Source organism: Hypanus sabinus, chromosome 9, assembly GCF_030144855.1.
Source record: "Hypanus sabinus isolate sHypSab1 chromosome 9, sHypSab1.hap1, whole genome shotgun sequence".
Lineage (NCBI taxonomy): Eukaryota > Metazoa > Chordata > Chondrichthyes > Myliobatiformes > Dasyatidae > Hypanus > Hypanus sabinus.
In genome coordinates this window covers 163,513,157-163,585,245 of record NC_082714.1, presented here as the reverse complement: position 1 = coordinate 163,585,245, position 72,089 = coordinate 163,513,157, and the positions used below count along the sequence as shown (strand labels likewise).

General features: G+C 42.4%; 2 protein-coding genes across 2 annotated transcripts in view; both read left to right on the top strand.

Moving 5' to 3' along the window:
• The window catches only part of timmdc1 (translocase of inner mitochondrial membrane domain containing 1), a 20,397-nt gene extending 3,891 nt beyond the window's left edge, over positions 1-16,506 (top strand). The window contains exons 3-8 of the mRNA XM_059981047.1: positions 765-930; positions 2,679-2,767; positions 4,850-4,917; positions 8,839-8,917; positions 13,027-13,137; positions 14,518-16,506. Of these exons, the coding sequence (XP_059837030.1) occupies positions 765-930; positions 2,679-2,767; positions 4,850-4,917; positions 8,839-8,917; positions 13,027-13,137; positions 14,518-14,656 (652 nt within the window). The 3' untranslated portion in view covers positions 14,657-16,506. The remainder of the gene's footprint in view (positions 1-764; positions 931-2,678; positions 2,768-4,849; positions 4,918-8,838; positions 8,918-13,026; positions 13,138-14,517) is intronic.
• Positions 16,507-20,852: 4,346 nt separating this feature from the next.
• On the top strand, positions 20,853-52,245 carry poglut1 (protein O-glucosyltransferase 1). Its single transcript, XM_059981046.1, has 11 exons — positions 20,853-20,968; positions 25,947-26,031; positions 29,407-29,550; positions 31,680-31,815; positions 33,312-33,433; positions 36,921-36,980; positions 38,198-38,297; positions 40,791-40,849; positions 41,547-41,714; positions 45,898-45,954; positions 50,026-52,245. The coding sequence occupies exons 1-11, from the start codon at positions 20,890-20,892 to the stop codon at positions 50,180-50,182; spliced, it is 1,167 nt and encodes a 388-aa protein (XP_059837029.1). The 5' UTR covers positions 20,853-20,889; the 3' UTR covers positions 50,183-52,245.
• The last annotated feature ends 19,844 nt before the right edge of the window (positions 52,246-72,089 follow it).

Here is a 72,089-nt window from a genome sequence, read left to right as displayed (position 1 = left end):
AATTTAATGCAGACAAGTGTGAGGTGTTGCACTTCGGTGGGACCAACCAGGGTAGATCATGTAAGGACACTGAGGAGTGTGGTAGAACAAAGGGATTTGAGAATACAGATCCATAATTCATTGAAAGTTGTGTCACAGGTAGATCAGTTCATAAATAAAGCCTTTATAAATCAGGGTACTGAGCACAGGAGATGGGATGTTATGTTGAAGTTATATAAGACATTGGTGAGGCCAAGTTTGGAGTATTATGTGCAGTTTTGGTCACCTAGAATAAAGATATAAGTAAGATTGAAAGAGTATAGAGAAAATATACAAGGATTTTGCTGGGACTGGGGGACCTGAGTTATAAGGAAAGATTGAATAGGTTTGAATTTTATTCTCTAGAACATAGAAGATTGAGGGGCAATTTGACAGACGTACAAAATTACGAGAGGCATGGATAGGGTAAATGTAAGCAGGCTTTTCTTACTGAGTTTAGGTGAGACTACAACTAGAGGTCATAGGTTAAGGGTGAAAGGTGAGTTTAAGGGGAAAGTGAGGGTTAATGTCTACTCAGAGTGGAAAGAGTACAGAACTAGCTGTCAGCACAAGTGGTAGATGTAATTGCAATTTCTGTGTTCAAGAGACATTTAGAGAGGTACATGGATGGGAGGTATGGTGCGGATGAAGGTTGATGGGTCTAGGCAATTTGAATGGTTCGGCACGGGCTGGATGGGCTGAAGTGTCTATGATTGTATGATTGAATACACGTTCTCTGCACGTAGCGAGATGAAGAATTACCCGGAGGAAGTCATCCATATCTGGAAGAGTGCTATTGTCGCTGGATTTGTTGGGATGGTGTACGGTGGTATTCCTGCAGCTCGGCATGCTAAAATCCGTTACATCGAACAGAGCCAGGCTGAGGTGTACAAAAATCGCTTGGAAGCTTTGGTGAGTGACAGAATTACATGACACAGAAACTGGAAACAGGCCCAGAGTGGTTCTGACTGTAAAGCACCTAGTTTTATTTCTTTTTCCTCCCACATTCCAAAGGCATGCAGGTTAGGGTTAGTAAGTTGTGGGCATGCTATTTTGGCACCGGAAGCATCCAACACTTTCAGGCTGCCCCAGCATACCCCCGCAGATTTGATGCAAATGGTGGCATTTCACTGTATCTTTTGATGTACATGTGATACATAAAGCTAATCTTTATTTGTGCTAATCTGACGGGAAGCTCTTATCACCAGCCCAGATCTAGTTACACAATAGGGACAATTAATAGTTGCTATTAACTTTGGGGTGTAAGTTCAAAGTAAATTTATTATCAAAGTACGTATTTGTTACAACATGCCATCTTGATATGGAATTTTCAGGGAAAAAGAAATACAATAAAGCTTTACATAAACAGACAAAAACTGACACAAATAACCAATGTGCAAAAGACACAAAAAATAAATGTTAAAGCTGAGAACATGGGAAAACCCTGCTGGCAACCTGTGGGGATCTCAGCCTCGATTACCAGTGTTATACAGATGAGTTGCAGGAAGCCTTGGGGGATGTTAGTGCAGATGGAGAGAAATAAAGAGTCAACATTTCAGGCCAAGACCCTTCATCAGGACTTACTGATGTGTCAGTTGCTTCCACTGTGTTTCCTTCAATTTTTCAAGTGTTGGGTGCCACACGGATTGCTTTCATTGTGTTAGGTACATAGAATAGTGAGCCATATCAAACTTGTCCCATCTGCTTGTACGTGGTCCATACCCTCCATTCCCTGCCTTTTCATGTGCCTGCCTAAATGCGTCATAAATGGTGATGGTTGTCCATCCTCTCTGATGATGATAGAAAACCTGTACGGGAGAGTATCTAAAATGGATAAGCTGTTGCACTGGGACAGTTCCGGTCTCTCAACCTCAGAAGTCCGGGTCCAGTGGTATGCACAAGTGTCACAAACTGGGGTCTCCCCTGGATGCAGTGGATGACCATGAGGTCCTCTGTGCCTTGTCATGCCCTTCACTCTCCACGGAGCGTTGGGGAACCACCACCCTGGCTGTTGGACCTCACTGTAGATCTCATCCGCCCAACCTGTTGCAGCTGCTTCACATGCTAGAACATTTATGTCCCTGTCTCTCTGGGGTATGAGGCTGCCGGCTACCCTCACCTGGTTTAGCTCACCTTTCGAAGAGGTGTACCCAGGTGTGGCTGCTGTCACATGCAAACAGTTACTGGAAGCCATAGGTAAATGCTTGGTGGGGACCAAAAGTAAGTGAGCTGCCCCAGAATGGATACGATTAGCCCCTTCACTAGAGGTGCTACCCCTCCCTGGATATCCCATACACCATTTTAAATACTAGCATTGTATCTGCCTCTTAGGAATTTCCCTGGTTTTGGGCACCTATCAGTCTCTCTTTAATTAAAAAAAACACAGCCTGCCATACAAATGTTTAAACTGTTGCACTCTTACCTTAACCTAAGCTATCCAACAATTAATATTCCCTCTCTGAAAAGGAAAATAAACCCTCTTAAGGCTCTCAATTTATGTCTTTTATTAGGTCAGTCTCCAAAACTGCAGTGACAATGCTGCAATATGTTGCAAATTGAAACCAATTAACTGCATTTGTTTTCTGTGTAGTACTACTATGTAGCTTGTGTGAGTGAGCAACAATTTCCCTGCATCAATGTTGCTTCTTCTCATCTGTTAGAGGTCAGCACAAGATGCTGCTGTCCGAGGTTTCATCCGTTATGGATGGCGGTGGAGCTGGAGGGTGACTGCATTTGTCACGATTTTCAAGTAAGTGTAATGTTTGGTCCATTACAGCATGTAAACTAATTGTGTTTAAAGTGTGAGCCAAATGCCCAGGAGCAACTCCTGGAACCACTTTAATATGTTTGGAAGGAAGCAGAATTTGGTTGTCACAAACTGGAAAGTTGGTGTGTTCTCAAGTGATAACTCGTATGTTTTTCAAGGTGTGTTAAACTTGATAATGTGAGTGTTCCCAAAAGCATAACACGGGAAAGTTAACTGCCTCTATCAGATTATGTTCCAGCATAAACCATTTTCCCTTACAGCTAGATTTTAATGTTTCTTTGAGCTACAATTTAGAAATGTCTGAATACCAGAAAGCATGTATTTAAGGTGAGGATAATTTCAAAAGAGATGTGGGGGGGGGGGGGGAGAGATGTTTTTTTTAAAACAGAGTGGTGGGTGCCTGGGATGTGCTGCCTGGCCAGATGGTAAAGACAGAAACTTTTGGAACTGTTAAGAGGCAGATAGACACATCAATGTGAGGGAAATGGAAGGATATGGACATTGTGTAGGCAGAAGGCATTAGTTTAGTTGCCCGTTTGGTTACTAATTGGTTCAGCAAAACATTGTGGGCTGAAGGGCCTGTTCCTGTACTGTTCAATGAACTATTGTGGGCCTGTTCAATGAACTATTTTTGCATAATATGTACTGAAATTTCAGTAAACTGCTATTTCTCTGCCTTTAATTTTAAATTGTTGGTTGTAATGGCACATTTAAAAAGCTACATAGCACAGATGCTGAAAATGAGAAACGCATGGTTTAATCAGACCTGAAACATTGAGTGTCCATCTCCCTCCAGAGATGCTGCCTGACCTGCATGTTGTGCGTTGCTCCAGATTCCGATATCTGTAGTCTCTAGTCTCTCCATGGATAGATTGAGCAGGCTGGTTGGCTTCCAAATAAACATAGGTACTAAGAAAACTGCATTAATAGTGTGAGTAAAACTGAATGGAGGTAATTACACACATCATCACTAGTAACAGAGAGGAATTCTGATTGGAATGACAGTTTGATTTGGATGAGATTTCTCTCCTGTGCCAATGGTGAAATAACATGAGGAAAATATTCTCTTTAATTTGATTTGTTATTTTAGATGCAAGATTACCCAAACATTAACATCTTTTGGATCCAAAGAGCTGACTTTGGATTCTGTTTTCAGATTTGAAGGAGCTTTCGTGAACATTTTGTCTATAGTATCACAGAGTGAGTTAACATTAGACTTTAAACAAGATAGATAATGTAAAATAAAGGATGCTGTATAAAAGAAATGATGCAAACTGTAAGCTACTCAGTGGTCACTGCTTGTAAATGCAAATATCTAATCAGCCAGTCATGCAGCAGCAGCTCGATTCATGAAAGCATGCCGACATGGTCAAGAGGTTCAGACCAAACATCAGAATGGGGAAGAAATGTGATCCAAGTGACAGACCATTGAATGATGGCAGACAGTGGTTTGAGTATCTGAGAAACTGCCGATGATCTGGGATTTTCATGCACAACAGTGTCTAGAGTTTACAGAGAATGGAGCAAAAAACAAAAAAACACACTTCTAGTAAGTGGCAGTTCTGTGGGTGAAAACACCTTGTTAATGAGAGAGGTCAGAAGAGAAATGGCAGGCTGGATCAAGCTGACAGGAAAGTGACAATAACTCAAATAACCACACGTTACAATAATGGCAAGCAGAAGAACATTCCTGAAGTGTTTGGGCTACACCAACAGAAGAGCACAAACATACACTCAGTGGCCACTTTATTAGGTACAGAGAGTCCACACTACCCAATTACACCCATGTGACTAACCCATAGGTCCTTGGAATGTGCGAGGAAACCAGAGCACCTGGAGGAAACCCACGTGGTCACAGGGAAAATGTACAAACTCCTTACAGACAGCAGTGGGAATTCAACCTTGATTGCCAGTGCGGTAATAGTGTTGCGCTGACGGCTACACTACCATGCCGCCCCAATTATATGTATGGGTGCAGGTTTACTTTCCCTTTTCAGGCCATGTAGATGTGATTACATTGTTTTTCCTTGTTTATTCTTACTTCATTATTTTTCCCCCAAACAGTACAGTTAGCACGGGTCTATCGGTGTATCACGATCAGAATCTCCTGAGGTACTATTGCACAGCTGGAGGTGAGAGCCTGCTTAAACTTGCACTTTTCGAATCATGAACCTCCCCCTGCATTTTTTATTTATTAATTGTAACATTTTATTTATTTTCAAGCGCATTGATGAAATGAAATGTCTTTGTGGTCCTTGCATAGTACAATTTGTCATGCACCAATACAGCAAAAATGAGTTTGCAACTCTCATACTCAATGCTATAACACAACAAATAAAATAAATAAACAACAGATAAAATCCAGTAACCAGCCAGTACAAGCAATGTCCAGCAGTACAAAAGCGCAACTCAGATGCATGACAGCCATAAAACTAGTGTTAAAGGTAGCAATATAACAAATTTATGGATGATGCTTGATCGATTGGTTCAGAACAATTATAGCTCTGGGGAAAAAGCTACTTTTCAGTCTGGAAGTGCAGGCATAGAAAATCTTATAATGTCTGCCAGGTGGAAGAAGTTCAAACAGATGATTGCATAGGTGTGTATTGTCCTTACAGATACTTGTAGCTTTCCTTAGGCAGTGTGAGTTGTAGGTGTCCTCCAGGGCTGGGAGCTGTGTCCCGATGATTTTCTGTGTGCTAGAGACGACCTGCTGAAGTGCTTTTCTATCAGCTGCTGTACAACTGAGATACCACACAGAGATGCAGTATGTTTAGTTGCTCTCTATGGTGCAGCGGTAAAAGGTCACCAGCATCTGTTCAGGTAGACCAGCTTTCTTCAGTGTCCTGAGGAAAAACAAGCGTTGTTGTGCTTTCTTAACTATTGTTGTGGTGTTAGTGGACCATGTAAGGTCTTCTGAGATGTGTATTCCCAGAAACCTGAAACTGGACACTCTCTCCACTATGTCTCCGTTAATGTAGACTGGAGCGTACTCGTCATCCCGTGACTTTTCAAAGTTGATAATTTGGTTCAAATGCTCTATACCTAGTTTTATACTCTACCTAGTCTTCACCCACCACCCCACCCTCAGATGCTGAGCTAATTTACATTTAAATGAGTTATCTATTGCAACCGATCTGAGGGGGGAGAAAACATTTCTTCTAGGAATCAGAAGTTAACAGCGTTATGTGTGTGTGGCTCCCAAACTGTCAAGCTTAGCAACAGTTCTTAAAATCTTAAGATGGCAAACTGGAAAGGTCCAGTAATAGGTGAGGGGAGGGACTGGTAAATCCACGTTAAAATGTACAGAGGAGGCGATCACGAAGAATTTCACAGATTCCATGCTGGGAAAACAAAGTAACAGTCACTGAAGATCTTATCTGTTGAGTCATCCCAAAATCCACGTAGAAATATCACAAGATGACAGTCATGGAATATACCCTAGCACAAGCGGATACCCAAAACCAGATAAGGGTTAACAAAAGTGGTTGCCACAGGATACTCCCAACAAAATCCACGTATGGATCATACGAAGCGACAGTCACACATCCAATGTGCACTGTGTGCCATTAATCAACCCAGTCCTTTGAGCATGGGAAAGTATCAGACTTTACCTATTGTCACAGCAAGCTCCTGCCAGCAGCTTGCAGTCCAAAACATTCTCCCTCTTCCCCTCTGAAAGTGCCAGCAGTCTGTCGCAGCTTGTTATACTGATCTCAAAGTCCCACCTCATCCAGGCATTTTAAAGTGACACCCACAGTAAACAAAACTATGGTCACATAACAGTTCCATCTTACTTTTCTCCCCCTTTGCCTGTGATCTTCCCTAGAATTTGAATCTTTTTCAGATTCTTTATCATGCCTCTTTTGGTTGAATGGTTTTCATCAGTCCCAACTCGCCTAATGACCATTTTTCATGAGGTCACTGTGAGAGTGCTGATTGACTGTTTGATCAGGGAAGAGCCATGGCATAATCCGGACCACAGGTGTTGCTTAATCGTTTCAAAAGTGACCAAGAAATGGAAATCTAGACTGATTTATTTTTTAATCCTCTGAATGGTGGAGCTAACTTTGACATGGTCTTACCATCACCACCAGCATTGCTGAATGAACTAGAGGCTTCAATAGGCGGTTCAGCTGAACACTGTCACTAGAATGTTGTAAGTGGGCAGTATGGCTTCTTCAAAGCAATTTGCAATTCAACGTGCTTGTGGGTCCTCTTTTCTGCTAGATCTGTTCCTTTATAACAGGGGTTCCCAACCTGGGGTCAATGGACTCCTTGGTTAATGGTCGATCTCTGTGGCATAAAAATGGTCTGGAGTCCTTGCTTCAGAACAGAGATGAGGAATTTTTTTTTAGTGAGAGTCTGGTGAATCTGTTGAGTTAATTGCCATCATTAGGTAATTTTAAAGCAGAAGTTGATAGGTGCTTGATTAGTCAGGAAATCAAAGGTTACGGGAGAAGGAAAGAGAATGGGGTTCAGAGGGGTAATAAATCAGCCATGAAGGAAGTAGACACGATGGGCCAAATGGCCTAATTCTGCTCCTATGTCCTATGGTGTCTCCATAATCCTCAATTTTCCCCTGTGGTTCAGAAATCTGTCCCCGACTTGAATGTACAGTATTGAATGATTCATCATCTACAGTCCCTTGTGCTAGACATATTTGTTAATCCAAGCCTGAAAGCATGTGCCACCAGACTCAAAGACAGCTATCCTGTTGTAATAAGATTATTGAATAGTTCCCTAATACGGTAAGTTGTACTCATGTCATCACAATCTACCTCATTATGATCTTTCGCCTTACCTACCTGCACTGTGTATTCTCTATAAACTATTATACTTTATTCTGCATCTTCATCAACTTCATGAAGTTGTGGGAATAACATCACTCAACTTCACTTGTCTCATCACTGAACTGTGTCCCTAACCTATGGACTCACTTTCAAGGACACTTCATCTCATGTCATTAATATTATTGCTTATTTACTTTTATTATTTTTTCTTTTTGTATTTGCATAATTTATTGTCTTTTGCACATTGTTTGACAGCCTTGTGTGCAGTCTTTCATTGATTCTATCATGTTTCTTTATATTTACTGTGTATGCCCTCAACAAAATGAATCTCAGGGTTGTATTTGTTGACATAAATGAACTTCAATAATAAATTTACTTTGAACTTTTGATCTGTCGTCACTTTATTTTTATTTATTTAGTGATACAGTGCAGAGTAGGCCCTTTCAACCCCTCAAGCAGAGGCACCCCAGCAACCCTGATTTTAGCCCTAACCTAATCACAGGACAGTTTACAATGACCAATTAACCTACCCAGTATGTCTTTTGTCTGTGGTACAAAACTGAAAACCCACCCATTCCACAAGGAGGACATAGAGACTTCTTACAGAAGATGCCAAAATTAAACTCCAAACTCTTTAGGCCCGAATTGTAATAGTGTCACACTAATTGCTGCGCTACCATGATGCCCCAATTTTCCTTGTTCTACCTCAGTGTACTGTATAATGATTTGATCTGTATGAACGGTGTGCAAGATAAACTTTTCACTGTTTCTTGTACATATGACAATAATAACCAATATCAATTGACTCCAAGAAGAAATTCCTGTCCATCTATATTAAATGGGTGACTTCTTATTCTGAAACTTTTTACCCACCTCCTAATTCTAGATTTCCTATCATCCTTTCAACTCCCTCAGAATCTCATGTTTCAATAAGGTCATCTATCATTTTTCCCAGCGGTAAGGAGTGTAGCCTCAGCCTTCCTTTGTAAAATGGTCTTTCATCCCAGGAATCAACATGGTGAACCTTCTCCAAATGTTCTGCAATGCAAGGATATCCCTTTGTGTAATGTCATGGCTGGTGTTGAAACCTGACCTCTTATACAACAAGAGAAGCTTGCAGCAAGCTCCACAAACTGTACAAAACCAGTATTTGTGTACATTGAATACAGGGCTCAAAGAGTGAAGCTTTTGTTTCCTTTGTCATTTACAAGTAGCACCAGTTACTGAGAGCTAATGTGAAGCATGTACCTCTGGTTTTAGCAATCACAGGAGGACTATTCCGGATGAATCTCGGACTGGGTGGATTTTTAGCTGGTTCAGCCATTGGCGCAGTCATGGGGTGAGTCAGAAAATGTATTTAATTTAGTGATACAGCACGGTAATGGGCCCTTATGACCTAACGAGCTCATGCTGCCCAGTTACACCCATGTGACCAATTAACCTACTTACCCTGTGTCTTTGGACTGTGGGAGGAAACCCATACAGTCATGGGGAGAACATACAAGCTCCTTACAGACAGTGGCGGAATTAATGCTGTCTCTGGTGCTGTAATAGTGTTACAGTAACCGCTACGCTACCATGCTGCCCCCTGATTTATTGGGGGGTAAAAGTCGCTCTAGGAGCCAGTCATCATTAGGGGATCAGAGGTGGAGAGGGTCAGTAACTTTAAATTCCTTGGCATTAACGTCTCAGAGGATCTCTCTTGCGGCCATCACAAAAAAGGCCCAGCAGCTGTACTTAAAGTTTGTGTAGCTGTCCCCAAAAACTTTAACAAACTTCTGTATCTGTATCAAACTTAGAGAATATCCTAACTGGTTGCACCACCCCGCCGAAAGATCTTAGCCCGAAATGTTGACTGTACTTTTTTCCACAGATGCTGCCTGCCCTGCTGAGTCCCTCCAGCATTTTGTGTATGTTGCTTGGATTTCCAAAATATGCAATTTCTTTAGTTTGTGGTTGCATCATCATCTGGTATAGAAGCACCAACCCCCAGCTTACATGAGGAGCTGAATACAACCTAGTCCATCACAGGAAAAGCCCTCCCTACTATTGAGAACATTTACATGGAGTGCTGCCACAAAAAAATCAGCATCCATCATCAAAAACCTCCAGCATTCTGGCCATGTTATCTTCTTGCTACTAGCATTGGACAGGAATTGCAGAAGCCCTGGGTCCCTCTATTCTCTCAAGAAAGAACACAATTAGAACAAAAAGAAGTATATTTGAGTGCAAGATGGTCACAGTGTTGCTAAACTGTAGTGATTAGGTTGGTTCAAGAACTGAATGGTTGAAGTGAAACTGTTTTTAGAAACATAGAAAGCCTACAGCACAAAGTTGTGCCAAACATGTTCTTAACTGAGAAATTACCTAGGGTTGCCCATAGCCCTCTATTTTTCTGAGCTCCATGTGCCTATCCAGGAGTCTCTTAAAAGACCCTATCGTATCCACCTCCACCACTGTCGTTGGCAGCCTAGTCCATACACTCACCACTCTGTGTTTTTAAAGAAAAAATAAACAAACAAATAAAAAATTACCCTTGATATCTCCTCTGTACCTACTTCCAAGCACCTTAAACCTGTGCCCTCTCGTGTTAGCCATTTCAGCCCTGGGGGAGAAAGCCTCTGACTATCCACGTGATCAATGCCTCTCATCGTCTTATACACCTCCATCAGGTCACCTCTCATCCTCTGTTGCTCCAAGGGAAAAAGGCATAGTTCACTCAACCTATTCTCATAAGGCATGCTCCCCAATCCAGGCAACATCCTTGTAAATCTCCTCTGCACCCTTTCTATGGTTTCCACATCCTTCCTGTAGTGAGGTGACCAGAACTGAGCACAGTACCTCAAGTGGGGTCTGACCAGTGTCCTATATAGCTGCAACATTACTTCTCAAACAGTCCCACTGTTGATGAAGGCCAATGCACCATATGCCTTCTTAACCACACAGTCAACCTACACAGTAGCTTTGAGTGTCCTATGGACAGACCCCAAGATCCCTCTGATCCTCCACACTGCCAGGAGTCTTTAATATTACATTCTGCCATATTTGACCTACCAAAATGAACCACCTCAGACTTATCTGGGTTGAACTCCATCTGCCACTTCTCAGCCCAGTTTTGCATTCTATCAAGGTCCCGCTGTAATCTCTGACAGCCCTCCACACTATCCACAACAACTCCAACCTTTGTGTCATCAACAAATTTACTAACCCATCCCTTCACTTCCTCATCCACATCATTTTTAAAAAGAGTAGGGGTCCCAGAACAGATCCCCGAGGCACACCACTAGTGACCGATCTCCATACAGAATATAACCCATCTATAACCACTCTTTGCTTTCTGTCTGGTCCCGGTGACTTAACCAACTTGATGATTTCCAAAAACTCCAGCACATCCTCTTTCTTAATATCTACATGCTCAAGCTTTTCAGTCTGCTGTAAGTCATCCCTACAATCACCAACATCCTCTTTTGTAATGAATACTGAAGCAAAGTACTCAGTAAGTATATCTGCTATCTCCTCCAGTTCCATACACACTTTTCCACTGTCACACTTGATAGGTCTTATTCTTTCACGTCTTATCCTCTTGCTCTTCTCATACTTGTAGAATGCCTTGGGGTTTTCCTTAATCCTGTCTGCCATGGCCTTCTCATGGCCCCTTTTGGCTCTCCTAATTTCTTAAGCTCCTTCCTGCTAGCCCTATAATCGTCTAAATCTCTATCATTATCTAGTTTTTTTTAACCTTCCGTAAGCTCTTCTTCTTGACTAGTTTTACAAAAGCCTTTGTACACCATAGTTCCTGTACCCTACCATCCTTTCCCTGTCTCATTGGAATGTACCTATGCAGAACTCCACACAAATATCCCCTGAACATTTGGTGGTATGGGACTTCAGACTTCTGTACCTCCTGCTTGATTGGAGCACGAGATGATGGTATGGCCCAGATGATGGCAATCTTTGGACGTTGCCTTCAAGAGGCAGCGCCTCCAGTCAATACTACCTATGGTAGGGAGGAAGTATTTTAAAGGTAGTTTGTACTTCATGTAAAGCAGGGGTTCCCAACCTCGGGCCCACAGATCCCTTGCTTAATGGTATTGGTCCATGGTATTAAAAAAGGTTGGGAACCACTGTTGTAAAGGAAGTTCTATTACTGAGAGTCAACATGTTGAAGTAGTGAAATCCATTGGATAGGCTGCTGGCTGGAGAAGGTGGTGCCAGGAGAGGGTTCATGTTTTTTGGTTGTTACGTACCCCGTAACTGGGTCACTTACCAGCAAAGATAGAGAGGTCTGTTAAAGTCTGATGGTACTATTTTAACAGTATTTATTGGTAAAAATACACAAAAGTAATATCAATGCAAACATACAGATACTATACATCGTCAATACTAGATCTAAAATTGCAGGTATAATAATAATCAATAAGAAATAGCTCTATCGTTGTCTAGGGGATAATGTATTGTCCGATGGAAATATAAAAGTCACTCAAGTTCATTCAGGCTGCAGCTTTTGGTTGGAGAGAGAGAGATGGATTTTTAGAACTTGCTAGTTTTTCCTTTTTTTGATGTTGATCCTTCGAAATGTCGTTGGTGGTGGTTTCTCCTTTTAGCTAAAGCCGTTCTTCCGTGGTAAGGCCCACCAATTCCGAGGCAAATGGAAAAGGACGCACGCGGGCCCCCCACCAGCTGTCGCTATTAAACGCCGTCACGGGATTTCTAGCGTTTCTCCTGGTGCGTCTAAAGGGGTTGTTCCCCAGACCCTCTTTTATCCTTACTCACGGGGTCTCAGATGTCAATCAGGTTGGGATGATGCAATCCCTCAACCAGCCCCCTCTGATCATTCCCTGAGGGCTTCAGTGAATAGTACAGTACTCAATACACAATTCCGTCTCCAAGAGACAATGGCCGTTATCCGTGGCTTTGTATCGCGGAGGCCAGGACACATTCCAAACGTCTCTCTCTCATTTCCTGGGTCTCCTGACCTGAATTAATAGCGATCTTGCGATTCTCAAAAAGGAGGGGGCTACTTTGTACCCTTCAGCCCCTCAGAGTTGGGGCACAGGCATAACACAGTGTAAAGACAAAACTGAAATATATAAAGTTGCCCTCAGATTTCTAGTGCTTCATGAGCAAGTGAGTAATATTGTCCAGGCTGGAAGTGGTAGCAATACACTTCCATGAAAAACATCCGTCTTTTTGGCTACAAATCTTGTTCCCTCCTTTTCATTGTGTGCTGACTGTCACTGTAGTGGTTTTCCCTGAGTGAAGGTGGTTGAAGACTGGTGAAGGTAGTGAGTTTTAATTGTTTTTAAAATATTTGCAATTGGTGTTTGTTTTTTTTTCTGTAAGTACTTGAAGACAGAGTCACCCAATGCCTGAGAAAAGTCAGTGAGCTTTCCAGTCCAGTTTCAGGTAGATTGTGTACTGACAGCTATATATGCCATTTTCTTCCAGGATACCAGCTGGGGCCTTGATCCTGGGAATTCAGAAAGTTAATGGAGAGACCCTGCAGGAAAGGAAACGTAGACAACGTCAAGAAAATTATAAACTTAAGTTGGAAGAATGGTAAGAAGTTATAATTTTGTGACCTCTGAAATTAGAATAAGACATGGGAAAATCTTTGAAACAAGCTTTGAAATGTATTTTAAAATGTAGCTTATTAACATAATGCTTTACAGTGCAGGCTGTAAAATCAGTATTTAATTCCCGCCACAGTCTTCTCCTGGTGACCCCATGAATTTCCTCTGGGTGCTCCAGTTTCCTCCCATATTTCAAAGATGTTTGGGTCAGAATTATTAAGTTGTGGGCATACTCTGTTGGTGCTGGAAGCCTGGTGACACTTACGAGCTGCCCAGCACGATATTCACTGATTTGATTCACTGCAAAATGTTTTGATAGACAGGTGACAAATAAATCTGATAAAGCTATAGATAACATGCTTGATACATCCAAGCAATAGATCTGAAACTAGTATATTTAGTATTGCTAGTTTTATTGGTTCACCATTTCTCACCAATACGTAGATTTATAGAGAGATACGGCACAGAAACAGGTCCACACTGCCTGTCAAGCACCTATTCGTATACAAATCTTATGCTAGTTAGTCTTCTCCACACTTACTTATGCCCTCCAGATTCTAAATTCTCCTACACAATACAGTGGGCAATCCACAGTTTTTTTTGAGAAGTTGGAGTTTCCTGATTGGTTGCATCAGGGCCTGGTGTGGAAAAGAAAGGTCTACAAGGTGGTGGATACATCCCAGTCCTTTACAGGCAAAGCGCTCGCCACTATTCAGCCCATCAAAGACCCCTACCATCCAGGCCATGCCCTTTTCTCATACTGCCATCGTGAAGGAGGTACAGGAGTCTCAGCACCCACACCACCCCAGGTTCAGGAACAGTTATTATCCCTCAACCATCAGGTTTCTGAACCAGCATGGATCACTTCACTCACCTCAACTCTGAACTGATTCAACAACCTGCAGACTCTCATTCACAAACTCTACAACTCATGCTTCCAATATTATTTCTTGCTTATTTTTATTTGTACTATTTGTCTTTGTCTTTTGCACATTGGTTATCAGTCTTTATTTACAGTTTTTCCTAAATTCTATTGTATATCTTTATTTTCCTGTAAATGCCTGCAAGAATCTTAAGGTCGTATTTGATGACATACACATACTTTGACTTTAAAGTTTTTTTTTTACTTTGATTGGAACACTGGAGGGAAGACACACTTCTTATGGAAAACATACAAACTCCAGACTGACTACACCCAAGGACAGGATTGAACTAGGTCAATGGAATAGTGAGTCAGCAGCTCTACTTTCTGTGCCAGTTTAAATTATAATTTGTTCTGATTTGTACAAATCACACTGCGATTATCATCAGCTCATCGTTTAAGGAATTGTGTTTGTTACATAAACAATTTGCATCTTCTCCGCAGGAGAGCCAGACTTAATGTGACAGAAGATTTAGTACATGAAATTGCTGGAAAAGATTCAGTGGAAGATGATTTGGAGAAACTGGAGGAGTTACTGAAGCAGCCCAGAAATCCCAGTTCATCTGTTCAAGAGAAAAGCTGACTCATTTAAAGAGTTAAGAAGAGTGTTTGTAACAGATACCAAAATTCAAATATCTTTTTTTAAAAAGATATTGAACATACCCAAGGCACTCACAATAGTGATATTCTTGGCTTGCTGGAGGACAATGGAGATTGATAAGTGAAATTACTGTGCAAGCTATAAATCTCACAAGACTGAATATACTGGACCGGTGAAGATGTGTTACCTTCTGTTAGTATTCTCACAATACTTGTTTCACACAAGAAATCTGCACCTGGTTTAGCTAAAGATTAGTTAAAGGTGACTATCTTCCTTTACATAAGAAAACAGTGGCCATTTCTCAAGCTCATCCCTCAAACATGAGATCAAGATGGATCAGCACACTGTAACTCCTGAATACTACCTCACAATTCAGGCTGTACAATGCCTATAAAAAGTATTCACCCCCTTGGAAGGGTTCATGCTTTATTGTTTTACAACATTGAATCACAGTGGATTTAATTTGTCACAAACGAGAAAATCGGATGGCCTGCTGAGTTCCTCCAGCATTTTGTGTCGATTTAATTTGGCTTTTTTTTACACTGCTCAGTAAAAGACTCTTGTGTCAAAGTGAAAACAGATTTCTGCAAAGTGATCTAAATTACTTACAAATATAAAACGATTGATTGCATACGTATTCACCCCCTTCAAGTCAGTATTTAGATGCACCTTTGGCAGCAATTACAGCCTTGAGTCTGTGTAGATAGGTCTCTATCAGCTTTGCACATCTGGACACTGCAGTTTTTCCCCATTCTTTATAAAACTGCTCAAGTGCTGTCAGATTGCATGGAAATCATAAGTGAACAGACCTTTTCAAGTCCAGCCACAAATTCTCAATTGGTTTGAGGTCTGGACTCCGACTTTGGTGTTTTTAAGCCATTCCTGTGTAGCTTTGGTTTTATGCTAGGGATCTTGCTGGATCCCTAGCATAAAGCAAGATCCCTGGATGCAGCAAGATCCCTGTCTTGCTGGAAAACAAATCTTCTCCCAAGTCGCAGTTCTCTTGCAGACTGCATCAGATTTTCCCTCAGGTTTCCCTGTACTTTGCTGCATTCATTTTACCCTCTACCTTCACAAGCCTTCCAGGGCCTGCTGCAAGTGAAGCATTCCCAGAGAAAGATGCAGTCACCACCATGCTTCATGTTAGGGACTTTTTTTTTTGATGATATGTGGTATTAGGCTTATGCTGAATATAGCATTTAGTTGGATGGCCAAAAAGCTTAATTTTGGTGTCATCAGACCATAGAACCTTCTAGCTAACTTCAGAGTATCCCATATGCTTTCTGGCAACTCTAGCCAAGATTTCATGTGAGTTATTTTTCATCAGTGGCTTTCCCTTTTCCAGTCTCCCATCTCAGCCACTGGGACTTGTAACTCCAGAGTTGTCAGTATGTCTCTTGGTGGTCTCCCTCACTAGTTTCTTTCTTGCATGATCACTCAGTTCTTGGGGACGGCCTTCCCCAGGCAGATTTACAGCTTTTCATTTATTCATGATTACTTAACTGTACTCCAAGTGATATTCAGACACTTGGAAATTTTCTGGTATCCATCTCCTGACTTGTACTTTTCAATAACCTTTTTGCAGAGTTGCTTCGAGTGTTCTTTTGTCTTCATGGTGTAGTTTTTGCCAGGGTACTGACTCACCAGCAATTGTACCTTCCCGATACAGCTGTATTTCTACTACAATCAATGGTAACACTTAGACTGCACTCAGTGATTTCCATTCAGCCCTAATTATGTGACTTCTAAAATCAATGAATACTTTTTATAAGTACTGTATTTCATTAAATTTTCTGTTTTATTTTAAGTATGCTGGTTAAAAATCTAACATGCATTCTTGCCTTTGATAATCATTATGATTTAAAGTAGTGACAAATGAATTTTCAAAATCATATTAACCCAGTGATCTTGAAAAACATACTGTGGAAATGAAGACTATTCGTATGTAGGCCAAGCAGTAGGAATCTGTCCTTTTATAACTAGTGTTGTCACCACACTTTAATCTTATAAAGTGTTAACATTGCAAATAATGTCACTAAGCTGAAATGTTTTCTTCAACCAGTCAGGTTTATTATCACTGATGTAAAGGTCGTATACTTAGTGGCCTCTGCATTAGGTACACCTGCTCATTAATGCAAATAACTAATTAGCCAATCATGTGACAGCACCACAATGTATAAAAGCATGCAGATGTGGTCAAGAGGTTCATTTCAAACGGAACATCAGAATGGGGAAGAAATGAGATCTAAAGTGACTTTGATCATGGAATAATTGTTGGTGCTAGGTGGAGTGGTTTGAGTATGTCAGAAACTGGTAATCTGGAATTTTCATGCATAAGTCTCGAATTTACAGAGAATGGTACAAAAAAAACAAAACAAAAAATCCAGTGAGTGGCAGTTTTTTGGGTGAAAGTACCTTGTTAATGAGGTCATACAAAAATGGCCAGACTGGTTCAAGCTGATAGGAAGTTGGCAGTAACTCAAATAACCACACATTGCAACATTGGTACAGAAGGGCATCTCTCAACACAAAACGCATCGAACATAAGTGGGTAGGCTATAGCAGCAGAGGATTGCACTAGGTTCCACTCCTGTACCTAATAAAGTGGTCACTTAGAGTATCTTGTGAAACCTATTTTGTAGCAGCAGTACAATGCAATACACAAAATAAACAATAAGAAATGTAGTGACATGTGGTCCACACCACTCCCCCCTCTTTCTCAATCTGGACCATCAGTCACACCTCCCATCCCTTTCTCTCTGGAGATGAACTGTTGGCCAACATCTTCTGTAGACCTAGCAATTTCCATGATTACCTTGACTACTTCTTCCCACCATGTCTCCTGGTAAAATGCTATTCCCTGTTCTCCATTCCTTCATCTCCCACTGTATCTGTTGCCAGGATGTGGCTTTCCTTTCAAGCACATCAGAGATGTCCTCCTTCAAAGAATGGTGTTTCCCTTCTTCTGCCATTGATGCTTCCCTCACCAATATCTCCATTTCATGAACATATGTGCTCAGTCCATTTTCCCACCACCTTAATAGTGATATACTTCCTTCAGTCCTTACCTACCACCAAATATACCTTTACCTACCTCTCCCCCCCCCCCCCCGCAGGTATTTGCAGGGATTGCTCCCTCCATGATTTCTTTGTCCATTTGTCCTTCCCAGCACTTATCCCTGCGAGCATCTGTCCATTCACCACCATTCAGGGCCCCAAACAGTCCTTCCAGGTGAGGTAACACTTCACCTGCATATCTGCTGGGCCCACCTATTGTGTCCAGTGCTGCCAGTAAGGCCTCTTGTGCTTTGATGAGACCCATCATAAATCTTCGAGCACTTGCATTCCATCTGCCAAAATTGGAACTTCCCAATGGCCAAACATTTTAATTCTGATTCCCATTCCCATAATGACATGTGCTTTTGTGCCATGATGAGGGTGGAGGAGCCACATCTTGTATTCCGTCTGCATAACCTCCAATCTAATGGCATGAACATTGATTTCTCCTCACTCCCCTCATCTTCTAATCCCCACTCTGGCCTCTTATCTCTTCTCACCTGTCTTATCACCTCCTACTGGGTCCTCTCCTCCCCTTTCTCTTATGGTCCACTCTTTTAACAGATTCCTTTTCAGTCCTTCATTGCCCTCCTCCCACCTTTTTATTCTGGTATCTTTCCCCTTTTCCAATCCTGAAGAAGGGTCTCAGTCCGACAAGTTTATTCATTTCTATAGATGCTGCGTAACTTGCTGAGTTCCTCCAGCAATTAGTGTGTGTTGCTTTGGATTTCCAGCATCTGCAGAATTTCTTGTGACGTATGTATGTGTATATATATTTTATATATTTATAATTTACTTGTTTAATTTATATGAAATAAATTAAATATATAATAAATAAGAATTACAAAATTAGTGAGGCATATTCAAGGGTTTATGAACGATTCAGAAATCTGATGATGAAGCTCTTCCTAAAATACTGAATGTGTTGTCAGGCCCAGATACCTCCTCCCTGATGGAAGAAATGAGAAGAGGGCATGTCCTGGATTGTAAGGGTCCTTAACGTTGGATGCTGCCTTTTTGAGGCATCGCCTTTTGAAGATGCCCTTGATGGTGAGGAGGCTAGTGGCGCAAAGTAGGTCTGTGAATGCTAAATTCAAAATTCTAATATTTTATTTACAAGTTATTTGTCACCATACACTATCTTGAAATTCATTTTTAGTGGGTATTTTCAGTAAAAATAAAGAAATACAATGGAATTTATCAAAAATTATAGATGAATGAAGACTAACAAACAATGAATGTGCAAAAGACAAACTACAAGTAGAAAAAATAATGTTCTCACTGGATTTCTGAAATTGTTCCATACTACAGTTAATGGGTAAGTATAGTAACACAGATCAGAGAATGCCTTGAGCTAATAAATCACCTTTACCCTTGGAATTTGGAACACATCTGAATTTCTGAAACTGTACTGACTGAAAATTGGGAGTGCTGAGGGAATTATGTATGAATCATTGGAAAAGGATGCTGAGTGTCCATTTAATGGCCTAACCTCCACGTCATGGATATGCCTGATCCTGAAGTTTTCAAAATACCTACAGTATTTTATCCCTCATTTTTAAATAAAAGATTTTGCAAAATAACTGGTTATAACTTAAGTTGGTTTTCACTATGAAGCAATTGTCAAATCAAATCCAATACAGATGATCATTTTGATGGTAAATTATAATCTCAGCCTAATGTAATAAGACCACAAAACATACAGTAGGAGAACCGTTTGATAATTTTCCCTCAATCCCATTCTCCTTCCTTCTCTACGTAACCTTTCATGCCCTTGCTAATCAAGAACTATCAACCTCCGCTTTAAATATACCCTAAGACTTGATCTCCACAGCAGTTTGTGGCAAGGAATTCCACAGATTCACCACAGTTGGGCTAAAGTATCTCATTTCTAAAGGCACTGTGCCCTCTGGTCCCAGACTTTCCTAATCCTGTCCACATCTACTTTCGATATTCGATAAGCTTCAAAGAGGTTCTTGTAAATTTCAGCATGTACAGGCCCAGAGCTATCAAATACTCCTTATACCTTAACCGTTTCATTCCCAGGATAATTCTCGAGTATTTCCTCTGGACCCTCTCCAATGCCAATACATCCTTTCGTAAATTGGCCCAATATTGCCAATAAAACTCCAAATGTGATCTGACCAAATCCTTAAAAAGCCTCAGCATTATTTTGATATTCTAAATGAATGTTAACTTTATATTTGCCGTCCTCACTACCGACTGCCAAATCCTTTTGCAATTACGATTTCTGAATTCACTCACCGTTTAGACAATAGTCTATGCCGTTATTCCTTCTACCAAAGTACACGAATATTTTAATGTTTAATTATGTAGAAAATGCAGCTGGCAGTATGAATTTATAAAACTCCTACATATTATACAATTAAAACAACCAGGCAATTTGATCCATCTGATAGTGTGAGTCATAAATAATTATTAGCCCCATGGCGTAGGAAATAATTCTACTCTCTACAGCGGCACATTTACAAACAATGCGGTAATGAGATATTGAAATTCCAGTTTACATTTTTCTTCTCCAGTCTGTAGAGTGCCAACTTTTAAGGTTAGATCTCCAGGGTAGTGTGCACGAGTGTGCTGTACCTTTGAGAACTGTGCATGATTTTGAGAATTATTGTTCTGTTAATAGCTCTGCAGCTGTAATTAGATTTTGCAAACAACAGCGTTAAATTGCTATGGACACCGCCCCTGTGGTTGAAGATTGATCTGCAGTACAATGGTGGATGTAACAACTCATGAGCAGGTCGTTCATGTTTTAATATTTCTGGGAGTTTTAAACGTGCTGGAAATGGGGGAGGAGGTAGAATCGTTTGACTGACAAGCCTAGAAGACCAATGATGAACGGGAAAGGGTCAATCCTATCAGAATTCACGTCTCGAGTAGTGCGTGGCTGCACGAATTTGACAAACTCTACAGAGAGTGCAAACGAAGTTTTAAATTTATGAACGCTACATTTGAATCCCTGACTCTAGGTAAAATTCACCATTTATCAGTAGGCTGAGATAGCCGGGCAGTCATCATCAGTTGCATCAACAGGTTGTGTACACGATCAGGCCTGGGCGCCGTCGCCATGGTAACCACAGGCCAGACCGTGTAATAGATCGCAGAGTCGTGGATGTGCGCAGGCGCATTGTGCGATGGCGACAAGATGGCTCCTGCTGGCGGCTTTTGTGTGGTGCTCAAATGTAATCGCGGCCGCAGGCGGCGGCGGGACAGGTAGAGTGACTCCGGCCAGGTTTGGTAGGCAGGGCCCGGCAGTGGCTTCAGCAACTGAAAGCAGAGAATTCCACGGATGGGGAAGAGAGAGGTTACAGACAGGGTGGGGGATGGGGTGGTGAGGGTTGGGTAGAATTAGAGTTAAGGTGGTGTATTGGTGTCGAGGGATTGAATGGGGATGTTGGGAAAGTTACACCGATTGCGCCAAGATCTGGGTTAAATCGACCTTACTGGCACCTTGAGGCAGCGGTTCATTGACTCTATTCATAGACTGATATAAGATGGAAACAGATAAATTGCAAGTAAATCTGGTGAGCTGCCGCAATGTTTTTATTCAAACTTCTAAGTAAATTTATTATCAAAGTACATATATCATCATATACAACCTTGAAATTCGTTATTTTTTGTGGACGATGTTGTGGGAATAACAGAGACACGGCTTCAAGCGGACAGGGCCTGGGAAATGAATATTCAAGGATATACATCTTATCAAAAGGACAGACTGACTGGCAGAGGGGGTGGGGTGGCTCTGTAGGTGAGGAATGATATTCAGTCCCTTGCGAGGGGTGACATAGAATCAGGAGATATAGAGTCAGTATGGATAGAACTGAGAAATTCTAAGGGTAGAAAGACCCTAATGGGAGTTATCTACAGGCCCCCAAACAGCAGTCTGGATGTAGGATGTAAGTTGAATGAAGAGTTAAAATTGGCATGTCGCAAAAGTAATGATACAGTTGTCATGGGGGATTTCAACATGCAGGTAGACTGGGAGAATCAGAATGGTACTGGACCCCAAGAAAGGGAGTTTGTGGAGTACCTCCGAGATGGATTCTTAGAACAGCTTGTACTGGAGCCTACCAGGGAGAAGGCAATTCTAGATTTAGTGTTGTGCAATGAACCGGATTTGATCAGGGACCTCGAGGTAAAGGAACCATTGGGAGGTAGTGACCATAATATGATATGTTTTAACCTACAATTTGAGAAGGAGAAGAGAAAATCGGATGTGTCAGTATTACAGTTGAACAAATAATATGGAGCTATGAGGGAGGAGCTGGCCAAAGTTCAATGGAACAATACCTTAGCAGGGAAGACAGTAGAACAACAATGGCAGGTATTTCTGGGAATAATGCAGAAGGTGCAGGATCGGTTCATTCCAAAGAGGAAGAAAGATCCTAAGGGGAGTAAGGGGTGGCCGTGGCTGACAAGGGAAGTAAAGGGCAGTATAAAAATAAAAGAGAAGAAGTATAACATAGCAAAGATGAGCGGGAAACCAGAGGACTGGGAAGCTTTTAAAGAGCAACAGAAGATAACAAAAAAGGCAATACGCCAAGAAAAAATGAGGTACGAAGATAAACTAGCCAAGAATATAATATAGTAAAAGCTTCTTTAGGTATGTGAATAGCAAAAAAATAGTTAAGACCAAAATTGGGCCATTGAAGACAAACGGGTGAATTTATTATTGGGAACAAGGCAGATGAGCTGAACAGGTACTTTGGATCTGTCTTCACTAGGGAAGGCACAAACAATCTCCCAGATGTAATAGTGGCCAAAGGAACTAGGGTAAAGGATGAACTGAAGGAAATTTATATTAGGCAAGAAACAGAGTTGGATAGACTGTTGAGTCTGAAGGCTGATAAATCCCCAGGACCTGATGGTCTGCATCGCAGGGTACTTAAAGAGGTGGCTCTAGAAATCATGGACGCATTGGTAATCATTTTCCAATGTTCTATAGATTCGGGAACAGTTCCTACTGATTGGAGGGTGGCTAATGTTGTCCCACTTTTCAAGAAAGGAGGGAGAGAGAAAACAGGGAATTATAGACCGGTTAGCCTGACGTCAGTGGTGGGAAAGATGCTGGAGTCAATTATAAAAGAGGAAATTACGAAACATTTGGATAGCAGTAAAAGGATCAGTCTGAGTCAGCATGGATTTATGAAGGGAAAATCATGCTTGACCTAGGTATTGTTAAGTTTTTTGAGGATGTAACTATGAAAATGGACAAGGGAGAGCCAGTGGATGTAGTGTACCTGGACTTCCAGAAAGCTTTTGATAAAGTCCCACATAGGAGATTAGTGGGCAAAATTAGAGCACATGATTTAAATGTGGCATTGGAGCTGTGTTTAGCCTCACAGTCATAAGTATAAAGTTAGTAGAGCAGGATGCTAAGCACACAGTCTTGTGGTGCATCTGTGCTGATGGAGATTGTGAAGGAGATATTGTTGCCAATCCAAATTGACGGAGGTCTGTAAATGAGGAAATTGAAGATCCATTTGCACAAGGAGGTATTGAGAGAAAATTCTTGAAGCTTATTTTGTTTTGAGGGGATGATAGTATTGAAAGCCAAGCTGTAGTTCATAAAGAGCATCCTGCTGTATACATCTTTGCTGTTCCAGGGTTGAATGAAAAGCCAATGAAAAAGACAACAAGGTTCATGACATATGCCGGTGACATTAAACTTGATTTTGATTCTGAAATGGCATCTGCTGTGGACATTTTGTGCTGGTAGGCAAATTGGAGTGGATCCAAGTCACTTCTCAGAGAGGACTTGATATGTTTCATTGCCAACTTTTCAAAGTACTTAATTTCAGTTCATTACCACAATCTTCTTGGGCACTAAAAGGTTATGTATAATTTTCTTTGGTGGACTAAGTTTGATTCGATGGAGGAGACGTTTGAAAATTGATTTGTAAAAGTGAATGCACAATTGCAAAGTTCAAAATAAATATATTATCTAAGTCTCATATACTACCTGAGATTCATTTTCTCACTGGCATTCACAGTGGAAGAAAGTGATACAAGAGAATTAATGAAAAATTACACATAAGCCAAGACCGACAAACAACTAATGTACGAAAGAAAACAAACTGCAAATACAAAAATAAATAAGTAAATGGAAAGATAATAAGAACGTAAGTTGTAGAGTCCTTCAAAGTGAGTTTGTAGGTTGTGGAATCAGTTCAGAGTTGAGATGAGTGAAGTTATCCACACTGGTTCAGGAGCCTGGTGGCTGAGGGGTAATAACTGTTCCTGAACCTGGTCCTGAGGCTCCTGTACTTTCTAATGGCAACAGCGAGAAGAAGGCATGGCCTGGATGGTGGGGAACCTTGGTGATGAATGCTGCTTTCCTGTGGCATGTAGATATGCTGTGAGGTTGCTTTAATCATAGGTGATTCTAAAAGTATGAGACTGGAGCTGGTGGAGAACATGTATGTTGTGCAACCTTTGTCATCTTGGCACTGAGCAATGTTGCATATGCTGGCATAAGGTTGGATGATGAGAAGTAATTTAATTACTATTTGCCATTTCGAGCCCTGTATGATTGGACTTGCCTCATGATGTTACTGCTCCATTGCAAAGTAAGCCAGTTGAAGAATTAGAAACACAAGTGCAAAGCAATGAATCAGTCATTGCATTGAGACCATACCACTGTCACTTCCATGCTAGGAACATCAGGAGAAGGATCTGGCTGTTCATCTCGATATTCACTTGACGATGCCTGATTTGTCTTTCATTGTTCCATGTTCAAGAACAATCACAAATGATAGGTTAGTGGTTTCGTTACTCAACGAGCATTCAACACCTTGATTAGTGTTCCAGAAATGTGAGTTCAAATGCTATTAGAACAGTAGTTTTAAAGCAGTACAGTAGCATACCATAGTAGTGTAACGCTATTACAGCACAAGTGACCCAGGTTCAATTCCCACCGCTGTCTGTAAGGAGTTTGTACATTCTCCCCGTGACTGCGTGGGTTTTATCTGGATACTCTGGTTTCCTCCACATTTCAAAGAAGTATGGGTTAGTAGGATAATCGGTCGCATGGATGTAATTGCGCAGCATATGTTTGTTGGGCCAGAAGAGCCTGTGAGCACACTGTAACCTCTATTTCAAATAACCTCTAACTAGATCTACTTGGTTTTGAACACCGTTCACAGCCTTACAGGAAAAAGAGTATCTATCTCCATTTATATGGAATTTGTTTCCTGATTATGCTGCTGAATAGTTTGAATTTAATTCCGCAATTAATAATAATTATCTCAAGATATCCAACACGAAATGAAGTTTTCTTGATGACTTTTCATATTGAAAATCTGTCAGTCTGTCAGTTGGAATGTCATTCTCTGGTCTTGGAAATACAGATGTCTTAAAAAAAAATCACATAATTCAAGTTTGTTTATTATCATTCGACCATACAGACCTGTGCAAAAATCTTAGATATACATATATATATATATATATATAGTGCTAGAGTAGCTAAGGCTTTTGCACAATTCTGTAGTAATTTTGTGTATTGCACTGTACTGCCACAAAATAAAAACAAATTTCATGACATTTGTGAGTGATGATAAACCTGATTCTGATATGTGTCTGTATTGTGGATGAGAGTGGGAATGGGGCAGGGAGAGAGGAATCATGGCTAGGAAAAGGGGAAGGGAGTGGGAAGCACCAGAGAGACATTTTGTAATGATCAAAAAACAATTCTTTGGATTCATATGACCTTACCTGGTATCTGCACCCATGTCACACCCTACCTCGGCACTCCTTCTCTGCCCTGTCCCACACCCTTCCCACTGTGCGTCACCTGCGCCATTCCCAATGTCCTTTGCTCCTGCCAGGTTTACAAACTCACTCTTTGCTCCACGTTGACAAATACAGTACTGTGCAAAAGTCTTGGGCACCCTAGCCGTATATATGTGCCTAAGACTTTTGCACAGTATAGTACATCGTTCCTCTGGAGCCAAGGTGCTAAACACAGTACACACAGCACATTAGTTATGATAAAGCACAGTGCATTCACAAAATAATAATCCCTTTACTGTTGGTTGTTTGCATTTTAGATTAAATGGGTGTAGATCTTACTCACTAACAGAGGAACGAGAGGAATTAGTGGCTTCAGCCAGAATCAAGCTGTTGTATTCACTGATCTTTGAGTGATTACAACTCTGCTGCTAACATTGTTATCTTTATTTTCTAAATGTAGATTGGCAGAAATACAAGGACATGATATCAGCTGCTTTGGAATTTTACCAGTCTTGTAGCCCGCATAACTGTAGCTGTCACCGAAGGTATGTGCTTACTGTTGTTTAGTTTTTTTAAAGCATGCTTTGGATTTTGAATTATGTTTTGATGTTATAATTCCCCACCACCACCAGCTGTGAACTTCTGTGCATCTGGCTCTGTCGCATTCTTTTTCCATTTAAGGTTGTGATCCATTTCACCCTTGCCCCACATTAAATTGGTGGGTTGCTGGGCAGCGTGGGATGTTCCACATTGTATTTCTAAATAATTAAATAAAAATAATAAGAGATTAACTTGTCACATGTACAGTGGTGCTAGAACACTGTAGAATTTTCTCTGTTTCTGCATAAATATGACTTAAAATATGATCTGATCTTCATGTAAGTCCTAAAACCCAATTTAATAAATAACACAAAAAACATTTTACTTGTTCATTTATTTATTGAGAAAAAGATCCAATATTACGGTCGGCCCTCCTTATCCGCGAATTCAACCAACCGCGAATCGAGAAAACCCAGAAGTGCTCTTCCAGCACTTGTTGTTCGAGCATGTACAGACTTTTTTTCTTAATATTATTCCCTAAACAATGCAGTAGAACAACCATTTTACATAGCATTTACATTGTATTAGATATTATAAGTGATCTAGAGATGATTTAAAGTATACGGGAGGATGTGCGTGGGTTATCGTGGATTGGGATTGGAAAAAATTGGAAGTTCTCTTACTAAGTAAGTCGGAACAGGTACATCCAGCATTACTTGGCGTCAGTTAGTCAAACATTTGTCTTGGTATATAGTATATATTTTACCTTTCTATGCATATAAAATGCTTAAGAACGTATGTTTCAGCGCCAGGCTTGGGAACAGAAGTTCCCGAGTTCGATCCAGTAACAGACCACTCCCGAGTGCTCTCTCCACCGTGCTGGGTTGATGTGGAGGATCAAAAACCCAAAACCCAATAATTAAACCACTGTATTGCTTAGTAATAATTGTAGCTTTCATCGGGGCAGGACCTTTCTCACTTTATCCTTTAAAATTGTTCCGATCATTGACCGACATAGCATGACGCTTTTCCAGTGCCCGATGGTGTTTCACCTCTTTTCCGATCACTTTATTGTTTCCACTTTATTTTCAACCGTGATTATTTTCGTGAACAGAAAAGCTGTGGATTCAGAGCCCACCGCCAGGTCCTAATGTCCACAGCACTGAGACATGTTAAATATGGCCTGGGGTTCCCCTGGGTCCTAAGTACCACCACTGTAGTAAGACAGGTTGAATAAGGGACTTGAGCATCCGCGATTTTTGGTATCTGCGAGGGGTTCCGGAACCAATCCCTCACAGATAAGGAGGGCCAACTATACATGCTTCAGTTTGAAAAAGTATGTGAACCTTTTGGTAACTGGTGTGACCCTCTTGTACAGCAGTAATTTCAATCAAACATTTCCAGTAACTGTTGATCAGTGCTGCATATCAGCCTCGAGGAATTTTAGGCAATTCCTCCTTACAAAACTGCTTCAGCTCGGGGATGTTGGTGGGCTTCCTTACATGAACCGCTTGCTTCAGGTCCTTCCACAATATTTCTATAGGATTAAGGTCCGGACTTTGACTTGGCCATTCCAAAACAGGAATTCTTTTTTTTTTAAACCATTCTGTTATATCAAGCAGTACTAAATCAAGGCAACTGGACTTGCTGTGTTGTCTAGAAGACTTTACACCATTTGTCCGAGAGACTTTCTCAGTTCTGAACCATGTAGTTGTCCAATTTATAAACCCTGTGAGTTGTTTAAAGGTATAGCAAGCACCTGAGGGTCAGTAAGAGTTGTAGAGGTAATGAAAGGATCATCAGTCTTATGACAGACTGCTACCCTGATATTCTCCTGTAAAATATCTTGATACAATTTTGAATTCATTGTTTCTTCAACGATTGCCAGTTGTCCAGACCCTGAGGCAGCAAAGCAGCCCCAAACCATGATGCTCCTTCCACTGTGCTTCACAGTTGGGATGATGTTTTGGTGTTGGTGTGCAGTACCCTTTTTTTCCTCCAAACATAGCGATGTGCATTTCTCCCAGAAAGTTCAACTTTTGTCATATCTATCTGTAGAACATTGTCCCAGAAGCATTGTAGAACATACAGGTGGCCTTTTGCAATCTTGAGATATGCAGCAGTGTTTTCTTTGCAATGATTTCCTCCATGGTGTCCTTTTGTGAAAACTATTCTTGTTCAGTGTTTTTCTTAAAGTGAACACATGAACAGAGACTTTAGCAAGTTCTAGAGTTTCTGCAGGCCTTTTGCTGTTTCTTTTGGGTTCTTTTTCACCTTCAGCATTGCGTTCTGTGCTCTTGATCTGATCTTTGCAGGATGCCCGCTCCTAGGGAGAGTTGCAACAGCTTCCTCCATTTGTAGACAATTTCTCTTACTGTGGACTGATGAACACTCAGGACTTTAGAAATATTTTTGTAGCCTTCCCCAGCTTCATGCATCTCTACAATTCTTCTTCCAAGGTATTCTGAAAATTGTTTTGACTGAGGCATGGTGCACATAAACAGATTTTTCTTGAGAAGAGCAGCTTCTGTCGATAACCTGGCTTTGTGTGCCTTTTTTATAGGGTAGGGCACTTCTACAACCACACCTCCAATCTCATCTTATTGATTGGAACACCTGACTCCAAATAGCTTTTGTAGAGGGTGTTATCCTAGAGGTTCACATACTTTTTCCAACAAATACATATAATATTGAATAATTTTCCTCAATAAATAAATGAACACAATATTTTTGTGTTATTTAATTGGCTTCTCTTTCTCTGGTTTGAGGATTTGCATGAAGATCTAATCACATTTCAGGTCATATTTATGTAGAAACAGAAAATTCTACAGGGTTCACAAACCTTTTAGCACCACTGTATATGAATATACAGTGAACTGTGCCATTTATGTCAGCAACTAATAAAGTTTGAGGATGTGCTGGAAGGCAGCCCACAAGTGTCACCATATTCCAGTGCCAACTTGGCATGCTCACAACCTACTAACTGTAACCTGTATGTCTTTGGAATGTGGGAGGAAACAGGATTACCCAAAGATAACCCTCACTGTTCTGGGGAAAACATACAAATTGCCTACAGATAGTGGCTGGAGATGAGCCCAGGCCACTGATGCTGTAAACAGTGATGCTAACCACTTGACTCCCACACTCATGATACTGACGAAGGGTCTCAGCCTGAAATATGTGTATGTTGCTTGTACGTTTCCTTGCCTTGTTCCATCTCAACCCAAAATGTCAGCATGGTTCTTCTCTCATTCCCAATTTCTATCATCTGCAGAATTTAGCTTTTCAGTAGGCTAGTATACTAGTGTTTGCTATAGACTTGCTAACAATCTATGATTATGAACCTCTGACCAATTGAGAATATTTTATTCTTTACACAGTGTTCTAGAGGATGACCTTTCACCTTTTCAGCAAGGAATCTCGGAAGAAACGATGGCAGCGACTGTCCGTCAGGACGTGGGGAGCCACTACCAGATTATTAAGGGCAAGCTCTATCGACAAGACAACTGCATGTTTCCTGCCAGGTGGGAGCGCAACGTACCCTGCAGGGCCTTGATATATTTATTCCAGGACTGAAATGGCCACAAGCGTAGAATCTTTCCTGGAGAGATGTTTGACTCTGCGCCTGTTAACAGTGAAAATTCGACTTCGCCGTCCGTGAGGCTGCTTGTTGAGTCAAATGTTCTAACGTGCAGTGAAGAACGAGTAAAATCCTCTAAGATAACCAGAAGTGAGTTGCACAGTAGAACAAGGCAAGAGATTTGATGGAGGCTTGAAAGATTATGAGAGGCATAGATAGAGTTGACAATATATTTTTTCCCAGGGTGAAATGTCTAATATGAGAGGTGAGAGGGGGTAATTTCGAAGGAGATGTGAGGGCCAGGTTTTTTACATATGAGTGGTGATTGCATGGGGTGTTGTAGAGGCAGATATGTTAGGGACTTATAAGAGGTGTTTAGATAGAAAATGGAAGAATATGGACATTGTGTAGGTGGAAGAGTTTAGTTTAGTTGGCTATTTAATTGGTTCAGCACACAATTGTGGGCTGAGGAGCCTGTTCCTGTGCTGTATTGCTCTACTTTCTAAGATCACAGTCAAGTAATGACCCCAGCAGATTCCCAGATGAGTATTGCCTCACCTGGAAGGACTGTTTGGGGCCCCAAATGGTAGTGAGGAAGGAGGTGTAGGAGCAGACCTGGCGCTTGTTCTGCTTGCAAGGATAAGTACCGGGAGGGACGAGTCATGTAGGGAGTGATCCCTGCGGGAGGGAGGGAAAGATGTGCTTGATGGTGGGATCCTGTTGTAGATGGCATAAGTTACAGAGAATTACGCCTCTTGTCACCTTGTAGACTTCTGTCAAGTTTATAATAGCATCGAGATGAAGGAGGGATTCAGAGGGATGTACAACAATCTGAATGCGGCAAAGGGGTTTTACTCTGAAATTAAAGCAGAAAAGCCACAGTTTGTGGAAAGTTAGTGTTTCAAGTCAGAGATTCTTTGTCAGAGGACTTGTTTGCATAATTCTGAATAAGAAATATCCTCCAGTCTTTAGCTCTATCATCTATTCTTAATAGTCTGTCACTTTATGGTAATCTGTGTGTTCTTGAGGTCTGGTTTGATTTCTGCAAACGAGTCCTCTAACAAGGAATTTCTGACTTGAAAAACTGGGATCTCCCAGTAGCCACCCATTTCAATTCTACTTCACATTCCCATTCTGGCATGTCAATCCATAGCCTCCTCTACTATCGCAATGAGACCACACTCAGGTTATAGGAACAACACCTTGTATTCCATCTGGATGGCCTCCAACCTGACGGTATTAACATCAATTTCTTGAACTTCTGATCATTGCCTCCTCCCTCCCCCACCACCATTCCCCATTCCTGTTTCCCTTTCTCACCTTCTCTGCCCATTCACCTCCCTCTGGTTCTCTTCCTTTCTTCCATGGTCATCTTCTGCCTTCTATCAGGTTCACCCATATCTTTTTCACCAATCGACTTCCTGGTTCTTCCTTCACGCAGCACTGCCTCTCCCGATTTCACCTATCACCTACCAACTTATATTTCTTCCTCCCCCCCCCCCCCCCCACCTTTTCCTGATCTGTCTTTTTTCCAGTCCTGATGAAAGGTGTCAGCCTGAACCGCCAACTATTTATTCTTTTCCATTGATGCTGCCTGGCCTACTGAGCTCCTCCAGCTTTTTGTGTGTGTTGCCTTAAATTTCCAGTGTCTGCAGATTTTCTCATGTTCATGGCAAGAGGCATTGATGGATTGGACAGACAGAGACTTCTCCCATAGTTGAATGGCTAATACCAGGAGGCATAATTTTAAGGAGTCTGGAGGAAAGTATAGGGGATGTCAGAGTTTTTTTTACACACAGAGTGGTGGGTATATGGAAGTAGAGACAGATACATTAGAGACAGTTAAGAGTCTCTTAGATAGGCGCATGGATGATAGAAAAATGGAGGGTTATGTAGGAGGGAAGGGGTAGATTGATCTTAGAGTAGGTTAAAAGCTCGGCACAACATTGTGGGCAGACGAGCCTATGTGCTGTTCTGTATTAAGGCAATGATGATATCAAAATAGCACAGACAGTTTGCAGCTCAAATTCTAAACCAGCAGATGGATCTCAACCCTTTCTCTTTTGAGTTCAGGTGCAGTGGGGTAGAGCATTTTATACTGGAAATAATCGATGAGCTCCCTGACATGGAATTTGTCCTCAATGTTCGAGACTACCCTCAGATTCCAAAGTGGATACAATCAATTAAGCCCGTTTTATCGTTCAGCAAGGTAAGTGGGTGATGGATATTCTCAGGTTGTCAAAGAAGAGCACAGTTTTGCTCATCTTTTACATAGAAAAGTACAGCACAGAAACAGGCCCTTCGGTCCATTTTATCTATGCCGAGCCGTTTAAACTGCCTACACCCATCAATATGCATTGGAACCATAGCCCTCTATACTCCTACCATTAGTGTCCTGTTTATTGTTGCTGTTATTCCTTCCCACGCCTGTGGTGCATTGGGGCACAACCTTACCATTTCATTAGCATTTTTCTCTGTGTTTTTACGATGCCAGGTTGCTAGCTCGATGTTGAACCCAGCAAATACAAGTACTTACAAATACTTTATTGTCACCAAACAATTGATACCAGAGCGTAAATCATCACAGTGATATTTGTTTCTGCACTTCGTGCTCCATGAAGTACAAATCAATAGAAAGTATGCAAGGAGCCAGCTGAATTCTAACCTGGGACCACTCACTTTGAAGTCCGGTGCAGATGCCACTATAACACCAGCCAAAGTCCTATCTATGCCCCTAATATTTTGTACACCTCTATCAAATTTCCTCTCAAAGTCCTATGTTCCAAGAAATAAAGTCCTTTACATGGGAACTTTCACATTTCTCTTGATGGAAGGTTGAATCAGGAGTGTAAACTTTTGTGAGGCTTCAACATAATGGATAGGAAAGACAATTTTCCTTAAGCAAAAACACCAAAACCTATAGGGCAATGAATTCCACAAACATTCCTCCTCACCTCTGTTTTAAAGGAACTTCCGTGTATTCTGAGACTGTCCTTTACTCCTAGACTCCTTCGCTATTGGCAACACCCTGTCCGTGTCGACTGTGTCTAGGCCTTTTCCGAAAGCTATTGTATCAATTCATGATCTTAGCAAACTTGTGGAAGAAATGAGACTTCTGCAGTCACCTTCTTATAGTTCAGACTCCCTGCTGTAGGAGTGAAAGATGAGCAATAATCATAACCACCCATAACTTGCACTAGTATCATAACTTGTATTTTATGTGGAAGTTATAATAGTAATTTGTTTATATCAACTTCAGATGTTTTTATCACATGTACATGTTACCATACAGGGAAATGCCTCATTTACATTATCAACCTAAGGATGTGCTGGGGGCAGTCCACAAGTGTCGCCATACATTCAGCACCAACATATCGTGCCCACAATGCTTGGCAGAACAACACAACAAAACTATGACAGGAAAACAAACTGTTAAATTGCTCCCACCACACACATGAAGAGTTCTCCAACTCCAGAATAGGTCTCCAGGTTTCAGCCATAGGACATTAATTTCCAGACTTCCTATCGAACTTTGGGTTTCAATCTTCAAAATCAACTTCTATTTTGTAATGTACTGTGCTACTGCTGCAAGAATCAAATTTTTGTGGCACTTATACCATGAGTAGATATGCCTGTGGCAATAAACTTTACAATTAACTCTTCCTTTCCAGTGTTTGAAGAGAATTCTCTCTCTTTCCCACACAGACAGCAGAATACTATGATATCATGTACCCAGCATGGACCTTCTGGGAGGGAGGTCCAGCAGTTTGGCCAATTTATCCCACAGGACTCGGACGTTGGGACCTCATGAGGGAGGAGCTGAAAACGTGAGTTGGCTGAATAAATTACCTTATTGTGTCTAACTGTGCAAATGGTGCATTGCATGACCTCTCCACCTGTTGGGTTCTGATGTTTTTAGTACAAGGTTCTTTTGAAGGTCAAAAAAGTGGCAGAAACTTTTTGCTTCTCGATTGGTTATATTAAACACTAATAGAACAAAGAGAATCAGAAGTTTAGAGCTGTAAAGTCCAGTAGCTAAGAACAAAGAATAAAAAAGACAAAGAATAACAGGCCAACGTGGTTCACCCTTCTTATACTCCATAAGTAAGAGATATTCCATTCAAATATATAGATAAGAGTTAACCTATTAAATAACCCCTATTCAAATAATGCTACACCAGAGAAGCTTCCAAAATCATACAGCTGTAATCACTAGGGAATACACTAAAAATACTGTGACCACTAGGAAACATGCTGAACAGTTCCATGTTTATAGATAATTATATAAAATACAAGAAGGCATGAATAGTTAATCTGCACAGGAATAACAATTATACAGTCTAATCCAAAACATGTAATCTGGACATAAGAAAGTCTGCAAATGCTGGAAATCCAAAGCAACACACACACCCACACACACACTCACTCAGTCACTCGCCCACTCTGCTGGAAGAATCAGCAAGTCAGACAGCATCTATAAAAGTGAATAAAAACTCAACGTTATGGGCCAAGACCTTTCCTAAGGACTGAAAAGGAAGGGGCAAGATGCCAAAGTAAAAAGGTGGGAGTGGGGAAGGAGGCTAGCTGGGTAAGGTGACAGGTGAAGCCAGGTAGATAGAAAAGGTAAAAGGCTGGAGAAGAAGGAATCTGATAGGAGAGGAGAGTAGACCTAAGAGAAAGGGAAGGAGGATGGGACTCGGGAGGTAATAGGCGGATGAGATGACATAAAAGACCAGAGTGGAGAGAAGAGTAAGGGGGGAGTGGTTTAACATGAAAGAGAAATGGATATTTATGTCATCAGGTTGGGGGCTACCCAGACAGAATATAAGGTGTTATTCCTCCACCCTGAGGGTGGCCTCATTGGCACAAGAGAAGGCCATGGACATGTTGGAAAGGGGATTTGAATCAGAATGAAAATGTTTGACCACTGGGTAGTTCTGCTTTCAGCGGATGGAGTGGAGCTGCTTGATGAAGCTGTCCCCCAGTTTACAACAGGTCTCGCCAATGTAGAGGAGGCCGCATCAGGAGCACCAGACATAATTGACAAGCCCAGCAGATTTGCAGGTGGAGGTTTGCCTCACCTAGAAGGACTGTTTGGGGGCCTGAATGGATGAGAGGGAGGAGGTGTAGCACTTGTGCTACTTGTAGGGATAAGTGCTGAGAGGGAGATTAGTGGGGAGGAACAAATGGAGAAGGGAGGGAACGATCCCTGCAGAAAGGGAGGGAAGGTAAAGTTATATCTAGTGGTAGGATCGGTTTAGAGATTGTGGAAGTTGTAGGGAATGATGTGTTGGATGTGGAGGCTCATGCGGTGATGGGTAAGGACATCACTGTTAAGGCGGCAGGAAAATGGGGTGAGCATGGATGTCCAGGAAATGGAGGTGATACGGTTGACGGCAGTATCAATAGTGGTGGAATGAAAATCCCATTCTTTGAAGAATGAGGACATTTCTATGTCCTGGAAAGCAAAGCCACATCCTGGGAACATACGGCAGAGGCAAAGGAAATGAGAAAAGAGAATAGCCTTTTTACAGGAGACAGGGTGCGGAGAGGTATAGTCAAGATAAGTGTGGGTATTGGTAGGATCATTAACAATGTTGTTCGACACTTTGTCTCCAGAGATGGAGAAAGAGAGATCAAAAAGGGGACGAAATGTCAGAAGTGGACTAAGTGAATTTAAGGGCAGGGTAGAAGTTAGAGGCAAAGTTGCTGAAATTGATGAGCTCAGTTTGGTTGCATGAAGCAGCACCAATGCAGTCGTCAGTATAGTGGAGGAAGAGTTACATAGAAACATAGAAGACCTACAGCACAATACAGGCCCTTTGGCCCTCAATCTGTGGAATTCTCTGCCACAGGAAACAGTTGAGGCCAGTTCATTGGCTATATTTAAGAGGGAGTTAGATATAGCCCTTGTAGCTAAAGGGATCAGGGGGTATGGAGAGAAGGCAGGTACAGGGTTCTGAGTTGGATGATCAGCCATGATCATACTGAATGGTGGTGCAAGCTCGAAGGGCCGAATGGCCTACTCCACCTATTTTCCATGCTGTGCCGAACATGTACTTTAGAAATTACCTCAGGTTACCCATAGCCCTCTATTTTTCTGAGCTCCATGTACCTATCCAGAAGTTTCTTAAAAGACCCTATTGTATTCGCCTCCACCACCATCACCGGCAGCCCATTCCACACACTCACCACTCTCTGCGTAAAAAAAACTTACCCCTGACACCTCCTCTGTACCTACTTCCAAGCACCCTAAAACTGTGCCCTCTTGTGCTAGCCAATTCAGTCCTGGGAAAAAGCCTCTGACTATCCACACGATCAATGTCTCTCATCATCTTATACACCTCCATCAGGTCACCTCTCATCCTCTGTGGCTCCAAGGAGAAAAAGGCCAAGTACACTCAACCTTTTCTCATACATTACTCCCTCTAATCCAGGCAACATCCTTGTAACTCTCTCTATAGTATCCACATCCTTCCTATAGTGAGGTGACCAGATCTGAGCACAGTACTCCAAGAAGGGTTTGACCAGGGTCCGATATAGCTGTAATGTTACCTATGGGCTCTTGAGCTCAATCCCAGGGTTGGTGCAGGCTAATACTCCTTAAGTCTTCTTAGATCCCTCTGATCCTCCACACTGCCAAGTGTCTTACCATTAATACTATATTCTGCCATCACATTTAACCTACCTAAATGAACCACCTCACACTTAACTGAGTTGAACTCCATCTGCCACTTCTCAGTCCAGTTTTGCATCCTATCGATGTCCCACTGTAACCTCCGACAGTCCTCCACACTATCCACAACACCTCCAACCTTTGTCTGATCAGCAAATTTACTAACTCAACCATCCACTTCCTCATTCAGGTCATTTATAAAAATCATGAAGAGTAGGGGTCCCAGAACAGATCTCTGAGGCACTCCATTGGTCACCAACCTCCGGGAAGAATCTGACCCGTCTACAACCACTCTTTGCCTTCTGAATTCACAAAGCAAGGTCTTCTTAGATCTCATGCCTCCTTACTTTCTCAATAAGCCTTGTATGAGGTACCTTATCAAATGCCTTGCTGAAATCCATATACACTACATCTACTGCTTTACATGCATCAGCATGTTTAGTCACATCCTCCAGGTAAACTCCTCAAGTCTAGCTAGTACTCTTGTTTTTGCTTAATCCAATTTGAATAGACTTTTCTAAAGTTACGTAACAATTAGAACAAGTTACATGATGGTAAGTACAGCATGTGAAATAGAAGGGGTATGTGTTTACAGTCAATGGCATCTATCATAACTTACTCACTGTTTCCTTCACTAGATCAGCTGAAGAATGGCCATGGGAGAAGAAAATCTCAAAAGGTTTCTTTAGAGGATCAAGGTAATTGTAAAGATGTACCAAATAAATGCTGGAGAGTATTTGAGAACTTGACTAATAAACCCAGTCTCTGAACCCAATGTGGCTTCCTCCCCCTCACAGGGTGAGGACCGATTCCAAAATGTACCCTTGTTGAAAGGTTTAGTACATAAACAAACGTAATTAGAGAAGGCTTGCTGCAAGAGATGGATAGGTTTATTAAAATTATACCTTAGAATATATGGGGTAGAAGATAGGGTCTTAAAGAAAGCTTTTGGCACTTTGGCCTCATAAACCAATGTATTGAGTACAAGAGTTGGAATGTTATGTTGAAGATGTGTAAGATGTTGGTGAGGCCTAATTTTGAGTATTGTGTGCAGTTTTGGTCACCTACCTACAGGAGAGATGTAAAAAGGTTGAAAGAGTACAGAAAAAATTAGCAAGGATGTTGCCAAGTTTAGAGAAACGTAAGTTATGAGGAAAGGATGAATAGGCTAGAACTTTATATTCCTTGGAATGTAGAAGGTCGAGGGGAGATTTGTAGAGATGTACAAAATTTTGAGAGAGATAGATATGGTAAATGTGAGCAGCTTTTTTCCACTGAGGTTGGGTGGGACTACAACTAGAGGTCATGGGTTCAGAGTGAAAAGTTTAAAGGGGACATGAAGGGAAACTTCATGCAGAGGGTCGTGAGAGTGTGGAACAAGTTGCTAGTGCAAGTGGTGCTTGTAAGCTCGATTTCAACATTTAAGAGAAGTTTGGATAGGTACTTTATTGTACTGATCTGTGTGAACAGTATACAAGTCAAGTTATTTATTTTATCTTGGTACATGTGACAATAGTAAACCAATGCAAAATAATTTATCTATTATGAAACACTTACATTGGCAATAATATGCCTGTAAAGAGTTTGTACGTTTTTCCTGTGACCACATGGGTTTCCTGTGAATACTCCAGTTTCCTCCCACAGTCCAGAGACCTACAGGTTGATAGGTTAATTGGTCATTGTAAATTGTCCTGTGATTAGTGCAGGATTAAATAGAGGGTTTGCTGGGCAGCGTTGGGTCTATTTTTCATTGTATCTAAGTCAGTTATTAAGTAAGTAAGTAAATGTGTCAAATGGTAAATGAAACACCCTATCATCGTATGAACATTCAGACACTACGCATGACTCCTCTCTATGAATGCCCCTTTCCCTGACACGTGACGTGGCAATACCAAGTTTATTGTTTCCATCTCAGGACGAGCTCAGAGCGGGATCCTCTTGTTCTGCTGTCTCGTGAGGACCCATCACTGGTAGATGCAGCGTACACTAAAAACCAGGCCTGGAAGTCTGAGAAGGTAAGCTGCAGGAACAGGGAGCTGAATTGAAGTCTCATTGAAGTTGATGGTATATGGACATTCTGGACTGCTACAAAGTTCCAATGCGTGAGGAAACGTGACCAAAATGAATCTTGCACTTCTCAGCTTCCTTCACAAGTTGGCAAAGAAGACCAATGAAAGCAGGATTTATTTCAAAATCTCAAGTCAGGCATGGCGTATTAATTAGCATAACGCTATCTCAGAGTCAGCAACCTGAGTTCGATTCCCGCCGCTGTCTGTAAGGAGTTGGTGCGTTCTTTGACTGTGTGGGTTTCCTCCGGGTGCTCCAGTCAGTTTCTTTCCACATTCCAAAGGTGTACTGGTCAGGAGGTTAATTACAGTGTAATTGTGCTGCGCAGTCTTGTAGAGCCAGAGGGCCTGTTACTGTGCTGTATCTCTGAATAGGTAACTCGTACCATCCTGTTGTTGTCATTGAGCATATTTAAAGCGGAGGTTGATAGGTTTTTGATAATTTATTACTTTTTAGTTTAGAGATGCAGAGTGGAACTGGCCCACCCAGCAAGAGCATCAATGGTTGCAGGGAGAAGGCAGGAGAATGGGGTTGAGAGGGATAGTAAGTCAGCCATGATTGAATTGTGGAGCAGACTTGATGGCTACATTGCCTAATTCTGCTCCTACGTCTCAGTTCCCATGTCAGCACTGTCTCAGTATTAAAATCTTCACTGACTTTCAAATTCCTCCCTATGCTAGCCTCTTTTTGCTTCTGAAAAGACCTTCCTGCCTACAACCTTTAGGTCATACCGCTCCTGTGGTTTTAATCTACTCCGAATTGCATTGTTTCCACCATAGGCAGTTGCCCTCGAGCTGTCTGGTCACCACTTGGGAATCCTTCAGCCCTTTTCCTCCACAGATGCTGCCTAGTTTTAACTTTCCACATATTGACTGGGATTCCCATACTGTAAAAGGGCTGATAAGTTTGCCAAATGTATTCATAAGGTTTCCCTAACAGTACATTGAAGTCCCAACTAGGAGAAAGTTTGCTAGAAGCTTTCTTATTGAGGAATGAGAGGGCAGGTGACAGAAGTTTGTGTAGCAGAATACCATGATCATAATGCCATTAGTTTCAAGGTAATTATGAAAAAGCATAGGTCTATGCCTTGGGCTGAGATTCTGAGTTGGAGAAAGGCCAATTTTGATGATATCAGAAAGGATCTGGCAAGTATAGATTGGGGTCAGTTTTCTGACAAAGGTGTACTTGGTAAGTGAAATTTTGAAAGTACAGATTCTGTATGTTCTTGTCAGAATAAAAGTCAAGGGTAACAGGTTATGGGACCTTGAGAGAGATTGAGGCTCTGGTTTTTAAAAAATGGAGTTGCAGAGCAGATATAGCAGGTAGAAGCAAATTAGATACTTGAGTATAAGCAATGCAAGAGAACATTTAAGGATATCAGGAGGGCTAAAAGAAAGCACGCAGTTGCTCTAGTGGACAAGGTGAAGGAGAGTCCTAAGGGTTTCTACAAATATATTAAGAGTAAAAAGATAGCAAGGAATAAATTTGGTCCTCTAGGAGAAGAGAGTGATAATCTATTCATGGATTCAAAAGAGATGAAGGAGATCTCATATTGATTTTTTTGCAACACTCACAAAATGCTGGAGGAACTCAGCAGTCCAGGCAGCATCCTTGGAAAAGAGCACAGTCAACGCCTTTGGGTCTCGGCCTGAGGTGTCAGCTGTGCTCTTTTCCGTAGATGCTGCCTGGCCTGCTGAGTTCCTCCAGCATTTTCTGTGTGTTGCTGGGATTTCCAGCATCTGTAGATGATTTCCTCTTGTTTGTAATTGATTTTTTTGCATCTGTATTTATTCTACTCAGAGTCTATAGAAGGGAGGCAAAGTAGCAGCAAGATCATGGACACTGTGCGTATTACAAAGGAGAAGGTGTTTGCTGCTTAATTGGGACAGGAGATGTTGCCGAGCAGTTTCTAACTAGCATCAGTCACGTGTACTTGTGTGGCCCTATGGAGCAAACGGGCTTTAAATGATGTCAGATGCATAAGCTTATGTTGTCGACAGACTCCAATTCAAAAAGCTGTTGATAAACTTCAGACCCTTGCCAAGATGTCACGAAAAGATTTGACACTAAGTGAAAAATTTACTCTAGATTCCTGCACTGAATTTGTTCTTTTACAGTCAATCAAAAGAACATGGCAGCATACACTGGATGAATTCCTCTGTCAATAACTATTAGGAACTATACACAGTTTTATAGTACAGTAGTTCTATTGGTAGTGTTCTAATTTGTTCTATGTTTCAGTTAAATATATAATTTATTATTTAGTTAAATGGTAGTTTGTCTTTTTATAGCATTTTAACTGTTTCCACGAAACTTCAGTTAATTGGGACAGCTGTTTAATTGGGCCAAATGTACTTTTCTCAATGTGTCTTAATTAACCAGAATCCACTGTAGATGCAAATTGCAGCTGTTGTTAATCTTATAATTTGATCTATTTACAGGACACACTGGGGAGACCTCCTGCTAAAGAAATTCCATTGGTGGAACACTGCAAATACAAGTATGTAGTTAAATTACTGAGCTAGTAATCCAGAGATTTAGACTAACAATCAGTAATAGAAAGCAGACAGCCTGAGATTTTTCTCTCAGGGTGGAAATGGCTAGTACAAGGGGGCAAAATTTTTAAGCTGATTGGAGGAAAGCAGAGAGAGGTGTCAGAGTTGATGTTTTTTTTACCACAGAGAGTGGTGGGAGTGTGAAATGCCCTGCCAGAAGTGGTAGAGACAGGTACATTAGAGGCATTTAAGAGAATTTTAGATAGGTGCATAAATGAAAAAAAAATAGAGGGCTATGGAGGAGAGAAGGGTTAGATTGATCATAGAGTAGGTTAAAAGGTTAGTACAGCATCGTGGGCCGAAGGGCCTGTACTGTGCTGTACTGTTCTATATTCTACAGCAGGAAAATGGGGTTGAGAGGGAAAATAAATCAGCTAAGGTGGAATGATGGAACAGATTTGATGGGCCGACTGGCTTAATTCTGCTCTGATTACTCTTACTATCTGCTGTTTTACTGTCTTACCCTATCTCCTCCCACTGCATAACACGCTAATCCTTTCCTGGTTTCTAACAGTTTCCCAATCCCCTAGCCTATCAATAATCATCTTAGTGTTGCATTCCTTTATTCCATTGACTTAATCTTGATACTGGAAGCCATTAGTACAACAAAGGACTGAAATGCATACACTTTTCTTTACCCAGATATTTGTTTAACTTCCGGGGAGTTGCAGCCAGTTTCCGATTCAAGCACCTCTTTCTGTGTGGATCGTTGGTTTTCCATGTTGGGAATGAGTGGCTGGAATTCTTTTACCCTCAGCTGAAACCATGGGTGCATTATATTCCTGTCAGTCAAGACCTCTCTGACGTACGGTAAGCTGAGGGCAAGGGCAGCAGCAAGGAGCTTGAGTCTTACTGAGCCGCCATTTGGGTCCACCTTCCCCTGGGAATTCTGCATGGGGGAGAAATCTGTCCCCAAGGATGATTCCTTCTTGTTTAACTCTGTAGCGTTAGTGGGATGCAGGCAATCCCACAATAGAATGTACAAAACCAGAGGAGACAGCTAGAAAAACCTTTCCTTGGAACAGATAGTGTGTGAAGACCATAAGACTGTAAGATACAGGAGCAGAAATAGGCCATTTGGCCCATCAAGTCTGCTCTGCCATTCAATCATGGCTGATCCTTTTTTCCCCTCCTCAGCCCCACTCCCTGGTCTTCTCTCCGTAACCTTTGATGCTGTGTCCAATCAAGTACCTATCCAGCTCTGCCTTAAATAAACCCAACAACCTGGCCTCCACAGCTGTCTGTGCTCACAAATTCACCGCCGTCTGGCTAAAGAAATGTCTCCGCATCTCTGTTTTAAATGGATGCCCCTCTAACCTGAGGTTCTGCTCTCTTGTCCTAGGCTCCCTCTCCATGGCAAACATCCTCCTAGACCTGGACCCACTGCAATTTGTCTATCGCCACAATAGGTCAATGGCTCTTCGCGTGGTCTTAGAAAAACCCGGACAATACAAACGCCTATGTCAGGATGCTGGTCATCGACTATAGCTCAGCATTTAACACATCATTCCCACAATCCTGATTGATAAGTAAAAGAATCTGGGCCTCTGTACCTCCCTCTGCAATTGGATCCTCGACTTCCTAACAGGAAGACCACTATCTGTGCAGATTGGTGATAATATCTCCTTGCTGACGATCAACACCAGTGCACCTCGGGTGTGTGCTTAGCCCACTGCTTTATTGTTGGTAGAATCTCAGATGGAGATGAGAGGGCGTACAGGAGCAAGGTATACCAACTAGTGGAGTGGTGTTGCAGCAGCAACCTTGCACTGAGCATCAGTAAGTCGAAGGAACACATACCAATTCTCATAGAGGGATCAGAAGTGGAGAGAGTGAGCATTTTCAAGTTCTTGGGTGTCAAGATGTCTATGAGGACCTAACCTGGTCCCAATATACTGATGCAGCTATAAAGAAGGCAAGACAGTGACTATACTTTATTAGGAGTTTGAAGAGATTTGTTATATCAACAAAAACACTCAAAAACTTTTATAGATGTACTGTGGAGAGCATTCTGACAGACTGCATCACTGTATGGGGGGTGGGAGGGTGGCTACTGCACAGGACCGAAAGAAGTTTCAAAGGGTCGTAAATTTAATTGGTTCCATCTTGGGTACTAGCCTACAAAGTACCCAGGACATCTTCAAGGAGTGGTGTCTCAGAAAGGCAGCGTCCATTGTTGAGACCCCCAGCACCCAGGGCATGCCCTTTTCTCACTGTTACCATCAGGTAGGAGGTACAGAAGCCTGAAGGCACACACTCAATGATGCAGGAACAGCTTCTTCCCCTCTGCCATCCGATTCCTAAATGGACATTGAGCTCATGGACAATACCTTTTTTAATGTATATCTATTTTGGCACACTTTTTAATCTGTTCAATATGCATATTGAATTTACTTTTTTACTTTTTCTCTTCTATATTATGTATTGCATTGAACTGCTGCTGCTAAGTTAACAAATTTCACAACACATGGCGGTGATAAACCAGATTCTGATCTCTGATTCTGAGGTTTGCCGGGCAAGACTTTTCCTTAAGGAAACCATGCTGACTTGGTCCTATATCATCCAGTGTCACCAAGTACTCGATAACCTTATTCTTAACAATTGATTCTAACATCTTCCAACCACTGAGGTTAGGCTAACAGGTTTATAATTTCCTTTCTACTGCTTCCTCCTTTCTTAAAGAGTGGAGTACATTTGCAATTTTCCAGTCCTCCAGCATCATGCCAGACTCCAATGATTTTTGAAAGATTATTTCTAATGCCTCCACAATCTCGACAGCTACCTGATTCAGAACCCAGAACTGATCTGAGTGTCTTATGTACCCTTAGGTCTTTCAGCTTTTCGAGCACCTTCTCCCTTGCGATAGTAACTGCACCCACTTATCTTCCCTCACACCCTTTATCATCTGGCACACTGCTAGTGTCTTCCACACAGATGCAAAATACTCATTTAGTTCATCTGCCATCTCGTCCCCCGTTATTATTTCTCCAGCCTCATTTTCTAGCAGACCTCTAACCACTCTCATCTCTTAAATTTTTACATACTTGAAAAAGCTTTTACGATCCACTTTGATATTGTTTGCTAGCTTGCTTTCATATTTCATCTTTTCCCTCCTAATGATTCTTTTGGTTGCTCTCTGTAGGTTTTTAAAAGCTTCCCAATCCTCTGTCTTCCCTCTAATTTTTACTTCGTATGCCCTCTCTTTTGCTTTTACATTAGCTTTGACTCCCCTTGTCAGCCACTGTTGTACTATTTTGCCATTTGAGTATTTATTTGTTTTTGGAATACATTTATCTTGCACATTTCTCATTTTTCCCAGAGATTTAAGCCATTGCCGCTCTGCTGTCATCCCTGCCAGCATCTCCTTCCTATTTACTTTGGCCAACTCCTCTCTTATGCCACTGTAATTTCCTTTACTCCACTGAAGTACTGCTACATCAGACTTTACTTTCTCCCTATCAAATTTCAAGTTGAACACGATCATATTGTGAGCACTGTCTTTTTTTTTACCTTAAGCTCCCTAATCACCTCTGGTTCATTACATTACACCCAATCCAGTGTAGCTGATCCCATAGTAGGCTCAACAACAAACTGCTCCAAAAAGCCAACTTGTAGGCGTTCAACATACTCACTCTCTTGAGATCCATTACGAACCTGATTTTCCCATCAACCTTCATGTTAAAATCTCCCATGATTTTCATAACATTGCCCTTTTGACACGCCTTTTCTGTTCCCTGTTGTAATCTGTGGGCCACATCCCAGCCACTGTTGGGAGGCCTGTATATAACTATCAACAGGGTCCTTTTACCCTTGCAGTTTCTTAACCCACACAGATTCAACATCTTTCTACAGATCTGATGCCATTCTTTACCAGCAGAGTCACACCACCCCCTCTGCCTACCTTCCTATCCCTCCGATACAACATGTAACCTCGGATATTCAGCTCCCAACTACAACCATCCTTCATCCATGATTCAGTGATGGCCCTGCTAGTCTGTAATAGTACATCCACCTTATTTCTTATACTCCGTGCATTGAGATATAACACTTTGAGTGCTGTATCTGCTACCCTTTTTGATTCTGCATCCCTAATGAACTGATACTCACCCTATTGGCTGCAATTTTATCCTATCATCTGCCTGCCCTATCTTTGCTGTTTTACCTTCCGTTCTATCATGAGTCCCTTCACTCCGGTTCCCACACCTCCTGCCAAACTAAACGCTCCCAGATAGCTCTAACAAACCTGTCCACAAGAATAGTTGCCCCTGTCAGGTTCAAGTACAACCCGTCCCTTTTGTGCAGGTCATACCTCCTCCAGAAGAAATCCTAATGATCCAAGAACCTGAAGCCCTGTGCCAGCTTCTCAGCCATGCATTTATCTGCTATATCATCCTGTTTCTACTCTCACTGGCACGTTTAGAAATCCAGAAATTGCTATCCTGCAGGAGGGTAAACAGTGTGGTCTGATTGTGTACACAGGATGGTCCGAGTGTGCACAGGGTGGTCATGTTGAAAGAGTGTGCACAGAGAGTGGACTGAGTGTGTGCTGATTAGAATGGGTGTGCATGGTATCCATCCATCCTCACAGAGCCAGGTGTGTGTGGATGCGAGTGAAGTGTGACTTGTGCTTGACTTGGGTCATCGACTGTGGGAACCCTGAACTGCAGAGCGTGAGAGGGCAGCTTGTTTATTAGAAGGGGAGCACTACAACTCAGAAACAGACCCTTCAGCTCATTGAGTTTGTGCCAGCCTGTTTTGTCTAATCTTGACCCACACCTGGACCTTAACACATCCATCCATGAACTTATCCAAACCTCTTAAATGTTGCAATCGACCCCACATCCACCACTTGCCCTGGCAGCTCGTTCCACACTCTGACCACCCTTTCATCCTAAATCAACGACCTCTAGTTGCAGTTTCAACCAAGCTGAGGGGGAAAAGCTGCTTGGATTTACCCTCTCTATACCCCTCATTTGTTTGTGTTTATTTTTAGGGACCTCTTGCAGTTTGTTAAGGAAAATGATCAGATTGCCCGAGACATCGCAGAAAGGTGAGTATGCCCAGTCCTTTCAGTAACCTTGATGAAATCCAACATTTGGTGTACTGTGCTCTCTCAGGTTGTTTTCTCTGTCAGCATTCAACATAGGAAGACACAAGATGCTGGAATCTGGAACAAGGCGCAGGTCAGGCAGCATCTGTGATGGCGAGGAATAGATGATGATTTGAATTTCCAGAGATGCTGCTTCACCCCACTGAGTTCCTCCAGCACTTTGTTTAAAGTCGTAAAGTGCTACAGCATAGAAACAGGTCCTTCAGCCCATCTAGTCCATGCCTAACTATTATTCTCCCTCGTCCTTTTGACTTGCACCTGGACCGTCACCCTCTGTACCCCTCCCATCATGTACTTATCCAAACTTCTCGTCAATATTGAAATCAAACCTGTATTCACCACCTTTGTTGACAGCATGTTCCACTCTCTCCCCACCCTCTGAATGAAGACCTTTTCCACTCAGGTTGTCCTTAAATATTTCACCTTTCACCCTTAACCCATGACCTCTAATGTTTGTCTCACCTGACCTCAGTGGAAAAAGCCTGCTTGCATTTACCCTCTCTGTACTGTTTGTTCTACCTTTCAGGCAATTGATTTATGTTAAGTGTATTCAGCTTTTATTTTAACAAGCAGCTTCAGATCTATATTAGGTCAGTTCCTGTGCAGTAAGTATAAAAGCACATTGGCTGGCAGTAGACCCGAGGTTTATGTTTGGAGGAAAAGAAGGTTCCATCTAAAGTCGTCCTGTTTTTTCCCCCAGCAGAAGCTTTCCTTCTGCACTGTCCTACCCTTACTGAGGCATTGTAAAATCAACTGGTCAGTCAGCCAAACTGCAGTCAAAAATGACATGAGAGTCAGGGTGTAGCATCCTAGCTGCTCTTCGTTATGTTGTGACATTGAGTCTGCAATAAACCCAAGGTGCTAGGATGCTATACCCTGGCTCTTGTGTTGGTTTCGAATGGAGTTTGGCTGACTGTCTAGTTAATGTTACAACACCTCAGCAAGGGCAATATGCTGCTCAAAATTCTATATACTTCTATCTTATCTCCTGTCATTCTCCATCCTGTTCATTTCTTTGCTTCAACTTCATAGAAATTTTACTTTTTACAGTGACTCTCAATGTTGTTAATAATCTTGCTGCTCACGGTTGACAGTTAATTTCATCCATTTTAGCTTTATTCTCTGAAGTTTGCTCTGGAGCCAGCTATGAGCCAAACACAATGTGGAAAGACTTTCCTTTTTCTGTTGTAAGTTTATTGTCACTGTCCCCAAAATAACAGCAACTTCATCATCCACTATCATATCTCTGTACTGGGTGCAGGGATGCAAGGTTGCGTTAATTTGAATTATCTTCCCTGTTATCAATGCCTAATTATTAGAACAACATAGAACATAGAATACTACAGCACAGTACAGGCCCTTCGGCCCACAATGTGCCGACCCTCAAACCCTGCCTTCCATATAACCCCACACCTTAAATTCCTCCATATACCTGTCTAGTAGTCTCCTAAACTTCACTAGTGTATCTGCCTCCACCACTGACTCAGGCAGTGCATTCCACGCACCAACCACTCTCTGAGTAAAAAAACTTTCCTCTAATATCCCCCTTGAACTTCCCTCCCTTTATCTTAATGCCATGTCCTCTTGTACTGAGCAGTGGTGACCTGGGGAAGAGGCGCTGGCTGTCCACTCTGTCTATTCTTCTTAATATCTTGTACACCTCTATCACGTATCCTCTAATCCTCCTTCTCTCCAATGAGTAAAGCCCTAGCTCCCTTAATCTTTGATTGTAATCCATACTCTCTAAAACAGGCAGCATCCTGGTAAATCTCCTCTGTACCCTTTCCAATGCTTCCACATCCTTCCTATAGTGAGGCAACCAGAACTGAACACAGTACTCCCAAGTGTGGCCTAACCAGAGTTTTATAGAGCTGCATCATTACATCGTAACTCTGAAACTCTATCCCTTGATCTATGAAAGCTAACACCCCATAAGCTTTCTTAACTACCCTATCTACCTGTGAGGCAACTTTCAGGGATTTGTGGACATGTACCCCCAGATCCCTCTGCTCCTTCACACTACCAAGTATCCTGTCATTTACTTTGTACTCTGCCTTGGAGTTTGTCCTTCCAAAGTGTATCACCTCACATTTCTCTGCATTGAACTCCATCTGCCACTTCTGCATCCTATCAATGTCTCTCTGCAATCTTTGACAATCCTCTGCACTATCTACAACACCACCAACCTTTGTGTTGTCTGCAAACTTGCCAACCCAGCCTTCTACCCCCACATCCAGGTCGTTAATAAAAATCACGAAAAGTAGGGTCCCAGAACAGATCCTTGTGGGACACCACTAGTCACAACCCTCCAATCTGAATGTACTCCCTCCACCACGGCCCTCTGCCTTCTGCAGGCAAGCCTATTCTGAATCCACCTGGCCAAACTTCCCTGGATCCCATGCCTTCTGACTTTCTGAATAAGCCTACCATGTGGAACCTTGTCAAATGCCTTACTAAAATCCATGTAGATCACATCCACTGCACTACCCTCATCTATATGCCTGGTCACCTCCTCAAAGAACTCTATATCAGGCTTGTTAGACACGATCTGCCCTTCACAAAGCCATGCTGACTGTCCCTGATCAGACCATGATTCTCTAAATGCCCATAGATCCTATCTCTTAAGAATCTTTTCCAACAGTTTTCCCACCACAGACTTAAGGCTCACTGGTCTATAATTACCCAGACTATCCCTACTACCTTTTTTGAACAAGGGGACAACATTCGCCTCCCTCCAATCCTCCGGTACCATTCCCGTGGACAATGAGGACTTAAAGATCCTAGCCAGAGGCTCAGCAATCTCTTCCCTCGTCTCGTGGAGCAGCCTGGGGAATTTTCCGTCAGGCCCCGGAGACTTACCCGTCCTAATGTATTTTAACAACTTCAACACCTCCTCTCCTTTAATTACAACATGCTCCAGAACATCAACCTCATTTTGTCCTCAAGTTCCCTCTCATTGGTGAATACTGAAGAGAAGTATTCATTGAGGACCTCGCTCACTTCAACAGCCTCCAGGCACATCTTCCCACTTTTATCTCTAATCAGTCCTACCTTCATCCTTTTGTTCTTCACATAATTGAAGAATGCCTTGGGGTTTTCCTTTACCCTTCTCGCCAAGGATTTCTCATGCCGCCTTCTTGCTCTTCTCAGCCCCTTCTTAAGCTCCTTTCTTGCTACCCTATATTCCTCAATAGAACCACTGATCCTTGCTTCCTAAACCTCATGTATGCTGCCTTCTTCCACCTGACTAGATTTTCCACCTCACTTGTCACCCATGGTTCCTTCACCCTACCATTCTTTATCTTCCTCACCGGGACAAATTTATCCCTAACATCCTGCAAGAGATCCTTAAACAACGACCACATGTCCACAGTATATTTCCCTGCAAAAAACATCATCCCAATTCACACCTGCAAGTTCTAGCCTTCTAGCCTCATAATTTGCCTTTCCCCAATTAAAAATTTTCCTGTCCTCTCTGATTCTATCCTTTTCCATGATAATACTAAAGGCCGGGGAGCGGTGATCACTGTCCCCCAGATGCTCACCCACTGACAGATCTGTGACCTGACCCGGTTCGTTACCTAATACTAGATCTAGTATGGCATTCCCCCTAGTCGGCCTATCAGCATACTGTGACAGGAATTAGAATTGGTCTGAGCTCTCATGCCTAAAAGTTAGCTTTACTTGTCACTTTTACATTGAAAAATACAGAGAAATGTGTCGATCGTATCAATGACCAACACAGTCCGAGGATGTGCTGGGTGGGTTGCAAGTTTTGCCATGCTTCCAGCGCTGACATAACATGTTCACAGCTTACAAACCCCCTGCAAGTCTTTGGAATGGGAGAAACCGGAGCACCAGGAGGAAATCCATGTCTCCACAGGGAGAACATAGAAACTCCTTGCAGGCAGCGGCAGGAATTGAACCCAGGTATTGGCACTGTAAAGAGTTGTACTAACCACTAAGTAATTGTGCTTTCCTGTAATTCCAGCATGTGTTTGTCTTCACCAGGGGCCGCAGGTTCATCCAGGATCACCTCAAGATGAAGGACGTTTCCTGTTACTGGAAGCAGCTGCTAGTGGAGTATTCCAAGCTGCTCCTTTACAAACCCAGGAGACACAGGAGCTACTCCCAGATCCTCAGCAAGGACAGGCACAGTGAACTGTAGCTTCCGAAACTACCTGAACCTTCCAGGTCCCTCTCTACAACACCTAACACATTCCATGCCAAACTTTCAGCGTGGGTAGCAAGCTTCTTGACCTCTGGGTTTTCTAAAAGGGTTTGACTAGTATTTGTATTTGCCTGTGCCCAGGACATCGGAGATATACTCCCTCCACTGTTGATGTGGCCTTCACCTGCATCTCCCATACACCCACACCCACTGCATCTTCCTTAATAGTGATATTTCCTCTTGTCCTTACCTATCACCCTCCACATCCAACACGTTATACATCGCAACCTTTTATCTCTAAAGAGATCCTGCCACTAACATATCTTTACCTCCCCCACTCTGCTTCCCGCTGTGATTCCCTTGTCCGTTGTCCCTCCCAGCATTTATCCCTGCAAGCAGCCTAAGTATCCATTCCCCTCCTCCCTCACCTCCATTCAGGGCCCCAGGCAGTCCTTCCAGGTGAGGCAACACTCTACCTGGGGTCGTCTATTGTGTCTGGTGCTCCCAGTGCAGCCTCCTCTACATTGGTGAGACCCGTCATAAATGGGGGACCATTTTGTTGAGTACCGTGCACCATCTGCCATGGGGGACTTCCCAGCGCCCAAACACTTCAGTTCCCAATCCTTTCTGATGTCAGTCTGTGGCCTCCTTTTGTGCCAAGATGTGGCCACTCTCAGGGTGGAGGATATTCTATCTGGGTATCCTCCAATTTGAATAGGATGAATATCGATTCCCCCCCCCCCCACCAGTAAACAAATCCCCTCCCCACCCTCATCTGTTACCCACACCGACCTTTCACTTCTTCTCACCTGCCTATTACATCCCCTGGTACCCTTTCTCTTTCTCCTATGGTCCACTGTCCTCTTTTATCTGATTCCTTCCTCTCCAGCCCTTTATATTTCCTACGCACCTGGATTCACCTATTACTTTCCAGCTATCCTTTCCTTCCCCTATCCTTTTTCTCTGGTGTCTTCTCCTTTCTAGTCCTGAAGAAGGGTCTTGGCCTAAAATAGAGACCGTTGGTTCATTTCATTGACACTCCCTGGCCTGCTGAGTTTTTCCAGCATTTTGTGTGTATTGCTTTGGATTTCCAGCATCTGCAGACCTTCTTGTGTTTATGATTTGTACTCCCCTTCTCCTCTCCTGCCTGCCCATCAGCTCACTGGTTCCCCTCCTCCCATGGTCCACTCTCTTCTCCTTTTAGATTTCTTCTTCAGCCATTTATCCCATCCACCTCCCACCTCCCAGCTTGTACTTCTTCCCCTCCTCCTACCACCTTATTATTCTGCTTTCTTTCCCCTTCCTTTCCAGTACTGATGACTAGCATCAGCTGTCTATTCCTCTCCATAGATGCTGCCTGACTTGCTGGGTTCCTCCAGTACTTGGTGTGTGTTACTCTAGATTTCCAGCATCTGCAGAATCTCTTGTGTTTATTAGTACTTTTAACTATCACATGTTATTGAGGCTCACAGCCAGTCAGAACACCCCTCCACATTTTGATAACTGTTCGTTGATGTAATTGTAAGGGAGATTGTGCTGCCTGGAAGGCTCGTTAGCTTTTTGGACAAGATGAACTGTAACCACCCATTTATTCCCCTGGACTCCCCTCATGAAAATGGAGGAAATTTCTGTGCATCTTCTGCTTATTGTTTTGCCCTAATCTTTGGAGTGACGTTCCCACGTATTTTACCTCGTACATCAGTATTAATAAACCTAATTCTGATCCAGGAGCCATTGTGCTCCCCTCATTATTCCACAGAAACTTTCCCAAACTGTATTCCTATCCTATTCCCATCCAGTGAGTTGATGATTTCATCCCTGGAGCCCACTTGATGGGGGGAGGGATCAGTCATACACTCTGCCTGCCCACCTCCAGAAACATGGACCCAAGGGTGGCAGAACTCCCACACAGCTCCTCCCATCCACTTCTGAAGGTCAGGAGAAAGCTAGTTACTACGAAGGAACTTTCTAGTCGTGCAGCTTCCGTGCATCGGCCACACGGGCAAGCAAGAAAGACAAAATGATGGATTTGATTAGTTTAATAAATGGATTTTTCTAGAGTGTGTGTAACCAGATTTAAATTATTTTCACAATTGAAACTGTCAACCTTTCTCCAAGCTTCAGTGTAAATCACAAACTTTAGGACAGAATAGAGGAGGGGACATTACATTCTAACTTTACAAAGCACAGATAGGACCACACTTGGAGTACAGAGTGCATTTCTGGTCACAACAGTGCTTCAGAGAGAGTTTGGAGGAGTTTCACCAGAGTGTCATAAAGCTCAGGAGCAGGCCCTTTGGCCCATCTAATCTGTGCCGAACTGTTATTCTGCCTGGTTCTGCTGCCAGCAGAAGTGGTGAATGCGAGTTTGATTGCAACATTTAAGATAAGTTTGGATAAGTACATGGATGGGAGGGGTATAGTCTAAGCGCAGGTCAATGGGACGAAGCAGAATAATAGTTTGGACAAGTACTTTGGTTCCATTTACACTACAGAGAAGGATTTTGGCGATTGTAGGAATGACTTGCAGAAGACTGAAAAGCTTGAGAATGTAGATATTAAGGAAGAGGGTGTGTTGGAGCTTTTGGAAAGCTTCAAGTTGGATAAGTCACCGGGACCGGACGGGATGTACCCCAGGCTACTGTGGGAGGCGAGGGAGGAGATTGCTGAGCCTCTGGCGATGATCTTTGGATCATCAATGAGGACAGGAGAGGTTCTGGAGGATTGGAGGGTTGTGGATGTTGTTCCCTTATTCAAGAAAGGGAGTAGAGATAGCCCAAGAAATTATAGACCAGTGAGTCTTACTTCAGTAGTTGGTAAGTTGATGGAGAAGATCCTGAGAGGCAGGATTTATGAATGTTACGAATGTGCCACAGCTCTGAGGGGCTGAAGGGTGCGGGGTAGCCCCCTCCTTTTTGAGAATCGCAAGATCACTATTGAGTCAGTTCAAGGAGACCCAGGAAATGAGAGAAAGACGTGCAGAATCCACAAAGAGTTTGGAATGTGTCCTGGCCTCCGAAAGGCGGAACCATTGATAACGGCTATTGTCTCTTGGAGACGGAATTGTGTATTGAATCCTGTACGATGCATCGAAGCCCCCAGGCAATGAACTGAGGGGGGGGGGGCGGTTGGTGGAGGGATTGCATCATCCCAACATCTGAGACCCTGTGAGTCAGGATAAACAGACAGGACAGACGCACCAGAAGAAACGCTAGCGATCCCGTAACAGCAAAAGCCGGTGGGAGGGCCACGTGCGTCCTTTTCCATTTGCCCCGGAATCGGTGGGCCCTTAACACGGAAGAATGGTTTTTAGCTAACAACGGGGAAATCAACTCCCAACGACTCTCGAAGGATTGACATCATAAAAAGAATGGGCAAGTTTTAACCCGTCTTCCTCTCCAACCAAAAAGCTGCAGCTTAAATGAACTAAAGTGACTTTTATATTTCCATCAGACAAGACACTAACCCCTAGACAATGATAGAGCTATTCCTTATCAATTATTATGATACCCAAGCTTTTAGATTTAGTATTGACGGCGTATATTATCTGTATGTTTGCATTGATATTATTTTTGTCAATAAATACTGTTAAAAATAGTACCATCAGACTTCAACTGACCTCTCTATCTTTGCTGGTAAGTGACCCAGTTACGAGGTTCGTAACATGAACATTTGGAGAGGCATAATATGATTAGGAGTAGTCAGCATAGCTTTGTCAAAGGCAGGTCATACCTTACGAGCCTGATTGAATTTTTTGAGAAAGTGACTAAACACATTAATGAAGGAAGTGCAGTAGATGTAGTGTATATGGATTTCAGCAAGGTATTCGATAAGGTACCCCATGCAAGGCTTATTTAGAAAGTAAGGAGGCATGGGATCCAAGGAGAAATTGCTTTGTGGATTCAGAACTGGCTTGCCCACAGAAGGCAAAGAGTAGTTGTAGACGGGTCATATTCTGCATGGAGGTCGGTGACCAGTGGTGTGCCTCAGGGATCTGTTCTGGGACCCCTTCTCTTCATGATTTTTATAAATGACCTGGATGAGGAAGCGGAGGGATGGGTTATTAAGTTTGCTGATGACACAAAGGTTGGAGGAGGTGTGCAGGGCTGTCGGAGGGTACAGCGGGACATTGTAAAACTGGGCTGAGAAGTGGCAGATGGAATTCAACCCAGAGAAGTGTGAAGTGGTTCACTTTGGTCAAATATGATGACAGAATATTGTATTAATGGTAAGACTCTTGGCAGCGTGGAGGATCAGAGGGATCTTGGGGACCGAGTCCATAGGACGCTCAAAGCAGCTGCGCAAGTTGACTCTGTGGTTAAGAAGGCGTACAGTGTGTTGGCCTTCATCAATCGTGGAATTGAATTTAGGAGCTGAGAGGTAATGTTGTAGCTCTGGTCAGACCCCCTTGGAGTACTGTGCTCAGTTCTGGTCACCTCACTACAGGAAGGATGTGGAAGCCATAGAAAGGGTGCAGAGGAGATTTACAAGGACGTTGCTGGGATTGGGGAGCATGCCTTGAACTCGGCCTTTTCTCCTTGGAGCGATGGAGGATAAGAGGTGTAAGATGATGAGAGGCCTTGATTGTGTGGATAGTTGGAGGCTTTTTCCCAGGTCTGAAATGGTTGCTACTAGAGGACACATGTTTATGGTAATGGGGAGTTGCTACAGAAGAGATGTCAGGGGTAATTTTTTTACTCAGTGGTGAGTGCGTGACATCGGTGGTGGAGGCAGATACGATAGGGTCTTTTAAGAGACTTTTGGATAGGTACATGGAGCTTAGTAAAATAGAGGGCTATAGGTAAGCCTAGTAATTTCTAAGATAAGGACATGTTCAGTACAACTTTATGGGCCAAAGGGCTTGTATTGTGCTGTAGATTTTGTATGTTTCTATGTATTAGCAATGTTCTTTCAAAAAGCAATAGATTTTAGTATGGTCTGGAGGACTGGAAAATTGCAAATGTCACTCCATTCTTCGGGGGGGTGGGGGGCAGAAGGAAAGAAATTACAGCCTAGCTAGCCTGACTTCTGTGGTTGGGAAGATATTGGGGTCGATTGTTAAGGATCAGGTTTCGGGGTATTTGGAGGCTCATGGCAAAATAGATTGTAGTCAGCATCGTTTTCTTAAAGGAAAATCTTGCCTAACCAATCTGTTGGAATTATTTGAGAAAATAGCAAGCAGGATAAACAACAGAGAATAGGTAGATGTGTACTTGGATTTTCAGAAGGCCTTTGACAAGGTGCCACAGATGAAGCTACTGAACACGAGCCCATGGTGTTATAGGAAAGATACTAGCATCAATAGAGCTTTGGTTGATTGGCAGGAAGCAAAGGTTGAGAACCCCATGTGTTCTGCAGGGGTTGATAATGGGACCTCTTCTCTTTATTTTGAATATCAATAACTTGCATGACAGAACTGATGGCTTTGCGGACAATACAAAGAAAGGTGGAAGGGCAGGTAGTGTTGAGGAAGCAGGGAGGCTACAAAGGACAGATTAGGAGAATGGGCAGAGATGGCAGATGGAATACAGTGTCAGGAAGTGTGTGCACCGGTGGAAAGAATAAAAGCATAGGGTTGTAGGGTGAAGGCAGGAGTTTGGGGTTGAGAGGGAATTGGATCAGCCATGATGAAATGGCAGAGCAGACTCGATAGGCCAAATGTCTTATGGGGTAAATTCCACAGCATAGTTACTCCACACTGGAAGATGATAAATGCAACCCTGCTGTGCAAGGGAGTAGTGAGAAAAAGTCGGTGCAGATTCAGATTTATTTATCATGTACAGTACAGTAAGATGTATTATTTGCATTAACAACACAATTTAGGGATTTCCTAGGGGCAGGCCTCAAGTGTTTCCTCACATTCCATCACCAACATAGCCAACCCACAATGTTCAACAGAACAACACAAACACCAGAACTAGATCCTATCTTCCAACGAACCACCCACCCACACACACATCAGTCCTCCAACTCTAGGACAGGCAGCCTCTGGGCCTCCAGTGGACTCGTGCTGGAGTTAGCCTAATGTCATTCACAGGAAAAGTGCTGGTAACTTTGAGGTTCTAAAATTTTCTGTCTTTCATTCTTTGGGGGTTTTTTTTCTGTTCTGTGGATGTCTGAAGAATAAGAGTTTCAAGTTATATATTGTATACAATCTCTGATATTAAATTGAACCATTGAATCATTAAGCAAAAAAAATAGCATGGTTAATCAGAGCAGATTTGATGGGTTGAATGGCCTAATTCTGCTTTTTGTCTAAGTGGTAACAGACAGGATTGGACAGATCAATACTGAGTTTTAAAAGGGGATATAGTTTGAACTCAATTGGTGTTTTGAGGTTGTAACTAGTAGAGTAGATCAGAATACAATAGTAGATACAGTATGTTTAAACTTTCAGGGACCTTTGATTGAAAAATGCCACTGATAAGTTCATTAAACAAAGTGAGGGTACGTGGGGTTGGGTGAGCGATGGTTAGCAGATAGGAAAAAAATCTGTGACAGGTGGCAACAGTGCTGGACCCAACGTCAATAAATCTAACACAGTAATCTTGCAATATATGTAACATAATCAATGTTAAAAGTTAATTTATTATCAAAGTACATTTATGTCACTATGTACCATACAACCCTGGAACTCATTTTCTTGTGGGGATTCACAGTAAGTACAAAGAAGCAGAATGGAATCAATGAAAACATAAAACAAATGCAAACAACAAGTGCAAAAGTCAACAAACTGTGCAAATACACAGAAAATAATTTATAATAAATAAACAATAAATATTGAGAACATGAGATGAACAATCCTTAGAAGTGAGTCCATAGTTTGTGGAAACTGTTCGGTGTTGGGGTGAGTGCAGTTGAAATTATCCCCACTGGTTTAAGCGCCTAATGGTTGAGGATTAATAACTGTTGGTGGTGTGGGGCTTGAGGCTCCTGTACTTCCTTCCTTCCTGACAGCAGCAGCGAGACGAGAGCATGGACTGGACAGTGAGAGATGCTGCTTTCCTGTGACAGTGCATCAGGACTGAAATGTCAGCTGTTTATTTGCCACCATAGCTGCTGCCTGATTTGCTGAGTTCCGACAACAAGATATTCAGCATCTGCAGAGTCTCTCGTGTTTATTGATTGACTCTGGATGTTCAGGGATTCAGAGAAATCTGGAATGGAGGTACCATGATTCTGATAAACAGTAGAGTAGCTTTTAAGGACCAAATGCCCACGGCTCCTATTTCTTATGTTCCTGTAATTATCACCATGTCTGCCCTATCGCCGTCCTGGGGGATGAGGTTAGCTGGAATCCTTACTACACCAGCTTAACCACACAGCAGTAGGAGCAGGTCAGAGATTGGGTATCCTGTGGTAAATATCAGCACTCAATGCAAACATCTTTCAAGAGTCTCAAGGGCCTGTGCCAGGAACTCTCCACTTGTTCAGGTAGGTGACCTGACAGACAACTTGAGCAGCTCATCAGCATTCTGGACAAAGTAACTAACATCGTTATAAGATCATAAAACAGGAGCAGAATTCGGCCATTTGGCCCATCAAGTCTGCTTTGCCATTTCAATCATGGCTGATCTATTTTCCTTCTCAATCCCATTCTCCAGCCTTCTGCCCATAACCTTTGATGTCCATACTAATACCTATATACCCTATACCTATACCTATATACCCTATATACCTGAAGACTTGCTCTCCATGGTTGTCTGTGACATTGAATTCCACAGATTCATTATCCTCTAGTTAAATTCCTCCTCATCTCTGATCTAAAGGGACGACCTTGCATTCTCAGACTCTCCCAGTATCAGAAATATCCTCTCCACATCCATGTTATCTAGATCTTTAAATCTTCAATAGGTTTTAATGAGATCCACACCCCCGCCCCCATTACTCTCCTAAATTCCAGAGTCATCAAACATCATACATTAACTCTATTAACTCTTTAATTCCTGGGATCATCTTCTGGACTCCGTCCAATTCCAGCACATCCTTTCCTAGATATGGGGCCTAATGCTGGTAATAATACTCCAAGTGTAATCTGATCAATGTATTATAAAGCCTCAGCATTATATCCTTGATTCTATATTCTAGCCCTCTCAAAATGAATGAACTGAATTGAATGATCTTTATTGTCATTATACATAGATACAATGAAACTCTGTTTGGCTTCCTCTCAAGCAATTAAAGCAGTAAATAAAAACAAGACGGTAATAGAAAAACAGTATTAAATAGATAAGTAGCAGAAAATAAGTTGCAGCAGCACCAGAATGTCACAGTAATGCACAAAGTGCTGTTAGTGTAAGTATTTGAGCCCTTGAGAAGGCAAATATAATGTGAACATTACATTTGCCTTCTTTGCTACCATTGTAAGTAGATCTTAAAACACTTGTTCATTTGCCAATTTGACCTTATTTGCAAACTTCAGGCTTTGTCAAACCATACAAGTGTAGCAAGAGGGAGGAGCATACAGTCTAGTGCGGAGGGGCCGCTGCACAGGATCAGGAAAAGCTGCAGGAACTTGTAAACTCAGTCAGCTCGATCCTGGACACTAGCCTCCACAGCATCCAGAACACCATCAAAAGGCGATATCTCAAAAAGGCAACATCCATCACCCAGGGTATGCCCTCTTCTCATTGTTACCATCAAGGAGAAGGTACAGGAGCCTGAAGACCCACACTTGACATTGAGCTTCCCCTCCACTGTCAGATTTCTGAATGGGCATGTACACTACCTCACTGTTTTTTCCTCTCTTTTTGCTCTACTTATTTAATTTTATATATATCAAACAGCAAATTTCACAACATATGCCAGTGATAGTGAACCTGATTCTGACTGTCACAAAAATAGATATTCCAGAGGTGAGATGGTGAGACTGAACACAACAGTTTAGGAAGGAACGCAGCTTGAATGTATCCAAGTACCAAATTATTGTGGTGCCACTGACCGGCTTCCGGGCAGAGGGAGCTCATTAACCGCAGATGGTAGCTCATCTAGGAGAGGTCAAACTCTGATTTCAAACCTCCGCTGCCTTGCAGCTATACCTGCTCACGGGAAAGGCTTTGGGAGTAAACCCCGAGGAAAAATCCGGAGTCGGAGTCCCGAAGGCGGCTGACCGCTGAACCCAGCACCGGCACGGCAACTCCTGCGATGCTGCTGGCTCCAAACTGTACTGACTTTCGTTGTTCCTTTGGACTGTCATCAGCATGGAGAGGGGGTTCCCACTGCACGGGCAACAGACGGATCTCCATATCAACTCTGCCCTGGCTTGCACCCTGGAGAGGCCACTCCCAGAGGCGCAGTACCCATGGTCAACCACGACCGACGGAGGCCACACACACACACACTGACCAGCTGTTCCAGGGTTCCAGATGTGGAATGAGCTGTCAGCGTAAGTGGTGCATGCAAGCACATTTTCAACATTTAAGAGAAGTTTGGATGGATACATGGATAGTAGTGGTATGGATGACGATGGTCCAGGTGCAGGTTAAAGGGATTAGGCAGTTTAAATTGTTTAGCATGGACTACGTGGACCAACAGATTCTATGAATCTGTTAACTTGCAAGTTCACCCTCCAGACTGCACGGTTTTTAATAGAGTCGTAGAGCTCTACAGCACAGGAAGAGATGCTTCAGCTTGTCTGCTCCTTGACAAAATAGTATTCTGTCAAGTCCCATTGACCTCTATACCTCTCCCATCCATGTACTTATTCAAACTTCTCTTGAATCAGGGTTTCCGATTTCTGCATTATTGGAATCTCTTCTGGGGAAGGTATGACCTGTACAAAACAACAGGTTACACCTAAACCCAAGGAGACCAATATCTTTGCTGGCAGGTTTGCTGGACCTGTTGAGGGTTTTAACTAATTTGGCCGGGAGATGGAAACTGGAATAACAGAGCTGAGGATGGGGCAGTTGGTATACAAGTAGATGTAGTGTTTAGTGGGACTGTGAGGAAGGACAGGAAGATGATTGGGCAAAACTGCAGTCAGTATGATGAGTTGTGCTGTAAGATGGGGGCAAAATTGAAGAGGGTGACGAATACTGGACTGAAGGAGTTAAATTTGCATGCAGAATATGGAGTAAAGTGGGTGATCTTGTAGTACAGTTAGAGATTGGCAAATACGTATGTTGTAGGCGTCACTAAGCTATGGCTGAAAGAAGATCATAGTCGGGAGCTTAACATCCAAGGATACACTTTGTATCGAAAGGACAGGCAGGTAAGCGGAGAGTGGGGGGGGTGCTCTGTTGGTAAAATTGAAATCAAATCCTTAGAATGAGGTGACATAGGATTGGAAGGTATAGAATCCTTGTGGGCAGAGTTAAGAAACTGCGAGGGTGAAAGGGAGTGATATACAGGCCTTCAAATAGTAGCGAGCGTGGGATACAAATTAAAACAGGGGATAAGACGGGCAATGCTACAAAACTCACCGGGAATTTCGATGGACAAGTAGATTAATAAACTCAGGTTGGTGCTGGATCCCAAGAGAGGGAATTTGCAGAATACCCACATGGTAGCTTTTTAGAGCAGCTTGTGGTTGAGTCCACTAGGGGAAAGGCAATTATCAATTGGATGTTGTGTAATAAACCAGATTTGATTCGGGAGCTTAAAGTAAAGGGACCTTTAGGAGGCAATGATTATAATATGATAGAATTTACCCTGCAGTTTGAACAGGAGAAGATAAAGTCAAATATATCAGTTTTAAAGTTCTGAATAAAGTACCTGAAGAGATTGAGGAGCATTAGTATATGATCTTTCAAGAATCAACGGACTCTGGATTGGTTTTGGAGGCCTGGAAAATCGCAAATGTCACTCCATTCTTTAAGAAGGGAGTGAAGCAGAAGAAAGGAAATTATAGACCAGTTAGCGTGACCTCAGTGGTTGGGAAGATGTTGGAGTCTATTGTTAAGGATGTGGTTTCAGGGAACTTGGAGGCACAGGATAAAATAGGCTAAAGTCAGCATGGTTTCCTTATGGGGAAATCCAGCCTGACAAATCTATTGGAATTCTTCGAGGAGAGTAACAGGCAGGATAGGCAAAGTGGGTGTTGTTTACTTGGATTTTCAGAAGGCTTTTGGTAAGGTGCCACACATGTTGGTTGTTTAAGACATTGGTGAGACCTAATTTGGAGTATTGTGTGCTGTTTTGGTCACCTACCTACAGGAAAGATGTAAACAAGGTTGAAAAAGTGCAGAGAACAGTTAAAGGATGTTGCCAGGATTGAAGGACCTGAATTATAACAAAAAATTGAATAGGTTAGAACTTTATTCACTGGAACGTAAAAGATTGAGGGGAGATTTGATAGAGGTATAAAAAATTATGGGAGGTATAGATAGAGTAAATGCAAGGAGGATTTTTCCACTGAGATTTGGTGAGACTACAACTGGAGGTCATGGGTTAAGGGTGAAAGGTGAAATGTTTAAGGGGAACATGAGGGGGAGCTTCTTCACTCAGAGGGTGGTAAGAGTGTGGGACGAGCGGCCAGTGAAAGTGGTGGATTCGATTTCAACATCAACGTTTAAGAGAAGCTTGGATGTGCACATGGTTGGGAGCTGTGTGAGGGCAGGTTGATGGGACTAGGATGGTCTATGCGGGCCGAAGGGCAGGCTTTTGTGCTGGAGGTTTCTATGATGCTGCTTAACATGATAAAAGACCTTGTTATTTCAAGGAAGATACTAACATAGATAGGTTTGGCTAATTGGCAGGAGGCAAAGAGTGGAAATAAAGGGGGCCTTTTTTGGTTGGCTGCCGGTGACTGTGGTGTTCCGCAGAGTGCAATGTTTGGACCTCTTCTTTTCATATTATACATCAATACTTTGGATGATGGAATTGATGGCTTTGTGGCCAAGGATGCAGATGACACGAAGATAGGTGGAGGGGCAGGTAGTGTTGAGGCAGTAGAGAGTCTGTAAAAGAGGCAGATTAGGAGAGTGGGCAGATGGAATAGGAATTGCATTGGTAGAAGGAATAAAGGTATAGACTGTTTTCTAATTGGAGCGAAACTTCAAAAACTGAGGTGCAAAGGGATTTGGGAATCCTTGTCCAGGATTCCCTAAAGGTTCACTTGCAGGTTGAGTTGTTTCAATGTTAGCATTCATTTCAAGAGGTCTAGAATACAAGAGCAGGGATGTGATACTGAGGCTTTATAAGGCACTGGTGAGACCTCACTTGGAGTATTGTGAGCAATTTTGTGCCTCTTATCCACTGGCAGCACCAGAGGGTTTTCCTTGCTGGTGCTACGGTGGGGCTGAATTATTCATTATTCAGTGATGGTGCTGAGGGATGTACTGTATGGTAATATGTATTCGCAAGGCCAGTTCGAAAGTCAGTTTCAAGCATTATGTGCCTACTATAAATGCCTCTGTTGATTCACAAGCAACAGCAATTGATGGATCTAATATGTAAGTGAACTGTGACAGTGTCAACAGCATCGGAGACAACCCGCGCTACACAGAGCATAAACGAACAAACCGACAGAGCATCTTTCCCACAGCGCACAACGTGAATCACGCACCAATCCCGCAATCAGCGTCAAATGCGTACTCTTCAACTGAAAAACACACTAACCCACAATGTCCACCGCTATTCGCATTACATAGACAGACAATGCCAAAAGATACACTGTTATTAAAGTCAAATAAGGCAAACAACAGATGCAAGGCCTTACCAGGAGTTGGACAAATCATACTCTGACCATGCAATACCTCAATTAATTCGGCTACTGAAAATAAAACAAAAATCAACAGAATCACTGTTTGGAAGTCTAAGCAAAACTAGTAGGCTTAATAGCAGTAAATGTAATATTTTAGGATTTGCAGGAAACATAAGGACTATGGGGTATCCACCACAAAATAATAATTATAATCAGCATTAGTCTAAGCCCAAATTTTTTTAAAAAATCAACTGCACTCACCATTGATGTTTTCAGAGAAGCGCAATCTGTCTGTTGTTGTGATTGGTGGCAAAAGCAACAGAGACTTTCTGGATGTCAAGTGCCTTGGTCCTCCGGCTGTTTGTGGCCAACAGGGCCAAGGTGCTGTTCCGAGCATCGCTGCTGCTATTCCTTATGTTGTTTTGAGGCATCTGAGGCAAGAGAAAGTCCATTTGCATGAGGCAGATGTCACAGGCGGAGTCAGATTAGTTTGTATAAATCTATAAATGCATCGCGGTAGGGCCTCAGAGCTGGAAATTCCACTGTGTCATTCACTGTCTGTCCTTGCTTTTGTTTTGTTTCCAGCAGACGCTGAACCTGATGTAGCCCTACAGTCAGGTTCACTTCAGTCACTCCACAGTATTGGGCCATTGGCCAAAGACAACTCTTGTCTAGGAAGAGCTTGTGTTTGGGGCTCAGTGCTGAGACTCCAGTCAGAACACCCTCAGTCTCAGCCGTCTCTTCATTTTTCATTTTTCACTGTTTCACAGAAACCGTGCTTGGGAAGGTCATCAGAGGATGTGATAGGTGTGCATGTGGTTTGGGCCTCAACAACAAAACCATGTAGGCAGTGGGGTGGCTGGGCCTGTCTCCTTTCCTGTGGTCTGCTCTGTACACCGGCCTTGACGCACAGGTCCCTAGCTCTTGCCTGAATTTCACTCCGTGATTCCTCGCCCCATTTTGCTGAAAGAGCATCGAGAACAGACCGAGCCAAGTCCACAGTGATGGACCTGATGGGAGTTCGGGGAGCTGGGTTAAGCACAATAGGCAGCGATTCAAACAGAGAGAGGAGAAATGGGCTAAAAATTCTATATCTGAATGCACGAAGTGTCAGAAATAAGGCAGATGAGCTTGAAGCTCAGGTGCGAATGGGTAACTATGATGTTGTTGGGATAACGGAGACATGGCTGCAGAGAGATCAGACCTGGGAAATTAATGTACAAGGGTATACTTGCTATCATAGGGACAGAAATGTGGGCAGAAGGGGTGAGGTGGCCCTGTTGGTGAGGAATGAGATTCAATGCTTTGCAAGGGGGACATAGGGTCAGGAGAAGTAGAGTTTGTGTGGATAGAACTGAGGAACAGTAAGGGCAAAAGGACCCAAATGGGTGTTGTCTACAGGCCACCAAACAGTAGCATGGATATTGGGTGCAAGTTGAATAGGGAGTTAACATTGGCATGTGGCAAAGGTAATGTTGCAGTAGTTATGGGGGATTTCAACATGCAGGTGAACTGGGAGAATCAGGTTGGTGCTGGACCACAGGATAGGGAGTTTGTAGAGTGCCTATGGGATGCATTCTTGGAACAGCTTGTACGAGAGCTGACCAGGGACAAGACTATTCTGGATTTAGTGTTATGTAATGAACAGGATTTGATAAGCGATCTTGTAGTAAAGGAGCCATTAGGAGGTAGTGATCATAAAATGATAAGTTTTTATCTACAATTTGAGAAGGATAAGGGCAGCTCGGAGGTGTCAGTGTTGCAGATGAACAGGGGAAACTATGGAGCCATGAGGGAGGAGCTAGCCAAAGTTGACTGGACGGATATCCTAGCAGAAAAGACAGTGGAACAGCAAAGGCAGGTATTCTTGGGAATAATGCACAAGGTGTAAAATCAGTTCATCCCCCAGAGAAGGAAGGATTCAAAGGGGGGGAAAGGGGCCACAGTGGTTGACAAAGGAAGTCAGAGTTTGCATAGCATTAAAAAAAAAGGAAGTATGACAGAGCTAAGGTGAGTGGGAGGACAGATGATTGGGAAATTTTTAAGGAACAACAGAACTTAACTAAAAAGACAATACGGGGAGAAAAAATGAGGTACGAATGCAAGCTAGCCAGGAATATAAAGGAAGATAGCAAAAGCTTTTTTAGGTATGTGAAGAGAAAGAAGATAGTTAGGAACAATGTTGGGCCCTTGAAGAATGAATTGGGTGAAATTGTTCTGGGAAACAGAGAAATAGCAGAAGAATTTAATGAGTACTTTAGATCTGTTTTCACTAAGGAAGACACAAGCAATCTCCCAGATGTATGGATGGGCCAAGGACATAGGGTAACAGAGGAAATGAAACAGATTGACATTAGGAAGGAAACGGTGATGAGAAGACTGATGGGATTGAAGGCTGACAAATCCCCAGGTCCAGACGGTCTGCATCCTAGGGTACTAAAGGAGGTGGCCCTGGAAATTGTGGATGCATTGGTAATCATTTTCCAATGTTCCTTAGATTTAGGATTAGTTCCTGAGGATTGGAGAATGGCTAATGTTATCCCACTTTTTAAGAAAGGAGGGAGGGAGAAAACAGAGAACTATCGACCTGTCAGCCTGACATCGGTGGTGGGGGAGATGCTAGAGTCCATTATTAAGGATGAAATAGTGGCACATCTAGATAGCAGTGATAGGATTGGGCCGAGCCAGCATGGATTTACCAAGGGTAAATCATGCTTGACTAATCTGTTGGAGTTTTTTGAGGATGTAACCAGGAAGTTAGACAGGGGAGATCCAGTGGATGTAGTGTACCTCGATTTTCAGAAGGCATTTGATAAGGTCCCACATAGGAGACTGGTGGGTAAAATCAAAGCTCAGGGCATCGGGGGGAAGGTACTGACATGGATAGAAAACTGGTTGGCAGATAGAAAGCAAAGGGTAGCGGTGAATGGGTGTTTCTCAGAATGGCAGGTGGTGACTAGTGGGGTGCCACAGGGATCGGTATTGGGACCACAACTGTTTACAATTTACGTCAACAATTTGGATGAAGGCATTGAAAATAACATCAGCAAATTTGCTGATGATACTAAGCTGGGTGGCAGTGTGACATGTGATGAGGATGTTAGGAGAATTCAGGGTGACTTAGATAGGCTGGGTGAGTGGGCAGATACTTGGCAGATGGCGTTTAATGTGAATAAGTGTGAGGTTATCCACTTTGGGAGTAAGAACAGGAAGGCAGATTATTATCTGAATGGTGTAGAGTTAGGTAAGGGAGAAATACAAAGAGATCTAGGAGTCCTTGATCATCAGTCACTGAAGGTGAATGAGCAAGTGCAGCAGGCAGTGAAGAAGCCTAATGGAATGTTGGCCTTTATTACAAAGGGAATTGAGTACAAGAGCAAGGAAATCCTTTTGCATTTGTACAGGGCCCTGGTGAGACCGCACCTGGAGTATTGTGTACAGTTCTGGACTCCAGGGTTAAGGAAGGACATCCTGGCTGTAGAGGAAGTGCAGCGTAGATTCACAAGGTTAATTCCTGGGATGTCTGGACTGTCTTACGCAGAGAGGTTAAAGAGACTGGGCTTGTACATGCTGGGATTAAGGAGATTGAGAGGGGATCTGATTGAAACATATAAGATTATTAAGGGATTGGGTAAGATAGAGGCAGGAAATATGTTCCAGATGCTGGGAGAGTCCAGTACCAGAGGGCATGGTTTGAGAATAAGGGGTAGGTCATTTAGGACAGATTTAAGGAAAAACTTCTTCTCCCAGAGTTGTGGGGGTCTGGAATGCACTGCCTTGGAAGGTAGTGGAGACCAATTCTCTGGATGCTTTCAAGAAGGAGCTAGATAGGTATCTTATGGATAGGGGAATCAAGGGATATGGGGACAAGGCAGGGACCGAGTATTGATAGTAGTTGATCAGCCATGATCTCAAAATGGCAGTGCAGGCTCGAAGGGCCGAATGGTCTACTTCTGCACCTATTGTCTATTGGCAGAGCAGCCTTAATGGGCTGAATGGCCTAATTCTGCTGCTATCTCTTATTGTCTGAATGTTGAAATGAACCCACATTCATCCACTCTCCTACCACCCTCAGGTTCCCCTTAAATATGTCACCTTTCACCCTTAACCTATGACCTAATTAGTTTCATTCAACATCAATGGAAAACAGCCTTCTTGCATTTACCGTATCTCTAACCGCTCATGATTTTGTAGACCAGTCCATTTACAAGCAGCACTGCCACAAGAAAGCAGCCTCTGTTATTAGAGACTCTCGTCATCAAGGTCATGCTCTGTCCTTGCTACTAGCATCGAGGAGGAGGGTACAGGACCCTTAGGTCTCACAGCAGCTGATTCAGGAACAGTTGTTACTCTCAACCATCAGGGGCCTGAACTGGCATGGACAACTACACTCAACACAACTCTGAGATAAGCCCACAACCTACAAATTCACTTCCAAGATCTCTTAACAACTCTTGTTCTCAGTACTATGTATTTATTTGCACAGCTCTCCTTCAGCACATTGGTTGTTTGTCAGTCTTTGTTCATGCAAAGTTTTTCTTTTGTAAATTCTTTTTATATATTTCCTACCTACGCCCACAAGAAAACAGATCTCAAGGTTGTATATGGTAACATAAACATACTTTGATAATAAATTTATTTTGAACTGTTTATCTTTTTCTTGTGGACGCTGTGCCTGTGGTGGTGCTGCAGGTGAGTTTTCCCTTGCAATCTGTGCAGATGGCGATCAACTCAACTTTGATGTTCAGCAGCATGCTCCTGGTTCCTCCCACATCCCAAAGACATGCTGGTGAATTGAAATGACTACTGTAAGTGGCAAAAAAATAATCAAAGGGGAGTTGGTGGACATGCGATAACAGGACCACAGAGAAATGAGAGGGAGAATTGCCTTTCTGGGCATTAGCATCAGTTTAATGAATTGAATTGTCCCCAGTCTTGTAAATTACACTCAGGAGAGATTACAAAACGAGTGATACATTTATTGGTAATTTGAACATTGGGTGAAATGAATAAGTGTTATAGATAATTCTCTTTTTGCTGGTTGGGTAAGTCCAGATCTAGAAACATAGAAAACCTACGTCAGAATACAGGCCCTTCGGCCCACAAAGCTGTGTCAAACATGTCCTTACCTTAGAACTACCTAGACTTACCCATAGTCCTCTATTTATCTAAGCTCCATGTACCTACCCAGGAGTCTCTTAAAAGACCCTATCATTTCCACCTCCACATTTATGACTCTTCCTTCATCAATGTGTTCAGTCACATCCCCAAAAAATTCAATCAGGCTCGTATGGCACGACCTGCCCTTGACAAAGCCATGCTGCCTATTCCTAATCATATTATGACTCTCCAAATATTCATAAATCCTGCCTCTCAGGATCTTCTCCATCAACTTACCAACCACTGAAGTAAGACTCACTGGTCTATAATTTCCTGGGCTATACCTACTCCCTTTCTTGAATAAGGGAACAACATCTACAACCCTTCAATCCTCCGGAACCTCTTCCATCCCCATTGATGATGCAAAGATCATTGACAGAGGCTCAGCAATCTCCTCCCTCACTTCCCACAGTAGCCTGGGGTACATCCCATCCAGTCCCGGTAACTTATCCAACTTGATGCTTTCCAAAAGCTCCAGCACATCCTCTTCTGTAATATCTCCATTCTCAAGCTTTTCAGTCCATTGCAAATCATCCCTACAATCGCCAAGATCCTTTTCCATAGTGAATACTGAAGCATAACCTAGGGCAGAGTTTAAAATTTGGAACCAAATCTGCACCATTGATGTTGAGCAACATTTCTAAACATAAAGCACACAGACTACACAGAACGTTGCTAATTTGCCTGTTAACACTAGAGATTAATGAACTTTCAACTGAAGATAATAAAGAATGTAAGGAATTGGAAGGCATGCAGTCACACCCTACAATCTCACTCAGAATGGAAGCGATTCAAAAAGCTGAGTAGCCTTTGTTTGAATTCATGTCACCTTGGAATCAAACTTTGGGCAGTAGGAAGTATTTGAGTCCAATCCCCGATCTATGCAGGCAAATGAGATCAGTATTCATAGACATGATGATCCATTTAGATACAGTGGGCTCGTTTCTGTGTTGCACAAATCTATGGCTACCTTTAATAATTGACCTGGGCAAACAGAACTTAGTCCTGACCTCATAATCCAATATTATGTTCGTATAGATGTATTTATCTTCAATTATAAATATTCATCTCTATATTTATAGTGAAACTTACTACATAAACTGGAGTCACATGAAACTGGAAAGACGAAGTTGCTGGAGAACTCAGTATCTGTGGAAGGAAATGGACAGTTGTTGCTTCTAGTCACAATCCTTCATCTGGGCGGGTAGCTACGGGAGAGAAGCAACAGTACTGAGTTTCCTGCATTTGTGGACAATTTCTCTTACTGTGGACTGATGAACATTCAGGTTTTTAGAAATGCTTTTGTAGCTTTTTCTAGTTTCATGTATGTTGATAATTCTTTGAAGGTCCATTGAGAGTTGTTTTGATTGAGGTCTAAACAAATCTTTCTTGAGAAAAAGAGGCTCTGTTAGCAACTTGATGTTGTGTGTCTTTTAAAACAAATAGGGCAAGGCATCTCTATAACCCATACCTCCAATCTCATCTCATTCATTGAAAAACCAGACTCCAAATAGCTTTTGTAGATGGCATTTACCGCAGAAGTTCACATACTTTCCCCCAACAAATACATGTAATATTGGATCGTTTTTCTCAATAAATATGATGGCAGAATATAATATTAATGGTAAGACTCTTGGCAGTGTGGAGGATCAGAGGGATCTTGGGGTCCGAATCCATAGGATGCTCAAAGCAGCTGCGCAGGTTAACTCTGTGGTTAAGAAGATGTATGATGTATTGGCCTTCATCAATCGTGGAATTGAATTTAGGAGCCAAGAGGTAATGTTGCAGCTATATAGGACCCTGGTCAGACCCCACTTGGAGTACTGTGCTCAGTTCTGGTCGCCTCACGACAGGAAGGATGTAGAAACCATAGAAAGGGTGCAGAGGAGATTTACAAGGACGTTGCCTGGATTGGGGAGCATGCTTTATGAGAATAGGTTGAGTGAACTCGGCCTTTTCTGCTTAGAGCGATGGAGGATGAGAGGTGACCTGATAGAGGTGTATAAGATGATGAGAGGCATTGATCGTGTGCATAGTCAGAGGCTTTTTCCCAGGGCTGAAATGGTTGCCACAAGAGCACACAGGTTTAAGGTGCTGGGGAGTAGGTATGGAGGAGATGTCAGGGGTAGGTTTTTTACTCAGAGAGTGGTGAGTGTGTGGAATGGGCTGCCAGCAACAGTGGTGGAGGCGGATATGATAGGGTCTTTTAAGAGACTTTTGGATAGGTACATAGAACTTAGTAAAACAGAGGGCTATAGGTAAGCCTAGTAATTTCTAAGGTAGGGACGTGTTCAGCACAACTTTGTGCCTGTATTGTGCTGTAGGTTTCTATGTTTATGTTAATAAGTAAATGAACAATTATGCTTTGGTGTTATTTAATAGAGTTCTCTATCTAGTTTTTGGACTTATGCAAAGATCTGATCACATTTTAGGTCATATTTATGCAGAAATAGAGAAAATTCTACAGTGTTCACAAACTTTGTAGCACCACTATATACTCCCTATCTATAGAACTCAGCCCTGAATATACCTGTTTATAAAGCACCTTGCAACGTCCTGAGGTTACAAGAGTTATGGACACATCTTTTCTCCTTTAACTGGTTCCTTGGATTGGCACCAGCAGTGAATAATGTCTTATCACTTGCAACCAATATGTAGAACAGTACAGCACTAGACAGGCAATTCAGCCACAATTTGCATCATTCTTATTGCTAATTTATACAAACTGTCCTCCTCTTATTTATTATACATATCCTTTTATAGCCATGTGTTGATCTCAATGGTGTCAAACTGCCCACTTCCACTACTAGCCCTGGTAGCCCATTCCAGACACCTAGCATGCTGTGTAAAACACATGCCCCTAACATTGCCTAACACGTTCTCACATTTTAAGTCACCCCCACAATCTCTTTCCAGTTTCCTGCTACTTTTCGTTGAAACAAACCCTCCCATCTCCCACAAACATTCAAGTTAAAGTTTGTCATTCAATCATACACACGTACAGTATACAACTAAACAAAACAGCATAACATAGTATTAACTCTCACACAGCACATATAATTACAATAACACACGTAGCCAATGAAACTATTGATCCGCTTACCCATGCCTTCCCTACTTTGACCATTTCAGTGCCAATTGACCTGGCCTACAAGACACTGCACCATATACAGACTAGACTAGCCCCTCTGAAAACGTCAGCAAGGTTCTTCCTGAAATTCTGTTCTAAACACAGTGCTGTTTGACTGCCAAGGTGACACATCATCTGCGGTGCAGTCATTCTAGACCATGGGTGTACCTCAGAAGAACCATGGATTGGCAATGATCTTACTTTGACCTCTCGCATATATTTTGGCTCCCATTAAAAATCCAAAACACTATTTGTGTGTAAATGCTGCTTCATATATTATCACCTGATAAAGTAAATTAAAATTAAGTTGATTGGAGAAAAGTTTAACAGAATACTACAGCACAGTACAGGCCCTTCGGCCCATAATGTTGTGCAACCCCTTAAACCCTGCCTCCCATATAACCCACCACCTTAAATTCCTCCATATACCTGTCTAGTAGTCTCTTAAATTTCACTAGGGTATCTGCCTCCACCACTGACCCAGGCAGTGCATTCCACACACCAACCACTCTCTGAGTAAAAAACCTTCCTCTAATGTCCCCCTTGAACTTCCCTCCCCTCATCTTAAAGCCATGTCCTCTTGTATTGAGCAGTGGTGCCCTGGGGAAGAGGCGCTGGCTGTCCACTCTATCTATTCCTCTTAATATCTTGTATACCTCTGTCATGTCTCCTCTTATCCTCCTTCTCTCCAATGAGTAAAGCCCTAGCTCCCATAATCTCTGATTGTAATCCATGCTCTCTAAACCAGGCAGCATCCTGGTAAAACTCCTCTGTACCCTTTCCAATGCCTCCACATCCTTCCTATAATGAGGGGACCAGAACTGGACACAGGACTCCAAGTGTGGCCTAACCAGAGTTTTATAGAACTGCATCATTCTCATGACTCTTAAACTCTATCCCTCGACTTATGAAAGCTAACACCCCATAAGCTTTCTTAACTACCCCATCTACCTGTGAGGCAACTTTCA

Coding starts and splice junctions, on each gene's coding strand:
- poglut1 (XM_059981046.1), top strand. CDS start 20,890: ATGGCGACAAGATGGCTCCTGCTGGCGGCTTTTGTGTGGTGCTCAAAT. Junction 20,969..25,946: donor CGCAGGCGGCGGCGGGACAG/GTAGAGTGACTC, acceptor TTCTAAATGTAG/ATTGGCAGAAATACAAGGAC. Junction 40,850..41,546: donor GTGGAACACTGCAAATACAA/GTATGTAGTTAA, acceptor TTCTTTACCCAG/ATATTTGTTTAACTTCCGGG.